Source organism: Sylvia atricapilla, chromosome 2 (genome assembly GCF_009819655.1).
Source record: "Sylvia atricapilla isolate bSylAtr1 chromosome 2, bSylAtr1.pri, whole genome shotgun sequence".
Taxonomy (NCBI): Eukaryota; Metazoa; Chordata; class Aves; order Passeriformes; family Sylviidae; genus Sylvia; species Sylvia atricapilla.
This window is the reverse complement of record NC_089141.1, coordinates 10,356,812-10,428,900: the sequence shown is the minus strand read 5'-3', so window position 1 is coordinate 10,428,900 and position 72,089 is coordinate 10,356,812.

The following is a 72,089-nucleotide window of genomic DNA, read 5'->3' as shown; positions in this document are numbered from 1 at the left end:
TTATTAGAGCAGCAATATTGTTGGGAGAGAAAAAATGACCCAACATAAAAAAGCTTGGCCTCTCCCTTTGGTTCCTGCCATGCTGCAGGAGAGGATGATCACACCAGTCATTTATAATTGGAGACTGAGGAAATTAAGCTCACCAGGTAGTAAATATTTCCTTAGATAAATACATTGTCACCATCATCACTTGCCAGGCAGCGAGCGTGTAAAGAAAGAATATAAAGAAAGAAGTGCTTTGCATTAATTGATGTGTGAATAAAACACAGTTTTGTCCTGCCCATCATGCATGCCTGAAAATCACTGCAGGTGACTGGCCTTTTGCTTATTTACTCTTTTTTTCTCATTCAGTCTCTCAAACACATATTTTAGTGAAGGCTGCTTGCACAAAAAGACATAAATTTAGTTTGCTTTGTCTCACATTTTGAGTGATGCTATGCCAGGCTTGGGAGCTAACTCTGAGCTGGGTTAGTAAGTCAGAAATGTCTCTCTGTAAATACACCATTGCACATGTTACCTGTTCACTTGTAGTTATTTTTCCCATGTATTTCCCCAATATTTTACCGTGCAGTAGCAGCTCCTCAGTACCACAAAACACTTCCACAGTGGAAAGGAAGGACAGAGGTGGAAAGGAGCAAGTTTTTGGTTATGGATACAGGTTTGTTTCCAAACAAACAATGGGGCAGGAAACGGTTGTGGGATGGTTTTGCCCGTATTTGTGTTGATTGTCCCCTTTCATTCAGTGCTGTGTTGTTATTTTGATTCTTGTGAGGGGAATTTTTGGTTTGGTTCAGGTTTGGTTGGTTGGTTTTGTGATTTAAGTGGAGGTTGTGTGCTGAATTTGGATTTTAATGATAATCCCTAAATGAAGCATTAGTTCTTGAGCTAATATTGTCTACCTCCATGTTTACTCTTCTGCAGGGAGGGTGCAGTCAGGAAGTTCAGTACCTGCTGTTTGAAAGTGCTTTGCCTAAAATGTGTGAAATGAGGGTGAATTCTGCCTTTTCCCACACTTTCCTAGGGAGCACCCGCATTCCCAGGCTGTCTTTCCATCTTCCAAACACAGCAAAGAGAGGCTCAAAGTGGATGTCCTCACCATGAAGTTGAGGAGCCACTTTCCTTCAATCCAGCTGATATTTATGGTCATCAAATCCCCCTGCAGGCTGTGTTAATGGGGCAAAATTCCCAACTTTGAAGTGGGGCACCCAGTTGTAACTCTGCTCTCCTGGTACTCCTGTGGGTGAGTTCTGCTCCGTGGGTGTGGGGGGAAACATCAGCTGCAGGGTTTGCTGCTCATTTCTGATATTTTTCTTACAATACTTGAACAAAGTGTCTTATGCTGAGTCAGATTTTTCGTCTGCGATGACTTTTTCTTCCTGGCTTTTTCTACTGGTTAGGGAAAAAAATAAATAATGTGAGAAATTTGCACGTAATCCAGAGTAATTTCCCCTTTCCTCTCCTCCCTGTGTTTCTGAGTTTGGTACTGAAGACATTGGTTTCTCTTCCAGCCCTGTGAGGCCTGGAATAAAGCCAAGAAAATGAATGAAAAGGTAAACAGAGGCAAAGAAAAATAGATATATGATCAGAGACACAAAGCAGGTTCCTGGCAGAATGTGGAACTGAGCCCTCTTGCTTTCTGCAGAATCCAAACTTCCCTTAAAAGGGAAACTGAAGGAAATAGGTCAACTCAAATAACATTAAATCATGCTGGATGAAAATGTATCCCACTCCTCTCTGAGCTGCAGGATAACAGAGTTTTTTAAACCTACATTTGCTGGTGAGCATCTGGGGTGTACAAGGAGGCAAGGAGGCTCTCTAGGATCTAAACAGTGTCCCTTGCTTGGTGTGACAGTTTTCCTAACAACTTTCTCACTCCATCTGCTCTCAGCTGTTTCTTTTTTTTTTTTTTTTTTTTTAGGAGGAAACTTGAGTCATTGCCACTTTTTATCCTCTCCTTTTGCTGCCTTAATGGGATCTTCTTTCACTTCCTGCTACTTTTTCCTCTTTTCATTTTATGAGAACTTTATTCTCCTCTTTGTATATTTTCAGCACTTCTCACTTTCTCTCTCACAGTAAAAAAAGGAAAGCCTTATGCTATAGCATTCTGAAATAAAACTCCAGAGTAACACTCCTGTTTCAGCTGCTCTGGGAGAAGGAGGAAGGCAGCTTTATTTTATTTTATTTATTTTTCGAAATTTGTTTATGGTCCTGCTCTCGAGTTCAGAGTTCTGACATCATGCAGGGTACCTCCAAAAATATTAATTTCAAATTGTTTGCTGAACATTTAATAAATGGCAAAAACATTTCTTAATGGACTTTGTTCAATTACATCTTTTACAAGAGGAGTCCTGGGAAAGGTTCAGGATGAATGACAGAAAGGAGAGAGGTAATAGTATTTGTCCTGAGAGAAATGATCAGGAAAGGGAGCTGGAAAATGGAATTGAATGCTACTGTTTACTTCTTGAAACTAGTCGTAGATAAATATGTGATAGACTCTCAAAAAATCTAATTTCAGGGCAGACGGATGATAAGGTTGTTTGGGGTTTTTTTTCCCATTTCTTTTGGCTGCTTTGTCCATTTATGAATGTAATTTGGCCACATTAATGGTTGAAATAGATCAGAGAGAACTATTAACAATGGAATAGAAAACGGAAAACAGCACTGAATATTCCTAGAAATCTGAAATGGAAAATGCCTGTTTAAAGCTAATTCTTAGGCCTACTGTAATATGATAGTGCCTGTTGCTAATTATCACCCTGTTAATCTCCCAGCATTGGCTTAATTTGCATTTTACTATTTAAGCCACACCTGCTAAAGATAAACAACCTTGCTCTAAAGATTTCCATAGCTGATAAATCCCAGCCTCGTTTGACCTTCTCAAACAGCAGGATCCGAGCAGGTGCCTGAACAGAATATGAATTTTAATTTCTGCAAGATTTAGCACAAGGAATTGAGTCCGTATTCCCTGTCCATTGTGTTTCCTGGAAGCAGATTGTGGATTTTGTTATTTCTTGTATGTTCGCAGAGCCCTCAGCTTCCTTAGCCCTCATCTCCCACTCCTCCCGCCTGGGATGAGCATCCCAGAGAGACAGTGGCCTCAGAGACACTGTGACAGTGCCAGTGGCCAAAACCCTAACCCTGTGTTAAATCCATCAGTCAAACTTTGATGTAGCGCTGTAAATCTGATGATAATCTAACCCAGACAGGAGACAGAAGTAGTGGCAGTAATAATGGTTCTTTTTCTGCCTCTGAAAAATAATACTGGCACAGATGGTGGAGATTTTTCTAGGAAAACTTATAGATAATACGGTTTGGAGCTCAGGAGTGAGGACTCCTGCAATTCATTCAGGCTCATTTGCGTTTTATTGTCTTATTCTGAGAGCACTTTTTGTCATTTCATGCTGAGCCTCTCCTCGTATGGGGAGGTGTTTGATGGCTGTGCTGTGAAAGCTGCAGTTCAGTTTTGTGTTTCTGTGACAAAAGTGAGGTAGAGTGGCTTGGGACTAAAGATTCCCTAAGTGGACAATATATTGATCATTTTCCTTATGAGATGGGAATTCTGGATAATTTTTTTCCCCTGGCAGTGATTAGCAGAGAACTTTCCAGTGAATATTCTGTGTTGGTTGCATTTATTCGAAATAAATTCCAGTTCTGAAAAGTGCTCAGGGAGGGCGCTGGAATGAAGAGCTCCAGCTCTGGAGATGGGCAGCAGGTGGCACCCACAGACTGTGGAAATTCCTGCCTGGCTGTATCCAGCCAGGTGAGAATGGCTTATAAAACCTGCTGGGACCTAGCTTAACAGACCTTTACCTTTCCTGAGTTACACATTTGGTGTTTGAAACAAAACAAATGGGATTTAGCCTCACTAGCAGCGTTTCCAGTATAAAATAGGCCCACAAAACTTGTCTGCTGCCTTAATATCTGTATTAAACACTTGATTTTTAGGTATGGTGCATAGATTAACAAGTCAAACAATGGAGTGGAAAAACAATTAGAATGGAAGTGTGTTTCAGAGGCCTCCAGCTCGCCCAACCACCTGCCCATTATCCTTGAAAAAAACTTACCCCAAACTTTCAAGCTGGGAATGTCATAGCTCTGGCTGGTTTTAAAAAATACACAAATACATTTGGGAAATGAGAAGTTAAAAGGGACAGCTTTTCCCCCAGTTGCCACATAATCCCTTGTCATTTCACAGTCTTTCTTCATCACCTCCTCACCTTGTTTGTATTTTGTTTGTTTGTGTTGTTTGGTTGTGGGTTTATTTTTTTTTCCTGTAGTGGAAATAACTTCTTTTTTACACATGGATAGTTTTATGTTCTGTTTTGATGATGTTAGTAAAGATTTTAAAAGGAGATTAAGTCCTCAGTGTACATTCTGACATTTTAGAGTTTTGTAAGCTTTCTCACAGTGTATTGGTGGCCTTAAAAATAGATCTTAATGAAAAAAAATAGATTTTGCTTTGTAGAATTCGTGTGCACTAACGTGTACTTTTAAATGTGTAAAAAGTGTCTCTATCAATGCTATGTACAAATATGCTCAGTGACTGGTCTGTAGTAATTGATATTTCCAGGTTGTTTCACTGCAACAAGGCCATTCTTTCTACAAATGCATAACTTGAATCATGGAATGGGTTGGGTTGGAAAGAACTCTGAAGAGTATCTGGTTCCAAGCCCTGCCATTCACCTTTCAGCAGACCAAGCTGCTCCACCAACCCAGAGCTGAGACAGCCACGACTTCTCTGAGGTTATTTTTTTCCCCTTTCTCCTCATTTTGCCTTCTTTCTTAAAGATTTTGAGACATAAATTTTTATGACATAAAAATATAACTTGGATCTTCATCTTCACTCCTGGATTCTTTCTCACAACATACTTGCATTCTTGGCCCTCACTCCTGATGTCAAACCTGAACAGTCATAAAGATCTCATTCAACAGGCGTGGTGTGAACTGCAGATATTCTGTAATATTTATTCCTTCTGATCTATGGAAAATGTTACATGCAGTGATTTCTTGGTATTGTTTCAATAGTGAGTTGAAGGAAAAGGTTTTATTCCTGGATACTTCATAACAGGATTTGCATAGAGAATGACATTTTTTTCATCATGGCATTAGATCCCCAGACTGCTAATTTAAGTGTGACAGCTGTTGGAATTAATATGGGTACTACTTGCTTCTAGTCTTCAAAGCTGGATTATCTATTGGATTTTTTTGTTTTCGAACATTCATTGTGCTTTGTTGAGTTTACATGAAGCAATGGTAATTAAACATTTGTGTGTCTGGCAAAGCAATTTGTTGTTGGCAAACACCTAATTTACTGGCAGGCAGGATACAGAGATTCATCTGGTTTCATGGTTGAATAATTACCATCTCTGACTGCATTTGAGGATGTCAAGCCTAAATTTGGACCAGGGATTGAAACACCCTGAGCAGTTCCATCATGTTTTTAGGAATACAACATCTTGTGGCATTACATCCTCACATGGTGGTGAGAGGATGTGACTTGCTGTGAGTGATTCTGGGAAATAATGAAGTTTCATTCTCAAGAAAACTGTGAAGAGGATTTCCTGCTTGTATAACTCTGAGGTTTTCCCAGCAGAATACCTTCTGAATCATGGCATGGTACATGAAACACAGAGAGCATCATGAATGATGTACCATAAAACCTGGAGTGTGCTCTGTTAATGTCTTCACAACAGTTCACCTTAAGATGGCAAAATGTCCAGCATGGGAGACTCTGAGGCTTGTAGAAACACTGCTGGAGTGGAAGGCTCACTCTGCTTCCCTCCAGTGGGTGCTGATACAACTCAAGCTGAAAACATTCGGCAACATCCACACATTTTCCTTTGTGTGGGCTGGAGGTACCTCTGGAGGGGCAGATCTTTTGGGGCCACATCTGACATCATGGGTTAGGTATCATGCCACCCAGGAGCAGACATGCTGAGGAACTGGTTTCCTACTATTGGTTAGAAATTTTGAAAATTACAAATGAGAAACTGGAAAAAAATCCTGTTCACTTGAAATTTCCTGCCTGTAAATATTGGCCTTCAAATGTTCATTATAAAATTTTGTGTCTGAGTAAATTACTCCTCTGAACATATCAAACTAACCCTAACTCCATTTATTTGTGCCTTTTTTCCTCTTTTTGGTTCATTATCCACTCACTCCTTTCCTGAATCATTCCTCTGAATAGCTCCTTCTGACTGAGCCACCATCATTCTGACTTATTTATGATTTATGACTTATTCTATTGTGTTTTTTATTACTTTTGCTTTCCAGTTCTCCAATTCCAGCCCTCCTTGCTTTTGTTCCTGCTTTCCTCTTGCCATACCTTGCTTGCATTAAAGACTTGCTGAGGCATTTTGGATTTACTTTGTCTTCAGTGTGCCTTTCTTTTTTGTTCATTCAGCTCCAGATTGATGGTTTCTATTGATTATGAATATCTATGCAAAGTAAGTATTAACCAAGGGCGTGGAGCAGGAAGAAAATGTGAGAGTGGGGAGGCCCTGGCACAGTCTGCCCAGAGGAGCTGTGGCTGCCCCTGGATCCCTAAGTGTTCCAGAAGAACACAACTCAGGATGTTCTATGATTCTTCGATTCTATAACTCTACTCAGCAAAACTTGCTTTAAGCTAATTATCTGCAGCAGTGCCAGGGATAGGAGTTGAATCAAGGTGCCAAGCAATTAATTTTAATTTAGATATTATTATAAAACAAGGGGAGACCATGCAGCTGCCAAATGTAACAGGGCCAAGGATTAAAACATATGCCTTGGCACATTTTTGGGGTGTCAGGAAGAGAAGCTGGTTTTCTTTTTCCTTACGTTGAGATATAACTCTACAGAGAGGATAATTCAGAGTTTTTTTTTTAAAAAAGAGGCCTAACATATGGAACTTCAATTACAATGGGCTTTAGGGAAGTCAAATAATCTTTTGTAAATAAAGCTGGAGGAAATGCTGTTTGCTTCTGAAATGGATCTAGATACTTTCCTTCTGCAAAGATTACAAATAGGAATGTTGTTTGTGGAAACACTCAGCCGTTTCCAGGAGTGTTACCGATGTGCAGGAACAAAAAAGGGCTTGCTAGAAATTCCTTGGACTATGCACAGCACCTTATTTAGGCAAATTCTGGCTAGCCAATCGTGCCTTGAGTGTGGAATGTATGAACAAAAGTGTGCATCCCTTACCTGATGTAAGGGAAAAGTCAGACAAGATTTATTCAGTTCCACCTTCTCCCTTCAATCAGTCCATAACTATATTTTTCCACGATGATATGTGTATTTTTTTAGTGACTCACTGAAGGATTCACCTTTTTGAAAAAGCTGTAGCTGTATCTAAGCTTAAAGACTTTTATTGTAGTTTCAGACTGAGTTTCAAAACTATTTAAGGCAGTACAGACGTGTAGTAAAAATTTTGTGCCTTTAGTCAGGGGTGCACAAACCAATTTCATTATGATCACTATAATCATTAGGAAATTAACATATATTTAGAATTTATCCTTTCTACTGAAATTTTGGTGCTGGTTAGGGGAAATTTGCTACAGAATACAACTGAGCCATGTTCAATGCGTTTTAGAAAAAAAAAACCACAAAAAATTAAAGAACCATGAGATATGGCGACATTTTAAGGCTTTGAATATTTCCTCTTTCAGGAGGAATGTTTAAACAGCTATGTTTAAAATAAGGAAGCAAAAGATTTTACATGGCAAATTGATGACAAGCTGGTATGACTTGGCACTGTTCACATGCAGTCATTTGCTCTTTGAAGTCAGGCAGGCAGGTTTCCCTGTCTCCCTCAGACTGACAAAAATCTGGTTGGTGATGAAGTTGTTGCATGAGCATAAAGAGTTGATTCATGAAGCCAATGAAAACTCTGATTTAAAGGAGTTAACAATTCTCTGACCTGGCCCCTACAAAAGCTTTATCTGAAAGAAGAGGAAAAAGTCCTTTTGGAAAAGCTGAGGTGAGGCAGCAGGATCATCACTTCCATATTGCCAAATCCTTGTCCTCATTCCTGAGTGTTCAACCTATGTTTGGGTAAGGAATCCCAATGAGCAGCTCGGTCAAGTGATATGAGAAGATTTAAACTTGAAGATTTGATGGATTAAAACCTGTGAAACACATAAATTCAAAGTTCAGGTTCAAGCTAATCTTACTTATTTATTAACTGGAACAGATTTAGCAAAAAAGGCCCCAAATTTGTGAGCTTGAAATACCATTTTGGCAGCAGCTTTTTATTATGCCAAAGCAAGAAACTAAACTTTGAAATTCACATTTCTTCTATAACTATTTAAGCCTGAAGTAGTTCTTCCTGTAGGTGTATAAATCGCCCAATTTGATAATGATAAGGAGCTGCTGTTGCTAACATTTTTCATTTCCTACTCATGCACTGATAGACAGGGAATATTGCAATTCATGTGAAAAGTCTAAATCAGTTGATGGGTTCGATTTTTCTTTTTCAAAACAACTGTATTCTTTCAACAATGGAGGTCCATAATTTCCTTCACTGCTGCCAAAATTTTCTTAGAATGAACCAGGCTGTGAATTTGGATCCAGAAACTTGTGCTTTTGGCAAAAATAGTTTTTATGTTGGGGAATCTGTAGATAAACCTCGATACAATTTGTATATGTGTGTATATACTTATAAATTAGATCTGCTAATTGGTTTCCTATATCAGGATATTAATGATAGTGAATGAAAATATTGGAAAATTATTAAATTCTGGAAGTTTTTAACTTCTTCTGTTTGAAAAACAAAACAGACAATACCCACCCAGTTGATAACCAGAGTTTGTAGTACAAATTATTAATTCCCATTTATAGGAAATTACCAACTAGAGCTACCAAAATCCCCAAAATATCCATTTTCATCCTCCATAAAATCTAAATGGGATTTCCCAACCAGTTCCTTAAGAGAAAGCAAATCCCTTCCCGAATGGGATTACTCGAAAATTTCTCAAGGCAAATTTGTTTTCAGATTTGTTCTTTCCCAGGGAACTAAATTGGTTTAAATACTGGAAAGACTCCTTGGAAGTTTCCAAGTCTCTCCTAACGCCATGAGTCAGATGTCTCCCGGTTATGTTGTGCCAGATTTGATGTCAAATGATAATCCAGTGGGGTTTTCCACTAGACTTCCTAATGGAGCTTCAACGGGATTTTCCTGTGTAAAATAACGGGATTTTGTCTGAATCACCAAAGCCAATGCAAAAAATCTGGTCCTGTTCAAGGGATTGTTAGAACACATTTTTGAAGGCTTCAAATGTTAAGGAGAAGAAGAGAAACTTCAATTTCTATGCAGTGGCATCAATTTTGGATATTAATTAATGAGCATGTTCGTGCAGCACAAACACTGCGCTGGGTAGTCTTGGTGGCGACAGCAAACTCTGATTCCTGCTTGTTTTCCAATGATCTCTGCTCTCCAAGACCAGGGCGTGCTTTCGCAAGCACAGTTGTTGCTGCTCACTGGAAATTTTCTGAAGGAAGAAAGGAAGTGTTGCCTCATGGCTGGGTTTGGCAGGTCCTCCCTGAAATTCGGGAGCTGTTGGTCATGGGTGGCCTGGTGACCAGCATCACTGGGTGACCTCTGTGGCTGAATGAAACTTACCTTTTTGGAACTTTCACTGGGTTGATAAAAGATCCAGCGAGCTTCCAGCTCTTGAGGATTTGGGGGTTTGCTGTGTTTATTTTTTTCTGTATATTTTTTGTCCTATTTGGGCCAAAACCAATTCCAAGAACTCTCATTTTCCCACAGACTGGGAATCCAGCTTCTTTGGCGAGCTACAATTGTTCTGCAGCCTGTCTCCCACACTGCTGCGCATTCTTGAGCTGAGCTGTTGTCTTCATCTGAAAGTGAAAAAAATTGAAGTGTAGATGCATGAATTTGGCTTTGCCACGCTCCTCTTTTTGCCCTCTCTTAAGTAAATAATAATTTCAAACACATGGAATTCAGTTTAGGAAGAATACATGAAGTGCATGTTTAAGTGAAACAGAAGCAGAAGCCTTGCACCCATTATTCAAAGATCTCTCGAGAGCTGCTGCTCAGAAAATCGTCCAGAGAGGAATAAAGGCAGAATTAGACCCCCAAATGGCAGCTGAGTAGATGACATGTGCTACTTCTAGCCCAGTCCTATAGAAAACGGCAAAATAATGGGAATATGGATTTTTTAAGCCATGGTTAATAGAATGTCACCTGGAGCTTGATTTTACATGAAGGGAGTAAATAGCTTTTCAGTTGGGAACCAGGGAAAATTCATAGGTGCTGTCTTTTTCACAGAGTTGTTGAAAATAATCTCAGTTTCTGTTAAATGCTGCTGTGTGTTTTACAGGGATAAATCTGGAGTCAGTGAGCAGACCTCAGTGACTTCTGCCCGTCTTTGGCACCCTCGATGTCCAGACAAGAAAAGGAGTATTGTTTATGTTGCTATCTACTTCTTTTCTCCAGATAAGGAGAAGTCACCCAATACTTCCCCACATTCTTGGGAGCTGGTAGTTGAGCATTGTTCATAAAAGAAAGTTAAAATGGTCCAGGAGATTAGTGGGTGGAGAAATTTCCAATGTCTGCCTTAGCAACTCACCGTCTCCCTCCTTTTTTTTTTTTTTTTTAATAAACACTTTAATTATAAACAATATAAATAGGTCCATTGTCTCGTAGCACCCACAGTTGCCAGAAAAACACAGAGTTTGTCCTCACCAACAGTGAGGTGAAGTCAGTGAGATTGTTGATGGCATGAACCTTGTTGGATTTGGCTGGCTCCCAAATGCACATATTAGCAGAGAATCTTTCACCTGATGAGGATTAATCGTGTTGGAATGTGTGGCAGCAGGAGGAGATGTATAGGAGCAGTTTGCTGCAAACAAAATGTATTTTCATGTGGTTATGGTTTGTTTTGGTGTGAGTCAGCCTGGCAGTGATCTGGTGAGGTAATCTGCTGGGGCATGGGGAGATGTGACATTCCTGTCTCCCTCCATGCTCCCACCTGAGCAATCACTGGATAAAATGTGGGCACAGTGTGAATTGATGGGGCTGCCTGTGGAGTTGTGTTCCTAGAAAGGAGCAGGATGGGTACAGACCCAGCTTATCAATTGGCCTAAAGCAATATCAGATGCAGACACTGATAAGAGCTGTATTTAGGAAAATGAGGACAGCTGCACTCATGCAGGTGTTCACCCATTCTTGGTGTGTGCCTGTGTCTGCCTGTCCTTGTCCCACTGTTGGAGAATGGCTAGACAGCAGCTTTCACATGGCTGAGGGGACCAAGACATCCTAGAACACCCAGAACAGTAGCAGGGTCAGTCACAGGCTCCCCAGGGTCAATGGACAAGGGAAAATGGCTTTAAACTGGAAAAAAAATATTTGGTTTAGATTAGATATTGGGAGGAAATTCTTCATGGTGAGCTTCATGAGACACTGGGAAATCTTACTCAGAGAAGCTGCGGCTATCCCATCCCTGGAAGTGTCAAGGCCGGGCTGGACGGGGCTTGGAGCAACCTAGGATAGTGGAAGGTGACCCTGCCCATGGCAAGGGGTGTAATTGCATGATTTTTAGGACCCCTTCCAACCCAATCCATCCTGTGATTCTGTGATAATACCTAAGTAAAAAGATAGTTACCATGGAACCATCTATAATTACTGACTCTTCTGTCATGTTTTTGGCCCATGTTTTAACTGGGTACCATTATGCTCCTCTGGCAGGCACAGAAGTTGTTACAGGAAATAGAAAACCTGCCCACTGTTCATTTATTTTCACAACTTCAGTGCTGTTCTTGTAGAAAATTGGAAGTTCTACCAGATTGCTTGGATTCTATAAATGGTTTGTGTGGACTTAGTCCTGCCTTTTTTATGGAATGAGAGGGGAAATGGGCACACAGTGTGGCCACATGAGTCACAAACATCTGTCTTTGTGGGTGTCCTATTTGATTAATTGAAGTTTACAGCCATTTCAGCTTTCTTCACACCAGGCCTCCAAACAGCATGTGAGTAATTTGGTACTTCAGGGCTTGCCTGGAGGTGACAGATTTTCCCAACTTTTTCTGTATTGGAAGGTGTTTGTCTTTCAGGCATGAAATTCAGAATGTAGAGGTTTTATTTTTGGCTTACAGATGTCATTAAATTCTGCCCCTTGCTGGTGGTAAATGTGGTCTGAAAAACCTGTGAGGATAATAGAAATAGGAGCAAGGGAGAGAAGCTCTGTCTTGAGCTTGACACATTTTCCACATGGTTTAGTCGTAAATTCTAGAAACAAATTGCAGCTTTTCTCTGTTGGGATGACCGAAAATCAGGAGCAGACGCCTTTAGTTCTCCCACATTCCAGGTGATAGGAATAGGACTTTTCCAGGAATGGCTTCACTTGGTTCAGAGACTGTTCCTGATGTGCCAGACTGTAAATGTCAGGCTTGGGCAGGGTGGTGATTGCTCTGCTGTGTCCTCCTGAACTGTCATCAGCGTGAAATGAATAAGGATGTTTTGGCTCTTGCTGTAGTTCTGATTAGTTGAGCAGTTTTATGGGGTTTTTAAACCATTTCCATCCACATACCACAGACAGGTTCAGTTTTCCTGCTGAAATCTCCTCCAGCATTTTATTCCCTGAGCATACCTCCCTTTTTCCCGTGTGCTCCATGGCCAGCTGCCTTGATTTGGGAATGGTGCTTCTCAATTTGGTGCTGCCACAGAGATGCTGCAAACCTTAATGATTTCTCTGGATGACATCTGAAAAATCTGTCTCACAGTCTGGTACCTTGTGAATTGTTTTCCCTCTATTAAGATGGGGAAAAAACCCCACCTTACAGCTTATCCACAAATCGAAGAGTTTAGAATTTCTGTATTAATAATATATATTAAATATCAAAGAGCTTGCTTTCCTGTATGTTTCCAGAACGGATAACTTAACACCACTAGATATCCTGTGTTCTCCTTCACTTGAAAGTAGGACAACTGAAATACAAAGTAAGGTTTATTTGCACAGAGAAACCTGTTAATGACTGTCACCATTAGTCACCACTTGATGTAGAGGGAGCTGGTGTGGAAAGAGAAAGCAAATACAATGGGGAATGAGATATTTCCAGTCATTTACACAGGTGGCCTAAGCCTTGAGTGGTTCTAAGTGCCTGTTTCACTGCACTTTGTTTGAACTTAGGCTCAAATTTTACTTTTTGTTTCCCACACATTATTACAACATTGCCAAGGAAACATTAGCTTTAATGCACCACAATTTAATTCTCTAGATCCTGACTAGAGGAAATTATGGAATCCTATTCCGTAGAGATTGGTGCCACATGCAGCCTTGTCTACCTGATTTTCACCCAGGTACCCAAATATCTTCTCCTCAGCTCCCCCCAGGTAAACACTAAATCAGAGCAGCAATCATTTCCAGTTGCGCTCTCAGGAAAAACTGAAAACAATTTTGTTAACAGGCTTCTCAACAAATGCTTGGGATATGTTGAGAGGCTTTACTTGGTTTTCCAAAATGTAAACTGCTTTTCCAGCAGTGTTCTGTCAATTAACTGGCAAAGGCCTCATCCATCAAATATCCTCAGTGACCAGCTGGAATTTGCTGAAAAATAAACATTTTGACTCTTGGGTAGGAGTAAAGGTTTGGCCATTGGTCCAACATGTGATTAGGGTTATAACCAAGCACATATTCCCAGCAAAAAAATCACTTTTTTAGGGAACACAAACACAAAATGTTTGCTTGAGTAGGAGCCTCTGGTTTTCCAGGCATCAAAATGAAAAAATAAGGGCTGTTACTTTGGATACTTTTCTTGGTTTTGCTCCAAATTTTCAACAGGAATTCACCGAGCTCCTGAAGACCCATGGTAGACATCCAGTCTGTTACCAGTGCTGATATCCAGTGGGGGAATTGAGCCAAAATGGCTTGCCAGAAAATACTTTCTGTAAATCACTTAAAGGTGAAGGAAATTTCTCCCTCTCTCTTCATGAAATATCAGTATTTATTTAATAGTTTTCCATTTCTTTCAATTTCTTCTGATTTCCTTGATTTACTACAAAACATAGCCAAACACGGTCCTGAAACAACTGAATCTTCACAGTGAGAAAAAATAAGGTAGAAGAAGGATTGAAAATAAAGAATTTATTTTTAATTATTTAATAATGCAGCTGTGTCAAAGCTATTTAATAATTGGTGTGCATTTATGAAAGAACTTATTTTGGCAGTATAAGACATGAGATATGTTTATACCTTTTTCTCCCCAAATTTGAATTGGATATTCTTGCATCAAGTGCACGTATCATCTTCACTGGATACATGTTGTCTTATATTTGGAGGTAGAGAGGCTGCTGAAAATCAGGTGTTTTGACTCTGTGAGGATGTCCAAAAACCCCTTCTGAAGGTGTTGAGGGTGGGGTTAGAGCAACATTGTTTAAAACATAAAAAAAGCAAAGCCTGAAAGTGGTGAGTTGCAGCTTTTTTCTGGCCTTGCCAAATCCAGGGCAGGCTTTGAGAGACAGCTCAGCTGGCTGGACACATCTCCCAGGATCTCTGGCAGCTCCTGGCCTTGGCTTGGTGTGTGCAGAGCTTTGTTGTTCCTCGCTCTGCTGCCAGGACACACACAGGACCTCATGTGTTCTCTGCCTGGCTGCTCCTTACTCACCCTCCCTTTCTCCCCAACAGCCCCTCTTCAGCATTCCTGCCTCTAACCTGCTCCTCTTTTTCTCATTTTTCTGGCCAGATGTGCCTTTGAGTGGCAGATGCTTGCCCTTTCCCCCTGGAAGAGGTTTAGGTCCTTGCCAAGCCCCTTCCTCACCTCTTTTTGCCACACCAAACATCCTCTGAGAGATTTTCAGATTCAGTTTAGTGCCATGGGCAGCCCATACTCCAGGTAGTATTTACTTTGAGAGCATGTCTGTTGTAGATTCAAGTTAATATGTTCTACAGCTAAAAATTCTTGTAGCCATCCAGATCTCTCTACAGGTTGATGTCTTGGTCACAGGATCATTTGCATAAACACTTTCTCAAGTCTATCTGTCCTCTGTTATTTCCCTGATGAAGAAGATAAAAGATAAGGATGTTGAAGGGAATGCAGGGTTTTAAGGGAATTCCTGGCTTTTTATTGCCTGAATTCTGATTCCTTGGGTGCATTTCGCTTCCTTTAGGCATCAGCTGCCCTGCTGGGGACAAGAGCTTTTCCTCATGACCCTGCAGTACAAATGGAGAAAACAAAATGAGTTCTTAAATTTAAGATTTTAGTCACATTTCTGACATCTGCCAGCCCAAGACTCAGTGAATCTGAATCCTTGCTTGCTTTCAGAAATTGTGCAGGGATAAAAGAAAAATCAGAAAAAAATTGTCATTTGAAATGTCGTATGAACTTAATTCTTCAAGTTAATAACTTTGTCATGGGTTGTAAAGCTTTGCAATGGATCATTACTTTTTCTTTCTGTTGTCTGTGCTGCTTTCTTTGAATTTCATGAAATGAAATGAAATATGTACTTTTTTCTGTGGTGTTAGTGGAAAGCAGGTGGAGCCTAATTTTTATGTTCTATGAAAAGCTGACATCTCCAATGGACTGCTAATATACCACTTTTAAGGTTTCCAATGGTCTGGCTGGAAGAGTAGGTGGGTAAAAAAGTAGGACAATGTAAAGGAATATAGTTTTTCCCTTCTCTGGCCAATATTCCTGCAGCAGTTTTCATTTCAGAGATGCAATCTCACATGTAAAACTTGCACTTTAGAGGTGCATTATTTGACGGTCTAGACAGACCATATCCTGTGTCTGTAACTAGAATCAAAGCCACATTTTTTGCTGTTGTATATTTGGCCACCACAGACATGCAGGTTAATTACACTGAGTGCACCATTTATTTAAAAAATCTAATTAATTTCTTGTGCAAATGCATTGGCTTGTCTAGGACTGTGGAAATAAAGAGAGAACAAAACTTTAGGAACATTACCTTTTGTGTGGTAATAGAAACATAACTAATTTGGTGAACCTTTACGTTATTACCAGTTTCTCAGTTCCTTTTCGGTGGAAATATTGGTTCTGACATTGGCTACACTTATATATGTGCATTATTCCTTATCCTCTTTTTATGTCCAGGCAAGCTGTCAGAGAGAAAACTTTATCTCTGGCAGAAAAAAACCACCCTCGAATGATTTATATCATGTGGACTACTCATACCAACCAACATCTGCTTGCTTAGGCTTTTAAAATTTTTCCTTGGAGAAGAAACTGTCCAGTCTGCCACAATTTTGTGTGACAAAGAAATTATAAGAAAATCTGGAAATGATGGCAACAAAGAGTCACTCTTTGGGTGAGCAGTGGGGAAAAATAATAGCCGTTCTGAATTAAAGTATTTTTATCTGGATCAAAAGTATACCCAGTTTTTAATTCCTTGGAACTTAGATTTTCAAGTGTTATATAACCAATTATTCCTCAGAAAACCACTTCCCAGTTAATAAATACTGATCTTTGGAAAAATGGTTGGCACAAATGGTTTGTTTGGGGATCTGTGCAGAGGCAGCCCGAGGGCCACTGAAATCCCCTCTACTTCCATGGCTGAGGTTTAAAAATCAACTCTGAGCCTCCACATCTGCTCCAAGCCCTTTTCACCTTGTTCTGGATAAAGCTATTGTAATAATGCTTCCTCACTGTAAGCATTGATAATGCTTAAAACCAAATAAGTCCTTGAGAAATAGTGATCTTTGCCTTAATGAAACAATGAGCAGGATTAATGATCATAGAGCTAAAACTGTGATGTTTTGCCTCTTTGAGATACTGAATGATTATATTCCTTGGATTTAATTTTGTGAAATGCTCTCTTTGCTTCTTTAAATTGTCTATTTACAAGAATAGTCCCCGTTTTCCTTTTTATTCACTTATTTTTCCCATGTCTTCTCCCTGACTGCAACCACAAGTCAGAACTTAAAAAAAAAACTTTCTCTCCTTCTGGCTGGAATTTTACGAAACTCCCAAGAAGATGCCTGGTAGCTGGGAGATGACACTTTTTTCTGGTTACAAGTAGCCTTAGAACTGACATTCTGTAACGCTGAAATTTCTTTATCTTATCTAAGGGGAGCATTTACAGTTTTTACATAATTCCAGGAAGAAATAAATGTCATCACTGCACTCCAGAGAGCAGCTGGGGCTAAAAGCACTCCTGACTCCCAGCAGAAGGATGAGGGAGGAAGGATCAGGCAGCAACAGGAACAAGACAGAGCTTTAGTGGGTTGTTTTCCAGCTGTTCCCTGCAACATTTTCCAGGGCACCAGTATAAACCTGTTCTGTTTTGAGACTGCTTTAATTTGCACTTGACAGAAGGGTGGCTACTGCCTGGGAAGCTTCATCCCATTAACAGAGCAGAACTGAGGCACAGATCCTCTCCTCCCTGCGGGGTTTCAGAGCAGCGGCTCAGGCTGAGCATTTCCTTTGGAAGGGGCCGGTTCAAAGCCGCAGACTGGGAGCAGGGAGGAGTTCCCCTCACTCTGCAAGAGAAAAGGCACTTGACAAAGAAAGCCAGGCCAACATTACAGCAGACTGTAATGTTTCCAGAGAGCTGTAACTTCATGGTGTCTTGACCACTTCCACATTTTCACTTTCCTCCAAGATGACACTGACAGAATTCTCAGTTCTCTCTCTCTATTTTTTTTTTTCCTTTTTCTGGCATTTGTGTTCCTTAGCCTTTTCCCAGAATACAGTTGTTGATTTCTCCTTTACCACATTATTTTCTATTATCTTTTGATCCAGTCCAAGGCTGACTACTGGCAGTATGAATAACTTTTTCCCTTAACTCTTTTCCATTATCCTCTGTCCACACCACACACAGGGTACTTAATGATCAGGTCTGGGGCCTGCGAGTGCTTTTTGTATCACAAAGCGTAAGTGAAATTCCATAAAAATTGTCCTAACCAAAAATTTTCCATCACAAATATTTTGACGTGTTTTGCATCTTTTGATCTAGTTAATTTTTTCCCTGTTTTGTTTATTTTTGTTTTGCTGCATTAAAAACTCTATTGCTAATGGTAGTAGTTATTTTCCTGAACAGCTCTTTAAAAAGAGAGAGGGATTAGGAAAGCTCTTACTCTGAAAGAGGGAGCTTTTGGAAGTTAAATCAATGATCATCTTTCCTCAGAACTTGCCACCCCTTTTTGTCTCAGGTCCTTTTGGTCTTCTTGGGGATAATAGTCCAAGCAAAGCACCAATATTTCTGCTACATGGCCCTTGCCCTAGCCCTAAAATGAAATAAATTGGAATGACAAATGTTGGTACTTAGTAGCAAGGGGGAACAAAGCAACATGGATCCCCTTGTGTGTCCAAAGGAGATTGGTTTATTGTAGAAATCACACCCTTTTTATACCTTTTATCTCTACCCGAAATAACTGAAACCAAACGAAGACCTAACAGAACTTAGTGGAAGAAGGGCCCACATTGGCTGGCCCAGCTGCAGTGCTGCTGTCCACGCCTCCTGCCATCCAATCACTGTTCTGCTCTGTCTTAGTTTGGAAAGACAGATGTCTGCCAGGGAAAGCCAGAGTTTCCCTTGGAATGGAGAGTGTAAACCTCTTCCCTCTGAATTATTATAATTTTGCAATTAAGGGGCTTTCAGGCAAAGATATGGGAATAGGCATAACAGTCCTTTACTAGGAATATTGATGATAAAAATGTAGTAGTACAAAAAAAGCCCCAAACGAACAAAAAGAAAAAAGCAGTGAAAGAGTCAGGACACAGCCTGACACCCTATTGGTCAGGGTGTTAGCAGCAGTCCAGTTAGGTCTTTCTGCAGTGACAGATGTGGTTCTGTTGGAGCAGAGATGATCCTGTAGAAGGGTCCAGAGATGCTGAGATAGGTCCAGTCTCCCTCTGGGAATCCAGTGCAGACAGGCTGTGTTGGTGTTCTGAATCTCAGGTTTGATCCAGGTAGGAATGCTGGGCTCCTCCTCCTGGGTGGAGCATCTCCCAGTGGGATGATGGAATTGTATCAGCCCTGCAGTGAGCCTCGATGGCCCATGAACAGCAGATATCCCCTGGGGGAACAATGAGTCCTGGAAGGGATAAAGAACAGAACATTGCCCCACCTGGTTTTAACCCAAGAGATCCCCCAGAGTTGTGAGGGCTGGGTCCTGGAAGGGATAAAGAGCATTGCCCCACCTGGTTTAACACCAGATTTCCCCCCAGAGTTGTGAGGGCTGGGTCCTGGAAGGGATAAAGAGCACTGCCCCACCTGGTTTAACACCAGATTTCCCCCCAGAGTTCTGAGGGATATGTCCTGGAAGGTATAAATAACACTGCCTCACCTGGTTTGAACAGCTGGCCCATTAACAGAAGACACCTGCCCCCCCCCTGGAGTTATGAGGAATGGGTCATAGAAGAGAAAAAGGAAATAAAACCATCCCCAGCCAGTTTCAGCAGCTGGGGACAGAGTCCATCTTGTATTGCAACCCAAGACACGCTCATATGCCGCCCACACGTCCCTCCAGCCAATCGCCTTTCTGCTCCTACCCTGCCCATGCATCCCTCCGGCCAATCACAGCTCACTTCCACCTGTCACTCACCCCTCAACCGATTCCAACGGTCCATCCTGCAGCTGTGCCATTCCCACGGGACCTTCTGGTGAGCCTTAAACACTTTTACAATTAGAACCCCAAACCCTTCAGTGCTTCTTTCTTTTCTTACAAATACCTTTGAAATGTTGCAGAATTTGCAATCAGATGTAGACTACTAAACTACTTTGTGAAGCAGAATTAATATATCAATCCAGTTTCTATTATAGCTGCTGCTAGAACTCAGCAGTTTAGGGTTAAACAGAATTCAGGGGGCTTTTGGACTTCTTGTTCTAAATATCACTTTTAAAAGTGAACTGTAATTCTAATGATGTTTCCAAATGCTTACAGTGTTTTATATATACAATCTTTTAGATTTTATTGAGCCTTGATTAGAAGAACTTGCTAGAGTAAATTTTTTCCTGCCAGTTCTCCACCTGATTCACTCAGTCACTAGAATCTATAGAATGAAGGGAAGAGCTTAAAGTCATCCATGAGTTTTTAAATAATAAAATTAATCTGTAAAAATTAAAAGTCAGGGCAGTTTGCTGTGGGTATTTGCGTGTGGCTGACTGACTGTCTCTGAATTGTTCAAACTTGGGATGCGACCACTGTGGATGCAAATTTCATTTCAGGATAAAAATATACAACCTTTTTTTTTTTTTCTCTCAAATTTTTTTTTTTCTTTTAAAAGATTCTAAACCATGTTTATGGGGTGGATTGCATGGGAATCCAAATAATGAAGACGTGTACTTTCCATGTAGACATTTTGTGTGTTGAACAGACAGAGGTTTTTATTAAAGCAGGACAGAATTTAGAGCATTTAGGAACTGTAATGGCCTTTTGAGAGAACTTAAATGCAATTTTTATATGATGAATGCAGTTCTCTTTGTGTCCAACAAATAAAGCTATTTGGACAACATCTCCTTTTTTTACTGCCTAGAATTAAATCAGTCAAATCTTTGCAAGATCCAATGAATGTAAATTTGTACCAAGAATATGGTTTAGCTCAGTAGAAGGTGACTGTGAAAGAAGATGGAAAATTAAAGCAAAATCTCATTTTAGCTTGGATTATTTTTTTCTGAGGTGTTGAAATTGTGTTCTAGAAAATACTTTAAAAGAAGATGTTACAAATTGTCTTTGGGGGTTTTATAAGCTTTTCTTTATTAGTGGCAATTAAGGCACACCATAGACTCCATCTTCCTAAAAACAATTGTTTTAATTTTTATAAAAATCCTTAAAATAGTGGTAAAATAAGTTATCTATATTTGGGATGAAGACAGTCTGAAGAGAAATCATGAGGTTAATATTAATGAAAGAATTAGTGAGGAATTAATTTCATTGATATGATTTTGTTTCCTTCTTTTATTTTTACATCTGGTTTCAATTTTTATTTCTTTTAAGGTTAATATGGATATTAAAATAGATATATTTATAGATACTTTAGATAGATATTAAAATAATTCTGGGCTGCAATAGGTCAAGGCTAGGAAAAGTAGATCTTGAAGCATTTTACTGACATGATTTATATTTTTTAAAAAATGCCAAATGTTGTCTTCACGACAGCCACTAGAACAGAAATTTCCACAACTGCAAAGAAAGAGGTAAGAGATATATGGAGATTGAAACCTTCATCCTGTTCCATTCCTGCTCTGAAATCTTTAAGGAGCTTTAAGGAGCAAGAAGTGTAGGTAGCAAGGAATTGCAGGATCTCCAGTGTCAGCCCTAATGGGATCTGATCAGCCTTGGCAGGCATTCCATGCTCCCTGGTGGAATCTGGAAAAACCAGCCCAGGAAGGCTGAAAATAACAATCATCATTCCCTTTTATCAAAACCTGCCTCTTTCATCATCCTCTCCTCACTTGAAACCCACAGTTGTATGTTTGCAGCTAAAGCCAGGCCTAACAAGGCCTTTCATGCACAGTAGAAGGAAAAAATCCATGTAAGGAGTCCATCTCTCCATAGGAAGTTTTGGCTGTAGCTGTGCTGGGGTAACAAAGTAGGAGATGAGGAATGTCCAGAAGAATCCTTTGGGAAAACTGATGGGAAAAGTAAAGCAGCTCTGTCCTCGGGTGCTGGGCAGTGGAACTTGAGTGGAGTCAAAAAAGAAGTGCTCTCTTCATTCCATGCACTCTGCTGAAAATCTAAACCAAATGCATGATTCCAGCTTACAAATTTCTGTTTGTTTTGGCAGGTATTTAATCATTTAGGAACTCGTCTTATTTGAGAAAGCCTCTAAGTACCCACTTAAAACAAAGCAGCTATTTAAGGGCTTCATTGAATAAGTGTGTAAAATTAGGAGGTGCACTTCTTCTTGGAGTAAAAAAAAAACCAACAAAAAGACCCAAACCAAACCTTAATTAAAATTGAAACAAGCCTTCCTTCGTTAGTACTGAGTGGTAATTAGCTCTCCAGCCAAAGAGCTGTTCTGAACTTTCTAAATATTTGATTAAAAAACCTGTATTGAACCGGTATCTGTGTAATCATGATTACAGTAGGTATGAGAGCATGCAAGACCTACGTGTATGCTACTGTTGCTCTCACTTTTTTTTTTTTTTTTTGGAAACCTTTCAAAAAGTTTCCAAAGTTTTTGACAGGTCTTGAAGAGTTCTCCTCCTGGAGAGGCTAAGGTATTGAAACGCACCCTTACATAATGTCCTTTATTTGGCAGAAAATAAAAGAAGAAAATTGTGGAGGTATCTGATGGCTAGGGATTTTTCTTGTTCTGCTCATGCATTACTGTTTTTTAGAGATATTTATCTCTCCTGGACTTTTTACTGTGAGAGAAAAGAAACTGAGATATTAGGTGAGATGAGAAACAGCAGTTTTGATTCTGCTTTTAGAATACTGATTCTGTGAGGGAACTTTTTCTAGGTGAGGATTTTAAAAGGGCACAGAACTGTCAAAACCAACCCTAATATTCTGCAGGGTTCATAGATGGATCCTTAGTGGAAAACTCCAATTATCTAAACATGATGGAAATATGGAATTTTTTTTCCTGTGGAAAACAAGTTCGTTTAACAACTGTCTATGAAGAAACACAAGCACCTAAGTGCAGCAGTGAATTCTGAAAGGGCAGGACTTGAACTTGGTAATTAAAATGCTTTCTTTATAGACTGAGTATATCAAAAGCTGTGCAGAGTGAGAAGATCTCTGATTCACCAGTGTTAATTTTAGTCATTTGAAAACTCCCACTGACAAAAGGGGAATTTTTGGGAGGTGTATGAACAGGGTGTCCATAATCTCACAACTGAGTAAAGCAGTAGAATAATTTCTGAAACAACCGTTGTCCATCATTAATAAGTGAAGGGAAAGCAGTTGAGTTCTTTTCAGATCTAAATCATCAAAAGCAAGAAGGAGATTATTTAAAAACTGTTATTAAGAGAAAGCTATAAATATTCATCACTGTAGCCAAGACTGATCATCAGTGAATTACTCAGCTTCTCCAGACTACACCCTATTTTTCTGTAGATAAAAGCAGATTTTGCCTTCACTTGCAAGTTGGGAATTGAATATTGAATATTGGGATCTTGATGCAGAGAGGAATAAGTATGTCTGGCTACTAAATGAAGATTCTTTGGTTGTTTTGCCCTTTGAGCAGCAGTGGTCCAGTCAGGACCATTGGTTCCACAGGAATACAAAGAACTAAAATAACCTTATCAGGAGCAGGAACTGCTGCCAACAGAGTTATTGCCATGGTAAAAAGAGTTACCTGGAGTGAAGTGTTTGTTTCTGGTCCTCCCAGTTCTGATCCTCCCAGTACATACGGGTTTAGAGGAGTGAGCCTAGAAAAGAGCCACAAAAATTATAGTCTGCATGGGGATAAACATGGGAATAAACACGAGGGAGTGAGACCTCAGCTCTGCCAGAGACAGGGATGAACGAGGCAATGGATGTAAATTAAAGCACAGAAATTGCCTCCAAACACAGCCAAACACCATTTTACTGTAAGAGAGGACAGACTCTCAAAGAGATTCCCCAGAGAGCTACTGGAGTTTGCATTTGTGGAGGTATTTAAAGGGAAATGGGAAACAGGCCTGGAGAATCTTTCCTGGTAGGAGAAGATCTCCAGAGGTACCTTCCAACCTCCTCCAGTCTGAGGTGCTGTGAGAGAAAGGAAGAAAAACTGAAAAACCTTCAAAAGAGTCCAATGTGTTTACTAATACCAATTCAAAAGGAAAGGAATCAGAGGCATAAACCAAAGCTGAATTCTCCAAGGGAAATGCAGGTCAAGGTTTTTTTATAACATTCCTGGATTAGTGCTCTGAGATTTCAGAAAGGCTGTGCCATTTGGATTTCAAAAAGGAGTTATGTACATATAATGTGAATACCTATTAATATGAATACCTCTTAATATGAATCCAAAGCTCTGAGTGAAACCATAAGTTTCTGATTTTATGATCTGCCCATTTGAAGACACCGTGAATCACTTAATAAATTGTGTTGGTGTCCAAATGTCCAATTCAATTGCTGTTCAACCTTCAAGTTCAGTCTTTTAGGGTTTATGGTTATTTGGTTTGTCCCATGAGGGCGATCAGTGGGGGGATCAGTTTATCCATCAAAATAACAGACTGGAAATAATAATAAGTATCCACAGGGGTGATTTTGAACCTGTGTGGAAGTTTGAATGAGCAGGGAATAAAATAGAGTTAGTATTTAGTAGAATTTCTGTATATTAAAGGAACACAGAGACAAATTTATTGTATCCAAAAGGTCAAAAATTGTATGGATGATATGAGAGAGAATCTTTAAAAAAACAATAAAAAAAATATTAACACAGCATTTTCTTTAAAAAAGCAATCAGCTCCTAGGTTTGTGCCTGGCCCTCAGGAAGTCTGTTCAACCATACCAGCAATATCAAAAAGTGCCACCTCTGCGTTTTCCATCCCTTCGTGGCTTCCTGCCAGGAGTAATAAGTCACACCTACAGCAAAACCTCAACATAATAGTAAAAAAACCCCTGAATATAAAGTAGTGATGGAACCATGAGGACATCTAAAATCAAAAAGGAAGTGGGAGAGGATCAAAACAGAGCATTGCAACTCTGGAGCTCTCGACTGTAAACTGGGGAGACACAAGTCTTAACTATGGCAATAAAAAGATTATTGGCTTATGAATGAGGTTCCTGCATCCATCTGGTTTGAGATAGAATTTTTGGCTGTAAGAGATGCATTGTGCTCTCCAGTTTTCACCTTATAAATCTGTTTGTCCATAGAATTCTTGGAAGATGTTCCTGGATTCATCTATTAATATTTAAATGGCCATTTTCTATGAATCTGTATTTTTAAATTCATGTGAGATGAATAACAAATGTTCTGCCCATGTTTACAAGATATCTAATGGCAGGAGTTTAAGTAAATATTGCTCAGCATAAATAATAGTATATGAGAAAGACAGCAGGAGTAATGAAAAATCCAATTAAGAAAGAGCTATTAAAATTAACTGGTTCAACACTCCAGAATTGGTTTGAGGTTCATAAAAATAGCCAATGTTATTTTAAATATTAAGTGAGAGGAATCTCTCTTCCCAACAAAACTCTCCCCAGAAACAGCAAAATCAATAATCCACCAGGAGACACACAGGCTGTTGAGAATTGTGAAATGAGGCAGCAGAGCACCAGAACTGTTAGGGGAATTCAGCTTTGAATGAGTAAAATTTCATAAATTTCTTGTAGTGGTATGACTAAATCTGAGCAGTGCAGAAACTTGCATAAGAAAGGCTGGGACACTGAAATACAATGTATTCTGATAGAAAATAAGATAAATTTTGAGAATGTTAGATGATTAATCAAGTAATAAACTATAAAATTTAACTGCTCTTGTGAGACTCACATAGTAAAAAATAAGTTATCATGATCAAGATGTGATAGCTATGCTGCTATTCACCAGCTGTCAACTTAAATAGAGGCAACCCTCTGCATTTCAGAGGGATTTCATTCTGTTTAAAGACATAGTTTATTTTTGCCTTGCAGAGGGGGGACAGAGGGACTCTGAGAGCACGTATCTGCCAAGATTGGAAAGGGTGGCACTGATAAAATCAAGAGGGGAAATTCAGCAAAGTATCTCCCTCTCCAGCCTCTCTCCTTCTAGAATCCACTTTGCCTTGTTATGAAGGGAGAGAGTTGCATATTTTCTGTGACTGTTGGACTTTCTGGTACCAATTCCTATTGATCAAACAAAGTTTTAAGTGGCCTTCTTGGTTCTTCACTATGAATTTTCATTTTTCAGCCATTTGGAAAGGTTTTCAAATTCTTTAAGTTGTCTTTGCTGTTCACAAGTAAATCGCACATGTCTGGTAAATTTGGCAGATCTCTCTATTAGTTTTTTAAAGCCCAAAATGCCTGCTGTATATCTGTTCTTATGCACAATTTTCAACAAGTGTACTCTGTTCCCTCTGTTGAACTGAGTTATATTTTGAAATCATTAAAATTCAAAAGTAATGATATAGGAAATACAGATTAAATACAGGATTAAAGCATTTCATTGGGATGCTCCTATCATTGCTTCTCAGCATTTTCAATAGCAATTCGCCAGGAAACGTTACTCTATACTGGAAATTTTCTAGGCATTTTTTCCCTGGTATATGTGAAATTAGGATTGGAAACAATGTAACCTGGGGTGTACATGCTCTCTATGTTCTTGTTCAGAGGATATCTCTACCTATCATTTCTAAACTGCCATAGAAACTGCCAAAGTTAAAATATTGTGTGGGTCCAAACCTGAGTGAGGCTCAGTTTGCTGTTCTGCAAGTCCACTCCTCATGGGTGCTTGCATGGGAATGTGATTTTGTGCAGCTCCCTAGATAACTGCACCTGATAACAAATTCAAATTTCCCCTATTACTCCTCCTAATATTCCCTGTGGAGAGAGATGCAGATCCTCCAAGCCAGCAGGTTCGTGTTTAGTTAAGGAAAAAACTTGTCGTGCTCTCTGGTTCTTTCTAACTCACAATAAATTGTCATCATCTCAAATTCTGGGAATGAGAAATAGTCTGATTCAGGTTTTTACCCATCTTTGTATTTTGTAGACTTGAGATAATCTGAGAAATACTACACTATGGCAAACCTGCATTTTTATTTTTTATTTTGTGAAAGGCGGGACATCTGGTAAGTGAGATCAGCAGGTGCACAAGGTATTTCTTGGATTATTATCATTATTTGCCTTCGCTGCACTAAAACAAATATCTTTGCTGTCACTCCTGTGAAGAGTTTAAATAACCTATGTTCTGATTCCCATTATAATTAACATAATCAAACAGGAAACCATGTATTTTTCAGAAGCATATCTCTAGATTTTCAATTCTTGCTGGATTTGTCTCTTTTCATTTTTTTGCAGAATCTGTGCATAATTTGAACTTTTTGCACAGCACAAAGGCAGTGGCACTGAAGGGAAGGGAGGACAATCCATTGATCATAGCGACAATAAAGCACTCAGGACATCCTTGTCCAATAACCTGCTTCATCACTTCCCTTCCTGTCCTGCCTTGGCCAGCCTGATAGATTTACAAGGCTGTTTCAGGATGAAGTGTTCCCTGATAATCTGTCTTTTAGATTATCAATTTCCCACCTGTCATGCAAAGATAATAATGCAGGATTTACAACTGTGAGGATATTTGACCTACACATGAAATTGCGCAGGGCAATAAAGGTCTTAGGTGGCTGTTCAGACCTCAGCTTCACACAGCTTATTCCATCATGTCTCCTCTGAAATGGAAAAAGCTGATTTCTTTGAGCCTTTGAATGTGCCCTGCCTAAACCAGGAGTCATTTGGGAGAGTGAAGGCCAAAAAGTCACTGACTGGTCCTGCAGTTTAATTCCATGAACACGTCACAAGTGCCCAGGAATATGCCTAGGCATGATTTAATTTCCTACTCTAGGTGTAGTCTTTCCCCACTCTGGGTTTTTTTATGAGGAGAGGATGTAGGATGTAGGTACAGCACATTGAGGATGGAAAGGATGTCCCTTTTCCTGAGATAGAACAAAAGATCCCTGGGAAAATCTGCATGACCTTCACCAGTTTTTAGAAGCTCAGATTTCACAAGGATGTATTGTAAACTTCAGCATGTTCCTATGAGCTGCCTTTGAGCACATCCCAAAAGCAAATCCACAGTTCAGATGTTGCTCAGCCATTTTCTGAGGAGCTGACCGAAAATCTTTGGTGTTTTCCCCAGTTTTCCCCTCCTGAGTTACTTTAAACACCAATCCTCCTTTTTTTTTTTTTTTGTTTTTTTTTTTTTATTTTTTTACTGGCAGAATTGTGCGTAAAGGATGTTATGGCAGTTCTCACTAAGAGGTGACTCTTCAACAAGAGGTTTACTCAGTTTTGCCTTGAGGGGTGTGGATGAGGCTCATCCCCCAGAAAGGCAGCAGATTTCTGTGTGAACAGGACTGGGAAGGGCTTGCACAGCTGTAACCACCATTGTGGCTATTTCCATTCTTAGCTGCCTACAAAGCCTTTTAGGAAAAAGATGCTCAGTTGAGGGCTTTGAAAAAGGGAGAATCCTATTTTTACAATTTGTGTCACCATCCTGTGTTTGCCAGTCATTATCCTGTTTCAGTAAACCACTTTTTTTTTTTAATATATATTGCTTAATGGGACTTTCAACACAGCCAGGAGGTGAGTACACTGTGAAGTGCAATGTTTCAACAAGGAGTACAAACACAACAGGGACAGGTGGTGAGGGAAGATAGAGCCTCTTCTTTCCTTGTTTCTCAGTTTACTCTCCATAAAATCCAGTCTGTGCCAGACTGGAGGAAAATCTACTTCCTTTTCTTGCAGGAGGCTGCTCCTTGCAGCACAGAAGTCTGGTTGGGATCCTAAATTAGTACATAAACCATACAGGAATGGACTGCTTTATTTTCCCAGCAAAGCCCTGACTCTTGTGTAAGTCACCTGCAGATGCAACACAGTTGTTTCCTTCTCTCTCGCAGGTACAGGAATCGCTGGAGGCAGAGCAGTAAAAGAATCACAAAGCTGGCAACGTTTAGAAACGTCTGGGGAAGGGAATTATTCAACAGCCCAGTGATTCATGCTCCCAGCTCTGCAGAGGAGATGCTCACAGAGCTTTTTTCCACTGGGAGGAGGGAGACGAGGGGCAGACAGGCTTGGCTCCACATTTCAAGAGAAATGACTATGAATTTTCTCATCTTTCCCTCAATATTTTCTCAGCTCCTGGATGTGTGGGAGGAAAAGGAAGTTATTCAGGATCTATTATGACTTTCCACTACGTTGCTGCGTTTTGGATTAGTATTTGTCTTACGTCTGCAGCCCATTGTCTCTTGAATGAGCTGATTCCTACCTCCCCATTCTGTTATCTCTCCATCCAGGCAGCTGAAATTGCCTGTGAAGAGACTACTTGGGTTTGCTTATCAGGCCTGGGTAAAATTCCTTGTGAATGGTACAGAAAGATTTCAAAGATTAAAGCGTGCCTTGGTTTGGGCCGATGCTATCAGAACCATATTAGGGAAATTTCTAGGTTTTAAAAGCTCTGATATCCATTCAGGGGCCACAAGATAGGAGTATTTAGAGCCAGCCTTTCTCAGACCATTTAGGAAAAAGCAAATGAGAGCTGAGACCCTGCTTGGGAAGAGGAAAAATACCCACATAATTTTTAAAACCCCAGTTTCAATTTAGTGTAGTTTTTCAGGGATCCTCCAGAAATAATGTCTTGATGGTTCCTCATATTTTTAAATCTTTCTAGCCTCCTCACATTATTTTTACTGAGGGAATTCCCCTGCCCCTTAAACTCTGTTCATAACAAGACAGATGTGTCTTATTAATAAAGTTGTATTGTTAAAAGTATTCCCTATTCTACATAATCGGTTATAAACTCTTTACTTGAAGTAGAAGGATTTTTTTTCCACAAAATGGAAACTAAATGCTTATTAATCTTTTCCAGGTGTGTAAAAGCAAATAAAAAGGCCAAATTCTAATGTTTAACATTTTAAACAGAATCTTACTGCATATAAATGTATGCTGTGATGCTGACCATTAATTTACCCATTTTCAAGGTGTGTGGCCCTATTAAGTTGGGAAATTCATCTACAGCTCACACATACGTGCCTCTGTTTCTGGTAGCAAGGGTATTTTGATATGTACCAAACACCAAAGCCTGACATCATTTTTTGGCAGGCACGTGGATATTTTGGGTTGTAATTGCTGCCTTGCATGTCAGTGCACTCCTGCTGTCTGTTAACCAGAACCACCTCCTTGTGCTTCTGGGGTTTTTTGCCAATCCTTTCTCTGGGCTCAGCAAATTAAGGTTTTTTCACCAGTTAAAAGAGTATAATTTCTGTGTACAGTTTGCTTTTGTGCAATGCAGAGATGCCTGACTCTCTGTGCTTCAGCTGGAAAATCATATCCTAAAGTTCTGTGAACATTCCCTTGAACATTTTGTTTTTACTTCCTCATTTAAGTGCTCTCAGTGAACATTCCCAGTGCAGTGTTTCGCAGGTCAGGGTCTTCTGGGGATCATAAAAAGGGTCCAAAATACCCTCTCCAGCCATAACTCTTCCTCTGTAGCTAAACTGGAGGGGTGGTGGTGGTGGTAGAGAAATATTTTGCTGTAAAGTAAGGCCATAAACATGGATAAACGTTGACAGTCATTACCACAAAATGAGTTTCATTTTGGTGATCAAAATTGTTGGCAGCAATACTAAACCATGTTGATTTCAATATTTAGAAAACAATCAGGTAAAGTGGAGATTTATTCTGGCTCACCAACAGAAATTTCATCCTTATCCTAGAGTTTCCTTTTGGACAGAAGGAACTGCAAATGTACTCTATGAAGATGGTGAGAAATGCCTGCGTTTTACACAGTATTGAGCCAGATAAATATATGGCTTAGAGGCTGCCTGACTGGAAAAATGCCAAATCTTTTCAATGATCAGAAACAAACTAATTTTGCTGGAGATAATTTTTTCTTCAAATCACTCTGATTCTCTCAGCTTTGATGTAGACATGTAAATCACTATGTGAAAGTATCATTGATGGATGCTTTAATTCTAGAATTCCCTCAAACCAACTTGTAAGTCGATATTAGTATTTCTGCTCTGGTTTCTGGAAACTGGTGTTTACTGGTAAAATATGTCAGCACTGAGGAGTTCATTGGAACTTGGTTGTGCAAACCAAAATGCAAATAGTAAGCAATATCATGTGTAAAAAATTGTATTTCTGGACAAAGAGTAGTTATAGGAAATACTTTCCACATTCCCAAAAAGGAGTAACTTGATATCCAGTCCAAATTAAAGTAGTAGGCATCTTTAAGGGTTTGACATATTTAATATCTTCAGCAAATGTGGGGCGGGGAAGTTTGTCAAGTAATATTACTGGTACAGAGCAAAGTAATGTTATCAAATAGGGAAGGAAGAACAGGTTTGGAGGTTCACAAATAGGTTTGGAGAACACAAATCTGCTCATTTGAAGTTGATTCAGCCTTGCAATCTTCCTCTTAAGAATTTGCAGGCACATCTGCAGTCCTATTTTTGTGGAGAATAGTGAAGGTATTTAAAAAGAGAGATGAGTCCAACAGCTGATGGACAATGTTCCCAATAAAAGTGCAAGCCCACTGGATGACAGAAAGAGTTCAAAATGACCCTTAAAATGCATTACTAATTAGAACTAAACACCGCATTCTGTGCAGAGAAAGGAATAATCAGCAAGTTTTTCCTCAGAAAAAAAATCTAGAAACTGTAAGAAAGCTTTAGGTTATCCTACAAAGGGGTGTGATGATGTTACAGAGATGTGAACACCAAGAAGTTTATGTGGGCTCCAATACAGGGGAGTCCTAAGGGATGGGACACCAAATCCCCTCCCTTGCACTGAGGCAGCTTTATCCAGGCAGTTTGAAAGACTTTAAATTCAAATGAAACAAATTGAGGTTGCTCCAAAACTGCTGCCCCAGGTAATTTAAATCTTATGCCTTGTTTCTTCTCAGTCTCTACCTGTTTAGAAGAAAACAAGCCAATTTCTCCCATTTACCTCTTGAAGGGCAGATTCTGTCACCACAGCCCTGGCACATCACCCCAAACCGATCTCTGCTTTCCAACCTGAGCATTTCAGTGCTAAGCAGAGAGAAATCCTGGGGAGAGGCCTGAGCAGTTCTAATTCTGGGCTGAAGTCTGAGTGAAAAGGAGTAAGGAGCTCTTAGTTTGGGGAGAAGACCTGTATCGTTCCATTTAAGACGATAAAAATAACTTCAAAATGCTAAACTGATTTTCGTTTTTTTTTTCCCCAAACATTAATTCTTTTATAACATAAGTCCTAGGGGTAGAGTCCAGTGTTTCTCAGAGGAGTGACAACTGTTCTTATGTGCTTCCCACATCCATTATCTTTATTTTATTCTCTTCAAAGTTCACTTAAAATGCAGACTGCAAAAAATTCCCAGGCTGTTGTCTAGAGGGAGCTCTTGCCCTTGATTGGAAACTGTTTCATCATCAGAAGTATATGAACTTGTTTGAAAACTGCATTATTCCTGGGTTTAGATGTTTAGATGGACTTGTCATTTAGAGGAAGACTATAAATTATCAGTTGCAATCAGATCTGATGTTTCATGCACATATATATATATGGGTATGCATGTATCCATAATATACATACGTATATATAAATGAGCTGAAGTTATATTGGAGTGTTTAAGGATTGTACATGTCTTACAGTGGGCTGTCATAGCTTTATGAAATCATAAAATTCTTCACTAAAGCAACTTCTGAGACAACATTTTAGCTAGTTTATCCTGAGCAGAAATCAGTATTTTATATATATATATATATATATATATATAAATATATAAATGTTCTCCGTTTTTCAAAGAAATAGATGAACTCACATGTTTTTTGTTTTAGTTGAACTAAAGAAGTTCTCAATTGCCAAATTGAAATCTGCCCATCAGCCTGGTCTGAATAAGAATGTTTTTCAGATTCTAATAATGGCAGTTATCAGTTATCATTTGAAAACCTTCAGCTTACACAAGGATTTGGAGGGACAATTTATTTATTTAGCAAGGGAAAGTCCTCTGCTGCTTCGTCAGGCCTGTGGTGCTGCCTCTGTGTCTGTACATACTGAGTCAAACTAGATTTCAAAACAAATGTGAGAATTTTCTATTCTTATTATTTTTCCAGCTTTTGTTCACTTGTGTAAACTGGAAAAGTTCATCGTGTCAACATGAATTTAAGGAGGGGTTTCTTTAGATTTCTTTCTTTCCAAAGAAATGAAAAGCACCTAGGGATACAATATCATCCTTATTGCAGTCTCAGCCATTTCACCATTTTCACCCTCATGTTTTAGAAATCAGTTTTTTCTCACATTCCAGTTAAAACTTATTAACAGTGAATGAAGAGAAGGGCTCAGGGTGTAGTGACAGCTGCTTGTGATGGATGTGACAGTGTGGGGTAACGTGATGCTTGGCATAGAAACCAAAGCTATCTTAGAGCACCCGAGAATTTGGGGCTGCTTTGATAGGAAATATTTATGGTATTTTAGAAAAGCACACCATGAGGGACAATGGCTTCTGGTTTTGTGTGGGGATTAACTACTGGGAAGCGTGATCAAGTGTAGAAAATCAGAATATAGGAGATGCAGGCTCAGGAAGGAAATATGTGGTTACTGTGAGATATTTCCTTTGAGAGCTCTGGATGGATCCATGTGTACAGGCTGAGGTGGAACTGGGAGGGAAGAACCTCAGGGCAGACATTTCTTTACTACTTTTTATTAATTTACTACTTTCACAGCAAGCCTGGGCTGTGAAAGTCCCTGCAGAAGAGTGGGAGACTGTCCATTCCCTAAATTCACTTTATGAAGGTCACTGTGAAGCTGATGCTCTTTGTGAGGATGTTTTTCCTCAGCTTGAAGTCAGCTCAAATGAGCATCTTCTCCCTTTCTTTGCTTGCTGTAGAATCATAGAATCATCCTAGGAATCATCCATGGCTTTAAATATATACATCCATGGAAAAGCAACTGGAAAAAGGAAGGGAACGGGTCTCCAGCAATGCAATTCTGTACAACACAAGCCCACAACTCTGGGCAAAATGAGATTTTGAAGCCCAACAGAAAACTGTTACTGCCTCAGCTCTTTTTTTTCCTTCTTCAAGGATGTGATTTTCAGTGTTCTGTGAGGAAGATTAGCACAGGATGCACTGGTAAGAAAATGTAAGAGTCCAATTTGTATTTTCTGCTCTGTGTGTGATTGGTTCCCTAAATAGTTCTATCATTCTCACTCTGTAAAATATACTGTGGTTTAATAATAATAATAATTTCTGACAGCTTGGTTTCTAAGTTGCACCCTCAAACACTGCTCATAGCAACAAAGTTTTGCAGGTAGTTGAATCTACATATCGAAGTCTAGATCTGTTTTGGTGACTAAATCCTGAATTTTCATTTCTTTCCCAAGTAAAACACTGTTATTTGAGGAATTTGTCATATGATTCAGTTCTATAGAGTAGAGAAAACGTGGTAACAGTTGTAAAACCTTGTTAAGTGCATAGCACTGACAGGCTTTTCCTAACTACACTTTTCCAGATCCCTACTCTTGCTATATTTTTTTCAAGCTAGAGCAAACATGTGCCAAGTTTATTAGACCCATATCTCCCAGATGCATTCATTAGCCAAGATCCTTCCTGTCTGGAAGGGTGTTCCCAGCAAGTGTAGCTTGGCTTGCAGTTGCTGTGACCTGATTCAGAACAGGAAGCTTCCCAACATTATTCCCTTCTCTTGACAGCAGTTGAACTGTTCTGGAACAGAGATGGTCATGAAGAAATCATTAATGACTCTTAATTCTTTGCTTGTATGTTTTAGAGTACTTGAATGATTTCTGTGGTTTCCCTAAGTCCAGTTTTTATTAAGAAGTTGAATGATTGTTGCAAGAGTCCATATTAGCTTTTTATTTTTAATTTTGAAGGGAAGCATGCTTAGCCATGAGATAATGGCAATAGACATGATTGATAATATCAATGCATGAGGCAAGGATGAGAAGAAGTTTCAATCACCACACTTTTATTTAGCAATCAGAAGTATATGTCCCTTAAAAAACCAAAAAAATTAAAACATCAAGAGTTTAGAAAAGGAACCTTTTAGAGCAGACTTGCTGATCTGACTGTGGTTAGGTGGAAGAGAGAAATAAAATCTATGTTTATTCACTTTGATAACATCACTAGCTCAGGACTCAGGCAGTGATTCCAGCCACACAAGGGGGCAGAAACCAACCTCCGAATTCCCAAACCTGCAGCATACAGAGGAGCAAACAGGAATTGTTTTATTACACCCTCTCAAGAACTTGAGAATCTGGGAAAAACAAAACAAAACAAACAAAAACAAAAACAAAAAAAAACAACTGAAGAGGCAGGTTTTGGAAAAAAAAAACTGAAGGGTAAGATTTTCATAAAATCTTCATTATCTTTATAGTCTTCTTGGTAGATCCTGCAATACACAGGAAAATAGCACATGACTGACTGTTCTTGCAGAACAGCCCCAATACTCAACATCTTCCTGGTCAGAGGAAGAGCAGGGGCAGGCACTGATCTCTGCTCTCTGGGACAGTGACAGGATCCAGGGAATGGCCTGAAGTTGTGTCAGGGCAGGTTCAGGTTGGATTTAGGAAAAGGTTCTTCCCCAGAGGGTGCTGGGCACTGTCCAGGCTCCCCAGGGAATGGGCACAGCCCCAGAGCTCCAGGATCCTTTGGACAGTGCTGCCAGGGGTGCCCAGGGTGGGATTGTTGGGGTGTCTGTGCAGGGCCAGGAGCTGGATTCAATGATCCTGTGGGTCCCTTCCAGCTCAGCACTTTCTGTGTTTCTGTGATCACACTCGTCCTAGAAACCTGGATGGTTTTACTGCAGGGAACAGGCTCCAGTTGTCACCTGAGCTGTGTTAGCTGCTGATCTCATCTCAGCACCAGCTGTGAGGAGTTTTACATTCTTGGTAGGGTTATTACAGCCCATTTGTCAAGTGAGCAGAGTTCTGCACATGGCCATGCAGCAGTGCTGCTCCTAATGCTGGGCCATTTTGGTGGTAATGTGTCCAAAGAAGAGTAATTCATCTTGATAAGTTTTCAACATCACTTACCAAAACATTGCAGCAGCATGACACAACCCAAAGGCCTCAGTGTGCTCAATGGACACAGGTGCTAAAACTGGAATAACCCAAGCAGCAATTCCAGTGCTGCAAATCCTGACAAATTCTTTGCTTCAATGTTCCAAGGTCAGAGATTTTCAAGAGTCCGGCAGATCATTAAGTTTGGTTTCCAGGCCAGCACAGGATCTGAAATATTACGGGCCATGTATCAAAAAAATAACTGCTTCACTCTTTTAAGGGCTAATTGAAAAGTCAACATTGCACCAAGTTACATTGTAGCTCAGCCAATAGATATGTTGTTTTATTTAGGGATTTTTGCTATGCAGGAATATTTAGAGGTAATTAACACCACATTTGTTTTGCTGATTGCCCTAAAGGAAAATAAACACATCCCATTTCCTACTATAACTCACTTAATTTTGCTGCTTTCCTCATCTAGGAGGAACGTAAATAGAATAAACTTAGCAACAGGAGTCACTCTCTAGTTTTAGAGGCTGTGGTGGGACATCTCAAGTGGGTTTACAGAGCTGACAGACCTCAGAGGAGCAGCTCTGTGAATATAAAGAGCCCACCTTCATGAGCAGGAAGAGCTGTGAGGTGGAATTCCACCCCCTTGATAATTTTTGTCATGTTTGGAGTAGAGGAAAGATGTAATTAAGGTTTGGTCTTCAGCTCTGCTCTTGTATTGGATCATCTTCTAAGATGTTAAAACATTTATCTAAAAATATAAACGTTTACTAGATTTTGCACACACACTCATATACAGAAAGAAATGTATTTATTATATATGCTTGTATGCAGAGTAATCAATACAGAATTTAAAAACATAAACCACATCATTTCATTCTGCATTGGTCCTGTGTCATTGTGTTTATTCTTTTGTTGCCTGGTGACAGCCAAGGCTGAACTACATCTCCCCCTCCAGCCCTCACTTGAGGAGGTGGCCAGCAGGAATACTGGTTTTGCTATTTATGCCTCCAACTCAGAAGCTGTCCCAGTAAAAATAAAGTTTCTTGGCATAGGACAAGGAAAGTACTGCAGTCACAGAACTGGACAGTGCCACCCCTTCCCTCATGCCCACCAGGGGTCAATGAAATTCACATAAATATTGTGACTCACTCCTTGCTCTGAGCTCCTTCCTTCTCTAAATCTTGGATTGATTTAGTGAGTGGTGTGGCAGAGAGGGCCTGGAACACAGTGAAATGCATGTGCAGGTGCACAATGGGGCTGAGTGGACCCTAAGTTGATTTACTAACATCTTGCCGTTTAATGGCTTCGCTTTCTTTTCCCCAGAAGTGTGTGTTCTTATGTAAGCACATGTTTTTGAAACTAGAAGGGACCGTAGCCACTAAATTTTTTATACATCCTCTGTGTATCCTTTTCACTTTAAAATCAGGATTTATGAGCTGAAAATGAATTGCATGCTTCATCTGCACCGTGCTTTTTATTTTAATTCATTCCCTGCAACACCATCACAGGGTCTTTGCTTCATCTGGGTTTCTTGAACTTCATTATCATCAAATAGGAGTAGAAGGAAATTGTGTCTTTTGTTTCCATGAGTCCATTTCATTTCACTGGATCAGGAGAGTTGAAAAGATGAAGGGGTGCATAGAATTCCATGCAGAAATGCCAGCATCCTGACAGGGCACATCTCTGCAGGTTTGGCTGGTTTGTCTTCAGGGCCCTGCTCTGCTGGTCCACGCTGAACTGAGCAGAATTCAGCCTTAGAAATATGGATGTCATTTGACAAAACACAGCTGAAAGCAGCACATTTCAAAAGCAAACCTGAGGTAGCAGAAAATGTTGGTTTTCCAGGGCTTCTGAAGATTCAGGGTTCAGGTCTATGAAAACCTGGTCACAGGGCCCTTCCCTTCACAGATGTGACTCTGGTAGCCAAGGAGTATTTCCTTTCCTTAATGGGTGTTTCAGTCTTGGTCTTTTTCACATCATTGAGGAGTGGATTTAAGGATTGGGATGAGGACAGGATGATCGCTTTTTGGTTTTATAACCATGTTATAAACTTTAATGACAATAAACATGCAAGCAATCAGCATTGGGGCTGGAAAGGCTGAAAAACCCCAAAGATAGAACAGTCAAAGACTAACTCAGGTGAAACCCTCTGTGAGCACCACCTGATGTTCTTCTCAAAGGAAATTTTACTACTTTTTTTTTCCCAATTCTGCTCCCTTCCCACTGGGGTGCTGAGCTGCCTGCTGGGTTAAACCACAGCACCACATCCTTGGGCCACTGAAAATCAAACTCAGTGGTACCACACTGGCGTTCTGAGGTGTGGGATGAAATCTGCCCTGGCAAAGCAGCAGGCAGCTTTTAACTGAACCAGTTTACCCCTCGTGGGAAGGGACAGGGATGTTTGGAGATCCATCCTATTTCCTCATGCTCCATCCCTTTATGAAGAGCGAGGTCTTGGCCTAGGTTGCACCTCTGAACTGCTGCAGTTGGGCAAGGACCAGCTGTTCAAACAGAGCAGAAATGATGTCAGCTCCTGGCACAGAGCAGAAAACACAGTAAAGAATTCTGGGTATGTAGGTACACTCCGAGGGTTGACGTTTTTATAAGGAAAGCCAATGCATGGGACGTCCTAAAGCCCTTCCTATTAAAAGGAACTTGGTAAGAAATGAAGCAGAGTGATAGAAATGTTTGGCTCTGCTTTAAAATGAGGTTACCATAACACTTGATTAATGCTGCTTGAGTCATGCTGCAATTGCAGTGCATATACAAACTGTTTTAAGATTTATTGTGCAGTAAAAAAGTCTCATTAGAGAGATGTGTGGATATTCAGTGCCATGTAAGTCTCCTTTTAGCTCCAGGCCAGCTTTAAAATCCTGTTCTGTACTTTTCTTGGAAAGTTGTAAGTCCAAACACTTGCATCTGACAGAATTTAAGACAATTAGATATTAATAGTCAATTTAATATCCTTTTTTTGGATTAAGGAAATAACATTATAATCCTTTCAAAATTGGGAAAAGGAAAAAAAAAAAACTTTTACATTCCTGGTTTTTATACCCATTCCTGTTCAAGTATGTTGTTTGGGAAGTAGGGGGGGTTTTGGTGTTCTTTTGTGAAACATTTTAATGTATTTCAGTGCAAATTTGCTATCAGAATTTTTTCTTACTGGAAAGATGATGGGATATATTTTCCTTCATCTTCCTTGGGAATGGAAGGGAGATGTTGTGTCAATACAGTCTCATGTTTGAACATTTTACTTCAAACTCTGCTGCAGGTCTGAGGCCAAACACAGGCCACATGCTAAACAAATCAACTGGAATTGGCTGTAGTAAAACTGGTTTCTCCATGACTTGTCCCTTATAGAGCTGTGCAGGTTTCTGCATCTTTCGAAGCAGATTTTGGTGGCAGTTTATAGATTTTACACATGGGAGATGTCAGGCCATGTTTTTATCCCCACAGAATCTCTGCCCTCCTCTCCAATGTCAGGTCAATTCTCATCTTCATGAAATTCATGTGAGCTACAACCCCCACGGTCCCATTTGTAACAGAGACCTGTGATCATCGTTTCCTATAAAGTTCTGAAGTCCCCTACTAACTCTAGGAATAGTTTTCTGTCGAGGAAAAATAAATAAAGTAGTTGTTAAAACAAAAAGTTCCTCCAGTGACAGTTGAGTTGTCTCTGCTGTGCTCATCTGCTGCCAGGAGCACTTTCCACTTGGTTTGTTTATGTTTTCCCTCTGGTTTTGTCTGTGGGGTTGATACACATAAAATATTTCCTGGGAAAAAAAATACCCAAACAAAACATTATAAAGCTTTTGTAGTAATGTTATTTACTTATCTATTTTTATTTCTTATTTTCTCAGCAATATATTTAGAGGCTATTCTGCTTTGAAATGCTAAATGAAATGCTTTTCTATAAATGATATAAACTAAATCTTGAAGACAATTTCTTTTTGAAGCAAAAAGTAATATTAATTAGGAGAAATAAATACTTGAGAGAAAAAATCTGTCTTTCTCTTTTGCATCTTTCTTTCTGTCACACATGTAACACTCCCCTCATTGACCACAAAAGCTTTTATTTTGTCATTTGTATGGATCATATTTCAATTTTTTCTGCAATATCTGCTTTAGAGTTATATGAGACGATACATCCATAGTAATGGCAAGGTAGAAACCCCCAATGTTCTGTTTGGTTATTTTTATCAGAGCAGCACTCTAGAACAAATAATCCATAAATTTTTTTTGTACAGAAAATGTACAAACATTCCCTTATATCACTTTACCCTTCAACTCTATTTTAAAATTATCTCGAATACACACTTCCAGAAGTAGCTGATTTCTAGAAAACATAAAATTAATGGGATACTTCGTTGAATACTTGCAGTAGCATTAAATCCTGAATAAATTAATTGTCTTAAGGACATTCTGTCTTTTGCCTTAACTGCTGTAGAATGCTTAAAAATGAGTTAAAAAAGGGCAAAAGAACTGTGATTTTCTTTTTGAATGAAGCAATTATTACCTTTATTATGAGAAACTGAAAGTGAAAACTTTACTTAATTACATGTTTTTGAAAGGTAAATCATTTGAAAGGAGTGTTAGAGGGCTGATACAGGTACTTAAATCTGGTGTTTAGTGTATAAAAGCAGGATTGCACACTGTACAGCACTGTTCTACATGGTTTTTTTACCTTCAGGAAAGGAGGTTTATATTTTAGTATTGAAATATTTCTATGGTTGAATTTCTTAATAAGAATATTTAAGTGCTTCTTAAAAAGGAAGAGAAAATAGTTTTGTATTAGTGGTAGTTTTAACCAAAAATGAACATGAATTCCTGGCTGAGGTTTGTACATTTTAGAGAACTTCCTGCCTACAGTGAAGGCTCTAAATAGAGTTTTTTGTCTCCCAGAGTTTTGCGGAGAGAACTGTGGAAATTTTAGACCAGGTGAAGTGATTGAAAATTCCCGGATATCCCACAGACTTCGTGACAGGTATCAGGTGTCACTTGCCCTTCCTAAGTCCTTTAATGCCAAAAATAAAAAGGCACCAAGCATTTCTAATGCTGACAGAGCCCTTGTTGCCGAACCTCAGGGATGAGCTGCAGCGACCCTTGGAATAAATCTGGGAATTTTCTCTCTCCAGTCCAATCCTCAGTGGCCTTGCCTTGGAATGACCAGTGCAGGGTTTAACAGGAGCCTCATGTGGTTGCATTTTCCAAGGAATTTCCCCACCTGCCCTTTCCCATCCTGCCATGGAGCGGGACACGGAGCAAAGAGCGCTCTACAATTTCCTCTCAGCGCATTTACAGCTGTTTTTTCAAGCTCAGCATGTGTGTTTTCGAGGCAGGAGAAGGCCAGGACACTCCAGGATTGTTGTCTTAAATGAAATTCCAATCAGTCCGAGGGCTGGCTCTCCAGGCAGCTGTTAACTTGCAGGTGTGCTGGACTGAAATGTGCAGCGTGTGCTTACACAAATGAAAATGCCTGTGCAGCTCTGATAGGCATTTTCTCTTCACTTTGATGTGAAGAGAAAAAAGAAAGATAGCTATGCAAATTTATCTGCATGTGCTCACATAAAATTAGAAGAGAAATTTTGAGATTTTTGGGCAGTTTCTAACCCACTGTGCTTAAATGATGAGCTATCAGGACGCCTTTTTTAGGCAGCAGAATCTGACACTCATGGGAACTTTGCCTATAAAATTCCTGCAAACTACCATGTGTTTTCTCTACCCATTCATAACATCCACTGGTGGGGCATTAATTCAGACCTGATTCATCTCCTGACTGTTTGTTTGCTATCCCTTCCTGGATTTTAATTTCTCTGAAATTACGTTTGTTGCTAAGAGCACAGTGAGAGCTCTTAAATCTGTTTAGTGCAGCACATGAAGTGGGCTTGAGTGGCTGACAATGACTCCAAACTATCAGCTTTCAAAAGAATGAAGAGATCTGTGAAGAGCACAGAAGCTTTCACTTATTAGGAGTGTATTTCCCATCCCAGGCCAACATCAATAATCCCAGAGCTGGAGCTCAGCCCTGACATCTCCTGCAGTTATATGCAACACAGCTGGCTCTCTGCTGAAGATAAGGATGGTTTTGCTGAGGTAATACTCTTTACAGGATGTCTTTCTCCTGTTTTTCTTTGCCATCTGATTACAAATGGGTCTCTTTTCTTAATGCAGGGTTATTTCAGATATTTGCCAGAAGAATTTTGATTCTTTAGCTTGTTGCCATGTGTTGTTGCTGCCTGCTGTCTGATTGAAGGCTGTAAAACAAGCAGTTTGCTTCAGTTTCCATAAGAGATGGGATTGTCCATAATCAGCACAAGACTTGCAGGAGTTTGAGAACAATTCCTTAAGAACTGAACAAAAACATTGCTGACAGTAATCACATTCCACATGGTGATGACACCCAATGCTTTTCATCCAGGTGTGTGTGATGCCTTTGACTATAAGTGAAGCTTATGGTGACAAAATCACCATAAAATTAAAACCACCTCCATTTTTCAGTTCAAGAAACGGAGATAAATTCTGTGACCTGTGCAGTTCCAGGCAAGAGCCAAGAACTGAACAAGAAATTGAGTTTCAGTCAAGGGCCTTAGTCACAAGCACACCCATAATCAGAACAGGCTGTTTTAAAGACTATTTGTGTTTGTTTCTCTCCTTCCCATCAGTCTGCTTGTCATCAGAAATGAACCAAAGGAGGAATTGAATGCAGAAAGGAAATATTGGGGTGGATCTTTTACAGTAATTTTAGATGTCTTTGGCCTGTAATAGATAAAATAGAAACAAATAGGTTTATTAGAGGAATAAAATGGTTATATCAAAATGAACTGATTTTTTTGTATACCCTTGCCAGTTTTCACATTTTGGATGGAAAATAAGGTCCATAGAGGGTGTTCTTCATTTTGGTTTTTAGTACACAATGAATGTCCTCCCCTCCACTAAATCCACTGGTCTTTTCCAAACATAAGGAAAAGCCTTACTTTTCTATCAGACGTAGTTAGCATACATGAGATCCATATTTACTTTACCAGCTGCTGTGGAACAAAGGAAAATTCTCAGTCTGTGTGATAACTGACAGCAAAAGCTTTTGTGATGCTCTCTTGATGTTTCCTTCCCACACAAAATTTTGGAAGGTCATATTTATCTATTACATTATCCAAACATTATAGTTTTCAAAACCAGCACAAAAGCCTAGATTTGTAATTACCACCTAGCTGCTGGGCATATAATTTTAAAGTCGGGTGTTTATACTCTCTTGATAATATTCAGCAAGTTTAGCCAAATGGATTTTTTCCTTTCGTTCAAACACTGAACCAATGAAACACTTCTATGAAACATCATGTGACTAAGAGAGTTTCTGACTATTTCTTTAGATTTGAATAATTTACACCTTTTCTCTGTGGCTTCAAACCCTTCAAGGAGTCCATCACGAGGAAACTTTGCAATGCCAGCTCCTGGAGGTGAAATCCTGCATCTTTTTTTCCCCCTTTCCCACTGTCAGCTGTGTCGTGTGGATATGCAGTCACCTTCCTGCCCCACCAAATCCTCAGGCTGGGAATGGTGACCCATCTCAAACTCTGCATCTCGCTGTTCCTTGTCTTTGTGACCTTGAGAAAGTGCTTCCCTTCTATTCAAACTTTCCTTTTCCTCATAGAGTGATTGTGTTTTCAGCTTTTGGTGTGAGATTTATGACCTAAATATTAGGTCTGGATTTCTGCTGATTTATTTATGTTTTAACAGGAAATAGTGGCCATCAGTATTAGGATTCCCCTTTTACAGATCACTTGGCCAAATTCCAGAGTTTATATTTACTTATCAAAAGCATACCAGAGGTTGCCTGATGAGGCAGAAGCTTAATATAACATCCCTCTGATCCAGCCTTGTTCCTTAGAAAAAAATCTGAAAAGGAAATATTGCTGGGTTTTGTCTCTTTGCTTTTCATCGTCTCTCCTCTGACTTCTGCTGCTCCTTTCTATCTGGTTGTATCTAAACAACCCCTGTGAGTAAATAGGCACGAGTTCAAATCTACCACACAAAAGGAGTAGGTCAAAAGTTTCATGTTTTTTACACAGTGACAACCAGCGAGGGAAAATAAAAGAGACCTGGGAAGCAAAAGAGAAGGTAACCTTTCCAAAATCAGGATGTAGAATTCTGATGCAGAAGGAATTATTTAGGAAGCAGACTATTGAAAAGTTTGCTGGTGTTTGACATCTTGTGCACCTGGAGCTGTCAATGTGAAATATCTGCCCACTGTGTTTTCCTTCCAGAGATACATGGCCCCAGCTGGTGACAAACATTTCTCACTGTATTGAGGGTAATTTCCCATGAAGAACTGCTTGTTAGTCAGAGCAATTTTGGTTTCTGAATGTGTTTCTAGAAAATGTTGGTCAGCTGTTTTGAAAACTTGAGTTAGCTGGGTTACTGATCCTCATATGTAGGGCTTTTTCAAGAAACAATGGAAAAGATGTTTGTGCTTTTTATTTTCCCACAGTAAAATGAGTAATTTTAAAATGGCAGATCCCATGGCTCTCTGTTTGTCAGGCACGTTGTTTGATCCATATTTTTCATTCAAGTCTTCTGAGTCATTCATTAGCACAGAATGGTCTTGGTTGGAAGAGACCTTAGAGCTCATCCAGTGCCACCCCTGCCACTGACAGGGACACCTTCCACTATCCCAGGCTGCTCCAAGCCCCATCCAGCCTGGCCTTGGGCACTTCCAGGGATCCAGGGACAGCCACAGCTTCTGTGGGCAACCAATTTCAACTTGACCTCAGCTCTCATCAAACTGCCTTGCAAAATATTGCTGGAAACTGGGAACAGTGATAAAGGATGCTCCATGTTTGTGATCTGCAGTTCTGCACCATTTGCTTGTTCTAATCTTCTACCTGGTGGTGATCTCTAGTATGAACTCATGGAATTTCAGTGATCCAGAGAGAAAGGTTGGTCCATGCTGTGGAATGATTCAATCCTGCAAAGTGTGCACCTTGTTTTGCCAGTGGTTTTCTACTGACATTTCTGGAGTTTGTTTAGAAATGCTCAGAATTACCTAGAATGGCTAAATGAGGTATTTAGAGTGTTTCTGTAGGGTACATCAGCTCAGGCTGCTGAAAGTAGATCTGTAAACTGGATAGCTCAAGAAATTGATAAGAGCTAAGCAACTTTGGTGCAGATGAGCTTGACAAAGACTGCAGACTTTTCCTTAATGTATTGGGTTTGAATTATTACACCTGAATACACAGAATTGCAGAATATCCTAAGTTGGAAGGGACCTGCAAGGATCATCCAGCTCCTGGCCCTGCACAGGACATCCCAACAATCCCACCCTGTGCCTGAGGGTGCTGTCCAAACACTTAATAATATGTTTAGTAATAAAAAACAAACAAACAAAAAAACACACTAAAAATGAGGGAAATTGTGGGTTGACTGCCTTCTTCTTGAAGAATTGTAATATTACAAGTTTTGGGTCACTGAATGATGCAGATTTTTGCTCTTTACTGTTTTTACCTTTCTGTTACTTTTCACTTCCAAGGGGTTTTTTTTTTTTTGAACATGATTTAAAATACATCAGATGAGAGGAAAGACAGAGAGCCATATCCAATGATTCCATGCAATAGGAAAGTATTTTTTCGGTTTGTATCCAAGCATAATGTGCATTCTCACAGATGCCTTCATTGCATGCAGTAAGAGGAAGACAGAAGAACTGCAGTGAAGGTGGTGTTTATCTTATTTCTTTGTTTATCTTATTTCTTCCACCTGTGCTGAACAGCCACACTCTGTAGCACTGAACAAACCAGGAAAAAGATTGCTGGGAAAGTGTTGTAATCTTATATACCCATCATTATGGGGTGAGTTAAGATACTGGACTTCAAATCACTTTACAGCCTAGGGGGAAAAGAAACTCTCTCTTCTGAGCTAGCAGTGGCATGAAATGCAGCTTTTCCTGCAGGGTTTTGCCCCTAGAAGATTTATTCTCTGTTTCCTTTTTGTAAATCCCAGATGAACTTTTAAATCCAGGCTAGTTTGAAGCCACTGAGCTTTTTCATGAGCCTTGCTCAAGCAGCTGATTTGCATGGAACACAGAAGTCTAAGGCAAGAATGACTGCAGACTAGAATGTACCATAGATCTATGCCAGAAGCTTTGAACTCAGGTACAAGTGAATAATTTCCAAGTACTCTGGCCCACACAATGGAATATTTCCTGTCTGGATGAATTACATGCTGCCTGGGTGGGCTTCTGAACTGTGAGAAAAAAAACCCCTAAAGATTAAAAAGTCCCTGCTGCACTTTTTAATGAGGGAAGCAACCCAAAGAAACCCTGAAATGCTGCAAATGTTTTGGGTTTTTCTTGCAATGAGCTGATCAAAGTGTACAAGAAGGGCTGCAGCATGGTTTGCTGTACAAAAACCCCTCATTATCTCCTTTTTTTGCAGCAATTATATAAAAGCAATCATTTCAACTTCTCCTCTCAGTGTCTAGATTGAAAAGAAGAAGAAAAAAATGTGTACAGCTTTCCAGTTTCTATTATTGAAGCACGTCATTTGAACATCTGCTATCCTTAGGTGGAGGCTGAGGAGGGGAACCAAAAAATTATGTCAGCTTCAAATGTTCCCATTTCTGAACAGAGAGGGATTTCCACCTGGTGAGAGTGAAAAAGAAGTTCCCTGGACTGGGTTCTCTAGGTTCCAGCCCCTATTTGGTGTGGGGTGTTGGGCCTCAAGTAGCCAATATTGATCAAGGTTGTAGAGCATCTTCAAGGTGTTTTGTCATCCAGCCTGGGGAGAACCATCTAAGAACTGAGTGATCCTACTGGGTGGATTTCTGGGAGTGTGGCTGCAGGAGGAAAAGCTTTATTTTTCATAAAGTGCAATGTGGCTTCCTTAGGGCTAAAAGAGAATTATTTCTCATGGCCCACTTTCAAAGTGTTTGCTGTGGTGAAAAACTGCAGTTTCTCATCTGTTGCCATCAGAGCAAAGGTTTGTTTCCATTTAATGCTGTGCAAGCAGCTGATTGGCACCCAGCATACCCCAGAGCACTCAGAAATCTGCATGTCCTATTCCACCACTTCCTGCAGTAACTGTGCTGCCTTCCCAAATGAACCCAGTTTATTTTGGATCCCCTCCCCACAGTGAGGACCACCCCCTCCAGTCCTTCATCCCTGAGAAAACAGCAACAAACAGAGGAGAGTCCCACTGCAGCACCATTTCCAAGGGAGGAGGTGGAAGTCAATTTGTTTAATATCTGTGAACCAACCTTTGAGATGAGCTCATGGTGTTCATGAGGAATGAGGCCTGTGGGCCCCAAGGCTCCAAGCCCTCATCTTATCCCTCTCAGTTTATTATATTTTAAGCTGAAATTTAATGTAACTGAACAGTTTGATCCAAGATTAACAAAAATCAATCCCTCATGTAACTCCATTAAATTCATTGGAGTTGCACCAAGCATGACTTTGGCCCATTCAGTGTTTTCTCTGAAGATGTGAATCATCTTTAACACAATTTCACTGATTTAACCTTTTGGACAACGGACTGATACCAGCAATTCTACAAAACCTCAGAAGCCATCCTCAAAAATTTCCATGACCCCATTTTTTTTCAAAACCACATGGAAAGTCTTGTAATTGTGCTGAATGAAACATCAGAAGTTGTATAGAAAACTCACAAATATCTCATTTTAAAGCCTTGGTTAGCACTGAAGTTTCTGGCAGTATTTTTCCTCTGAAATAAGGGGGCTGTTGTTCCTAAATCTTACTGTTGTGATTTTGAATGCGATCTCTCAGGCCCTCTGTCTAAATCATTCTCTTTCTGTACAGCTTTGGTGCTGAGTATGATCTGTCCTATGATTAGGATGGTCTGGTCTGATTTCCCAGAAGAAAAATGATGTCAACTTCTAATTTTTGTTGGTAGAAATTTGCAGCATTTTTTGTTCAGCACCTCAGCCAGGTTTTCTGAGTCTAAACAGATTTCCAGTTGTATTCTTATAGCTCTGTCTAAATGGTTTCATTCAGCTTTCATTGACAATGATCTCAAGATCAAGGTTTTTTTCTGATTTATTCTGCAGTTTACCCTTTTATCTGATGATTTGGCCAAGATGGTGAATGTCAGTCTTTTTCATTGTAGAATTAATATTTCTAAGTACATATAACAGTATATTTATAAAATTATAACTTACCAGAAGGCACTCGTTAGAACTTAAACTCCTATTAACTATATTAAAGATGTTTAGACTGAGTTCACTAATGCTGAATGTCTTCAGCAGAAAGAAATCCTTTATCTTGGGTATGGCAGTGAGGAGTGAGTGCCATAAAAGAATATAAAAAATGAAGCATTTTTGGGTTTTTTAGGACAAGGTTTAATAGAAACACTAAGAATCTGGGATATAAATGTTTTAAAACCAAAGAGTTCTCCATAGCAAAATTATTTGAAGAGTTGCATAATCTATTTGGAAAACCACCAGAAGAACTGGAAAATTTTTATAGGAAGAAGCACAATTTATCCCTGGAGCTTATGAAAAATTCACTGTCCTTGGCACCTTTAAAAGTGAGTCCTTTTTTCTTGATACAGCAATGAAAATCATGGCAAAGAGCTGGATAAAGTGTATTTTGTCATTATGAAGGGAAGTTCATTAAGTCAGAGTTAATTTAAGCATCGTTTCCTCCTCTGATGACAAGGCCTTGATCTGGAAGCAGCCTTACTCAATGAATGTCCCAAAATCTTCTTGCTGAAGGGGAAATCTTCTTTTCCTAATGTTCACATATTTGGAAGTACTCTTGTGTACTTATCTTTGTTCCTGTAATGAAAGAGGAATTCATTCAGCACTTCTTACTCAAGCTTTCAGTGTTTCTTGTGAGTCACAGTTAAAAATATTAAAGAGGATATTTAGGAGAAAAGTGGAGTATTGGGAGTATTTGATAGATTCACCCTAAATTTATGATGAATTACAGTAAAGGCAGTGTATGTTGGATCCCATTGATTCACTGAAGGAGTTCCGTTTTAAAAAAACTGAGTGACTCTGAGTGCTGATGTGTTTCAGCAAAACAAGGGAAGGAAAAGCAGTGCCTTTATCTCACAGAGATAAAAAGTGAGAATTTATATTTTCAGGTAAAATTTGCCCTTTGTACTGAAAGTATTTTTTATTTAAATGTCCAAAATCATTTACATGATATATTGTATGAGCTCATCACAATATAATCACCATCATACACTTTAAGTCTTCTTCTTTTTCCTGACCTGCACCAAAAATGTCACAGATCTGAAAGCATTAAAATTAATCTAAGCTTATGTTCTGATCCGTATCCTCTGTTTAGGTTATTTAATATTACACTCTTTAAAAAAAAACCCCATAACTAAACAGGATCTTTCCCTATGTTATTTTTGAACATCTATTATGTGATTGCATACATTAGGATTGCAAGCAAGACTCAGGATTCATTAATCACTAAAACCACAATTAATTGCCTGAGCATGTTTCACATTTACTTCCTTCCTTTTTCGTTTTGAACTTCCATTCTCATTTCCCTTTTCTCAGAGCCCTCCTTCCAGCAAAATAAATGCAGGTGGCTCCTGTGCTCCTTTGCTTTCTCCTCATTTGCTAAGCTGACTCCAAAGAAACAAGAAAACTCCTGGAGCAGAGGACACTGCTGTTTATGCCCTGAGTTTGTTTGTATCTGGTACTACAGTGTCTCACACACTGTGGGGAAAACCCCACAGTGGAAAACTCTCTCACACAGCTGGGGGAAAACCCCAAGATATTCAGCAAAAGAACGCTTAGATTAAAAGATAAGCAAAAAAATCAGGGTTTTTTTTGCCTAAGAAGAAATGTTTAAACTGTCCTAACACGTGGGACACATGAAAACAAAAGAATATGTGGTGATGTCATGACCTGTGCCAAGAGCTTCCTCTAAATATTGAAACAAGTGGAGCTTTTGCACAATTTGAAAACTGGAGGCAGGGAAAAGACTGTTATGGCATGAAGTGAGGGACCATTGTTTGTAAAACACAAATCTCATAAATAATTTCCATGTCTATTCAATTATGGTATTTTTTTTCTAAAACTACAGCCAGAAAAATCTTCTCAGCTTTAACTGAAGGAAGATTAGGATTATTTAAATATTTGCAATAAGGCCATTAGCTAAAACCTTGGCTGTTTCATTGGGGTTTATTAGCCACAACTTATTAATTCAGCATATGACTTTCCCAATAATAATAATAATAATAATAATAATAATAATAATAATATTGCCACCATAAGCCCACATCCACTTATTTCTCTATATATTTGGAGGAATTTGAGGTATTGTAATTTCCACAAGTGTAATGGATTGATTTATATGTATTTAACAAATAGAACAGAACTGCTGCCCCACTTTTTCCTGTTGTGATGGAAGGATTAGACATGGAAAGGTGGTGGATCTCCTTAAAATAAGATTACAAGCACAGCCTTTGCTTCTAACAGTTTGCAGACCCAAACTGTCTGGGATGGAAATGTGATGGGAATTTCTGAACTCCAGTAATGCCTCAAACCTCAAGATAGGTGGTAATGTACAGCCAGGCTCCACTGAGAAATCTCTCACAGCTTTCACTTGATTAATACTAAACAACTGCCTTGAGGGGCTCATTATGATGAAATCCATCAGATGGTAAAGAATTTAGATCAGAAGGGGAGAGGGTGGTGACTCCAGGCCTCGATGTGTCCCCAGTCCAGCTGGTTTCATAACAGCTGGGAGTTAAACGTTACTCACACCATGCAGGCCTTGAAGCGTTTCTCAGATATGTCATCTTTTCCAGCCCTTAAAAACCAATTCTTCTGCCATTTGGTTCCTGATTTACACTGGAGACCGTTTGACTCATCACTGAATTATCTTCAGGCTATAATACTGAGGGGATTACAAATAACTCCCTTTATAACTATTAATCCTATTGCATATTGTGTTTCTCTTTCTCAAACATATATATTTTATTGTTAAAAACATGCAGAGCAGTAGAAAAATGGACTTGGATGTCAAACCAGATGTATTCTGTACTTGTGGACAATCCTTGGGTCTTGTAAGTCACCATAAGTGTAATTAAATTATCTGAGTTAGAACTCATCCTTGTTTAACCAGACAGAATGCAGGTTTGGATCTGGCAGACTGAGCTGGATTAATCTTTAACTCCCCTGACACAGGAATTTGTAACCATTTAATTACAGTACAATACCCAGGAGTTTTAATCTTCCTCCTGCTTCCTTCTAACAGTTCTGCAACTGTGCTGAAGTTTGATAATTTTGGTTCAATAAACCATATTGCTAAAGGAAACATGGTCTGGCAGAAGACCTGCCCCTCTATGTCATTTGCTTTCATGGTGTACTGTCCTTGTCTTTGCCACTGAATTGTGCCCTATTCTGATACAACTGATGTAAACAGGTAATTTGATTCATTTATTTGAATCAGAATTGTTCATCACTGGGGATGCATCACTAAAACCAACTTATTCTATGTTTAATAAAGAAAAACAGATCAGGATAATTGGATACAAGAAGTTCATGACCCCTCTACCTCTTTCTCTGTCCAATTTCAGGAGCTGAGTTCTGTCTCTAAATCCCTCCATGCAACCAGCATTGTGTTCAAAGCACAGAACAACCTCTGTTTTCTCTTTGCTTCACTAATAAGAATCTGATTCAGAAAGCCTGGCTCTAATTCTGTCTGCATTAAATACTGATGAAGTGCCTACCAGCACTGGGTGCTTTTTTTCATTCCCCAAACATGGGCACTTCATGGCCCTCTGCCTCTTAAGTGCTGCTCCATAGTGCAGGGATTTGGTGCTTGTCCTGCACATCTCCCGTGATGAAAGCCTGAGAGAATTGGGAATGTTGAACATGGAGAAGAGCAACTTAAGGGTGACCTGATTGTGGTCTTCCAGGACCTGAGGGAACTACAGGAAAGATGGAGAAGAGATCATTTACCTGGGCCTGGAGTGAAAAGGCTTCCTGCTGACAAAAGAACAGGTTTAGATTTTGTATGAGGAAAAATTTTTTTCCTGTGAGGGGGGGGGAGACCCTGGCACAGGGTGCCCAGAGAAGCTGTGGCTGCCCCTGGATCCCTGGAAGTGTCCAAGGCCAGGCTGGATGGGGCTTGGAGCAGCCTGGGATAGTAGAAGGTGTCCCTGTCCATGGCAGGGGGTGGAATAAAAAGGGTTTTAAGGTCCCTCCCAACCTAAACCATTCTGTCTGTGAATCTATAATCTGGCAGCCTCAGTTTGTCTCAGGTAGAAAGACAATCCCAGAATCCTAAAATGGGTCTATTGGGAAGGGCCCCCAGTGGTTCACCTGGTCCAACCACCCTGTTCGGGCAGGGTCATCCCAGACCACAGGGCACAGGGCACAGGATTGTGTCCAGATGGTTCAGGCATATCTCCAGTGAGGGGGATCCATTTTCTTTGGGAATTATCTTTTCAATCTTAAAAAGCGTCAATTTTATGGGCTTCAGAGTTGCAATCTGAAATGTTATAAATGACAGCTGTGTCCCCAGATCTTGTTCTCAGTATAAATTCAGAATATTTGAAAACTTTTGAGTGTGCACATTCTGAAACAGCCACAATGATTCACTCTTTCCTTCATCAAGTGGATAATTTGTCTTAATTCGGAAGATAAAGCCAGGGATGAAGTAATCCCCTAAATATTGCATACTGATGAGATAGGTTTGGGGTTTTTTTGGGTACTTTGTGGTGCTAGGTTGTAAATCAGAGGAACAATAACCAACGGAAGTAGCGTTGCCCTTTAATTGGGGGGTAAGTCATTCCAGTGATTAAATCTGAATTGGGCACTGGATGAATGACATTATTATCCACTGCTCCCAGGGAGCAACTTCCAACGTGGAGATTGCAGGGAGGTTTGGGAGGGCTGGTTGGGGTACAGCAGGATTCAATGAGACAAAGCACACAGTGTTGGCTCCAGCTGACATAATCTGTTCTCTCCAACAATCATGAAATGTTCACCTCTTTGACTGGAGAAAAGAGCAATTTGTGATTATTAAGTGAGACATTCTGGAAGTGCTCTGCTCCAAAAGGCCAACAATAACTCTTGGATTTATAAGAGCTACAGAATGTCCATAGATGAGGTTGATTACCGAACAATAGATTAAATCATGCCTGTCACAAAGCTCAATGTTGCCACATTGGTGCATTGATTAATGGCGTTTGGCACCTCTCCGAGTGGCCATTTGCCATTCATTCATGGGTGCCCTCTGGAGTACTATACAACAGTGACCTGTTGGGAAAAGGATTTTTTTTTTGTCATCTGTTCATTGTTTCTACTGTGGCAAGAGAAAAAAACTGGGGGTGGGTGAAGCCAAAGACCTTCAGTTAGTTGTGTCTTAGTGGGCACAAACTGAGAAACCGAGGGGAAAACCAATTGCAATCAAGACAGTAAAATGCAATCGTTTAAATCATAGATGACCCAGTTGTTTCTTCCACTGCACTTCAAAATATCGTATGATTAAAAGTAATTTGGCCATTGATAATTTATTTTGCTACAGATATGTAAATTCACAATGGAAACTTTGTCACAACATTTTGCTGATGTATTTCAGCTTTTAATTTCAGTCTTTTGTTCAGAAACCCGGAGGTTCTCTGGAAGTCCATGAAGTTCTCTGTGGAGCAGGGGAAGGGTGTAAGGAGTCTCCCTGAGGAGAAAACCTATGATGGACTGACCACAACCCTCCTTCCCCATCCCCCTGTGCTGCTGGGTGAGGCAAGGATGGAGAGAGTTTGGAATTGAAGCAAAACTTGGGAAGTAGGGAGAGGTGGAGGGAAAGTGAGATTTTTAAAGATTTTCCTTTATTTCTCATTCTTCTGCTCTGAACCACTCTCCCCAAGCTGAGTCTATTTTGCCCACTCAGTAAATGGTGAGTGATTTCTCCCTGCCCTGGTCTCTGTCCATGAGCTTCTCATGATATTTTCTCTCCCCTGTCCAGCTGAGGAGAAATTTTAGAGCAGCTTTGCTGGGCATCAAACAAGAGAAGAATATGGTTTCTCTTCCTGCAGAAAATCTCACCTGTCACATAGATATGCTGCCAGAGTTAAGCTCCCAAAAATTTAATCCATAAAATGTTGGGCAGGAAATGAAAAAAAAAAAGGGGGGAAGGAAAGAAAGAAACAAATCCCACAGCTTCCCAAATGACTCACTTACAGCTGGCATTTCACTTGTTAATAATTTGCTGACAGGCCTGTGTGATTGATAGGAAATGTAAAGATCTCCAGAATATCAATAACAGTTTTATCTTGCAGGGTTTTCAAAGCAATCTTCACTCAATTATTCTGAGAAATGGGCCAAGGTTTATTTAATTCACTGTTATTCCTCTGGGATACGGCTGCCCACTGGTCTGAATTGTTTTACAAGATGTGGACACAGAAATTATGGCAACAGTGAAAATCTGAAATACCTTTTGAGCCAATTAAGCTAAGAAACACCCAGCTGAGATGAACATATCCCAAGTTTTGTTAGTGTAAGAGTGTAACATATATCCCCCAAAAGGGGTGTAGTCCTAGGAAGTTTTCAGCCACAGGATGTCTGAGGGAAATTGTGGCATTTCGGAGGAGAGGGCTACCTGGACCACAAGTGTCTTCTAACAATTAAACCACATTAATGAGAAGAGAGAATTTCATGGCACCCTCTGATATATCAGCACAACTGAAAAATCAAGTACTTTTGTCAAACACTGAAATACAAATTAAAAAAATAACAGAAAGCATTTTCTTCTAAGTAGCAATATTGTGCATATAAGTTGCATTATCAAGTAAGTATAGGCATTAAAAATGTAGCAGTTGGGATGACTGAATCACATTTTCAAATTCGAATAGCACGAGAGATGGAAAATATTGCTTGGTGCAAAGTACACACCATCATGTATAAAGAAAATATTTTGGGTTTCTTCAGGAAACACATTCCTGAAAAAACACATTCCTGAAAAAACACATTCCTGAAAAAACATGTTTCTCCAAGCCTTCAGAGGAATAGTCCTCTGGGCTATTTTTAATCTGTAAAATTCCTCTAAAGTTGGCTGTGTCTTCTCTAGAACCTATTCTTAAGACTGTGCAGGGATTTTTGTGGCTTCTGCTGTTTGGTAAAATGCAATATGCAGTCTGTAGATAGTCCTGGAAGTCAGGAGGCAAATCCTGAATTACTGACTTGTTCTGAGTGTTGCTTAGTCACTAGTCTAGGATTTTATCCAGTACCCTCTGATGTCAATTCACACACAAACTAAGGCTGAAGATAAGCACCTTTTCCTCACTGTCTGTGTATGCAGCCTGCAAGCCATGAGACCAGAATTCTCATTTATGCTCTCAGTACTCAAAGTGGGTTTTAGTGGGCCACTGATTGTGGCTGCAGACTGTAGGAGATGCAATAATATGGAATATTTTACCTCATTAAAATCGGATGCTTTTAGGATCCTGCTGCGTCTGTGGGGAGCATGCAGAATTATGACATTAATTCTGCAAAATCCAGCTATTTTCATGGGATGTGGACACAGAAAGAATTTCATCTTCTTATAAGATAACTCCATTGAAGCCTTTAAGATGTGCACCTCTCTGCTAAGTAGATTTTTGTTCTACATTTCCCGGGCCTGGCTGTGTCCCAGTTCATTTATTTCCAACTGGGTTCAATTTCCAGGGGGAGGCAACTTCCTATGATACTTTTTGTCCAATAAAGGTGAAAATAATGTTCTCCAACCAGCACTGTTTAAACTGGCATGCACATGTGGCTAAACAGTTTATTTCAAGCAAAAAATGCACACTGGCTGGAAATTGTATGAAAACTGATATTCCAAATGGGGGAAAATGCTAAGTGTTCAGTGAAATGTAGGTTTTACATTGTCTTTATTATCAAGAATCTTTTCCAGCTCAGATCTTTTGCCTAAGAGGGCAAATATTCAAGGATGAATTAAGAACAGAAATACGAATTCTGAAAGAAGTGAAGGGGAATTTAAATCCATGCTCAAGGAATCAAGCAGGTTTCCTCCTCAGGGAAGGCCCTCACTTGAAATTAAAAACTCAGTCTTCCTATCATCGTGAGCCTAATAAAAGCATAATTTTTTTTTATTGGAGAACAAATCATATGCACCAGAACTGAGGATCTCATTATTCTTTCTCTTGTCCTGATTTAATCCATTTTATTCTGGTACTCTTGTAGTTTACATGGTGGTAGGTAAGTGAAGGAAAAAAAAGCCTTTCTGATACTGATTATGATGGCTTAAACACAAAATAATTTTCAAGTTTTTCCCTTGTTCTAGGGACAGTGAGGGCTGTTTGTGTGTTGTTGTCAAACACAGGAAAGTGATTTACCTCTCCTTTTTGAAACAGGAAACAGTCTAGAGCTTTTCATGTCCCTCATTTTTCCTCTCTGTCTTTTGATTACTTTTCTGATACAGTCCACATTTTCTAGATGTCAGCGATATCCTTAGAATACAGTGTAAAGTTTGACTGGAAAAAGAAAAAAAAAAATCTGGTTTAATTGTAGTGAAATCTTGACCAGCTCTTTCCTTGTGCTTGCAACCAGTTAATATTGCATGGCTCTGTAAGATACTGATCCTTTTGACCTTTCTCCTTCTGAAGCAGAAAATATTTAGATTTTCCTTGCATTTCCTGGTCATGTAATACCTATTTTATTTAATTGTATTATTTTGTTAGACTACACTACTCTGCACATTTGTATATTTAGTGTGGCGTCCCTGAATCATCCATGACCAAGAAGTGTGAGGTCAGTTGTAAAAATATTTGGCTTGAACTGGGCTGGCAGCCACAGGAATCTTTGCCTATGTTTTATTTACTCTTAAAGTAGTTTCTGTTTATTTCCTGTGCTTAATGGATACTGTACTTGACCTCCTTTTGATAACAACAAGCAACAGCCCTCTTTGCAGTGATATCCTTTTCATTCAACCATAGATCTAAACAGTTCTTTTTTAATCAAACCAGTATTCTTAAGGTCAGATCGTACTGAGGTGTTCAAAATTTTGCTCTAAAGGCTCCCTCTGTGTAGGTGGGAAGCTACTTGTGAAATGTAGAGCAATGTTAGAATCCCCCACCATGTGTATATTCATATAAAAATTCATATTTCCTGACTGAGATTATTGTACATCCAGAACAGTCAAATATTTTTTCTTGTAAAGGCAAAACTTGATATTATTTAAGAGGAAAAGAAGAGCAGCATTGCACAGATTCTGTTTTCACTAGTTCTGATGGGAGCAGTAACCTAGCGTACAGAAGTGGAAAGATGTATTTGTTAGTTTTTTTAGCAAACTCTGGTATTTAGTGATTGAATTGAGTCTGCCCAGTTTTCACTGATACAGCCATGTTTCACCAGGACAGATACAGCGTTGTAGTTCAAGCTTCAGGTTGTTTAGAGAGCTTGGGGTAGAAATGACTTCATATTTTACAGAATAGGCAAAAACTGGTAGGGAAATCAATGAAAAAAAATCCTTTAAGCTTCTCTGGGAACAGCATTTCAAGCACAGAAACCATCTGCAGCTGCTTGTCCTTCCAATTACTGATTGTATTTAGAATTCCTGTTACTTTGGTTTGCTAAAATAACTCAGAAAATCAATCTAGTCACCAAAAAAAAAAAAATTCAGTTCATACATTACATGGTTACTGTGTGCCACACGTTTTGTGGGCTGAAAAACAGCACTGTAGAAATTACAGTTCCACTGAACACTGTCAGCCTAGAAATACCAGGAAATGCCCCCTGTAAGAGTCTGGAGTTTTGGCAGGGCACATCACCAGCCTCTGGGTACTGTTCCAGCTGTCCCTGCAAGGAATTGTTTTAAGAACTGCACAGAAATTGATATTTTCTGCTGTGGGCTTAGGAATGGACCATAGTATGAGAAATGCAAGCACAGAACAAGAAACCTTGGCCCTCCTGTCTTAGTTTGGATGGAGTTGGAGATTGTAAAGTGGTTGTTGAAGAGAGAGTGAAGGAGGATACAGGGCACTGATTTTGTGGGTAATATTAAGGCTGTTCCATCTAGAAAGTTGTTTATCTGGAACCCTTTATTCAACTTAAAACCAAGCAAAACTTCTCAAAGTTGATGGGGCCCCATGCTCCTTTTGTTCTGTCAGTGACATGCAAAGCACTCTGTAAGGCTGATGTAATTCTTAGGTAACTCACATGGGCAGCACCTCCCCACCCATTTTTGAATGAGCATCCTGTTAGTGTGAGATGCTGTAACACAGCATAAGGAGCTGTCATTAGAGCATATTTTCACTCTCTGATGTGCAAGAGCCCCTTCAGCAGAGAGCGAAAGCTTCTCGAAATGTTATCTCGCAAACAAAATGGAATCAAAGACAGATTTAGAAATCATGTGAACAAACATTGGAGGCTTGTCTCTCACCCAGTTCTTGGCAGCTTGTAAATTAGGATGTTGTTAAAAACTGTGCAGAATACTGTGGATAAATCTGCTGGTTGAGAACCATGCCAGCTCTTCCAAAATTAAGAATCACTGAAGAAAAATGTTCAGCATCCTTTACTGGCGTGTGTGTCTTTGTCTCTCATCACCTCCTTAGACATCTAAATTGTGAACAGTTCTGTTTTCCAACCCCTGTTTAGGAACCAGTGTTCTGCAACCCTGGCAGAGAATTTTGTAGCTAAACAGATCACTGGCAAAGAAGAAAGGAAGGAATTATAACAAGCTTAGCCTCTACCTTTAACCAAACACAGCTTCATAAATGTGTGATTGGCTGTCCTTCTGGTAGGATATAGAGGGGCTTTTTAAATATATCCTCCTGCAGTCTATTTCTGTATAAATATTTCTATGTATTTCTGCAGATCCTTTTCTGTGGAGGCTGCAGCATCAGTTGCTCTGTCGAAAGCTTCTGTGGCAGCTGCAACAAAATATGGAAAGTCTTGCAAGAACATCTGCTGCTTTTGCCTCCATTTTTTTTGCTGAGTTGAATGTGTACTTCAGCACAATATAAGTATAGCATGCAGGAACTGGAATGGGATCCAGGGAAATATTTAAGAGCTCGTATCTGGTGTTCTGTTTCAGGCTTAGCACAAATTTTCTTTTAAAATGTTTATGAGATTGCTGTTGGTATCAGATGGCCTGGTAAATATAACCCGTAGTTTTAAAATAATATTTGGGAAGGCACTGAAAGAAATAACTAAAGGAAACAGGATTGTAAATACGTCAGCCCAAAGCTGAAAGGCTTTCAAGTCTCACCCACAAGAAGATGAATTGATGCTAAATCTCAAAATGACATCATTCTCTCTGTCATGTGGCAGAAAAGAACAGAATGTAAAATGTTCAAAGCATCCTGGAAATGCACTGTAAAAATTGCAGTACATGCTTAAAGACAGCCAGCTGCTGGCAGATTTCCTAATTCACACTGAACGTATCATTACTTTTAGAACACCTTGGCCATTTACTGGTGTCCTGTGAAAAGCAATGCTTTCAGTACTGTTTTTAGAATCTTTTAAAGAGAGGATCTCAAGAAGGGTTGAGGATCTGGAATGTTTGGAGGGAGGAGTAGAACTTATCTTGAGTTAAAAGTTTTGGAGTAAAACTAACAGGAGAATTTTAAAATAGGTGGGTTTTTTTTTCCTATTTATTGGCTAGTGCAGTGAAAATGTCATTAACAAAGTGAGTCTGTAATATTGGTACTCAGGAGCATGATCCAAGACTTTCTGAGCAGTTGTTGAGGGAGAAAAGATGGCACAAATGGCTAGATTTGAAACCGGTTTATCCATTTTTCTGTTTTTCCCAGGGAGACAAGCATCATCTCCAGTGCAGTAGGTGTGTACTGTGCCTGTGCTCTCACCCAGACTCAGGAGTGAAGTTGTTGTAGGCTTTCTTTTCCTTAAAAAGACCTGAAGGAAAGTGTAGGAAATTCTGAGAAAGATAATTATGAGCAAGATACTTGCCCTTAGACAGTCCTGTAGGCTTTGTTTCACCTCCAACTCTTGTGATGAACTTGTTGAGGGGTCCAATCAAATGTGGACTCTGAGCCACGGCATGGGACCGTGGGGAGAGACATCCTAGAACTGATGGGTAGCACAGGAAATTGGGTTTTTTCCCATTTTTCCTACTTGTATGTTGCAAACTGTGAGTAACAAGATGCTCACATATACTCTTAGGTACTGCAGGAATGCTCCCGTGTCAAAGGCTATATTTATTTATTCATTCTTCACTCACCAGGCTATGCTCAAATAGAAAGAAATCCAACATGTGCTGGTATGTGAGGAGAATTTTTCTTTCCTATAAAAGTATTTGGAACAGTTTGTAGGCCCTCATTCTGGGACCTGTGACCTGATCCATTTGTACCCAATCCCTCTGTATTTAGCTTGGACACGACACGGGTGTGAAACATCCTGCAGGCTGCACAACAACCATGACATCATCTCATATTTCATTTTGGGTCGGATGCAGCCTTGTTGGATCTCCTCTGGAGCCAGGGCAGGTTGAATGCAATTCACTGTAGGACTGTCCATTATTTAATGCATTATTTAGTGCTGTCCCAGGGCAGCACTAGTGAGGATCTGAATGTTCCATCCCCTCCCCTGCTCTGGGCAGGATCAGCACTGCAGCCCTTATCTAGTCCAAGCCATGACATAGGCTGTGCTAGGCAATAGTGAATCCCTCTTCAATTGTGAGGACAGAGGACATGAAATGTGAAGGAATTGGTTCTGTAACCAGCTGTGAAAATATGGCAGGACTAAAACTAAAGGTGCAGATTTTTTTTTGTTATGTGCCTTAGTCTATGTGAGGTATTGCTGCAGCAATCAATCTCTGTGTTGGATGGATTTTTTTTTTTTTTAAGTTTCTAAACCAAACATACAATATCCAGTAAAATTCAGATTGAATCACAGCATGGGACCATGTGGAAAGGCATCCTAGAACTGATGGGTAGCACTGTCATTTCTGTAATAATAGAACTTCTAAGGACTCTAATAAGTACACAGAACTTTCCTGGACAAGTTATATCAATACTGTTTTATACTCTGACTGCTTGTCCTGAGCACCTTCACCACACTCCTTTGCTACTGATACCCTGCACAAAATGTAAACACTCATCTCAGGAAGAGGGTCCCTACTGCTCTGGGTTTGCCAGTGTGGAAAGAGAAAAGATGGGTTGGTTTTTAACGCCTAAGGGCAGAATAATTTATATAAACTGTAAAAATATCTGAGAAGATGCTTCAGAAGCCTGCAGACATATCAAACTGATGGAGGAAGCACTTAAGAGAACATGCAGCCCTGAGAAGATAAAAAAAATCAGAGTTGGTTGTGAAATATGTTTCTAATCAGCCAGATAAAAGAACAAGAAAGAAATTAGTTTAGGAGCTCTGATTATATTTATTTTTAAAAAATCCAAACAAATCCTGAAAAAGTAAGGTTTAACTCTGTGTATGTGTGTCTATATATGTCAGTTAGCATTCAGTGATGATTCATTTGCTGCATGTGAGGAATATTTCCTCTGAAAGACCTTTCTTTGGAAAAACAGCATTAATGTGATGGCAACGAGCTGTGAGATGGAATAAAGTTGACTCCATCTGTATCATTACATGTTGAGGAGAGTATCCAACACCACAGTGTTAAACAGCATCATTCTCAGGCATTCATTAACAGCAGAACATCTGTGGCTGAAGCTGCAATCAAAGCCAATGTAAATTAAAAATGTGTGACTCTAGATGCTGTGGTTAAGATTTTAAACAAGTTTTCACTCTAATTGTCAGTGATGAGTTTCATCATACTCTTGGGTCAATAACTGCACATGACACATTTTTAGCATATTCCTCTGCTTCCAGCTTGCTTTGCTTCATCTGGAAAATCAGCTTCATCCTAACAGCAGCAGTGTGCCTTTGCAACAACAAAAAAGAGTTAAAAGGATGTTCACAACCCGTGATCTGCAGGAGAGACTTCCTGGGATCTTAATTGGTAGCTGGATGTGAGGCTGCAAAGAAGGCCTGGCATAAACCTTGGCCAAAGACTCTGTTCATAATGTTCTAACACAACAGAAAAAAAAAAAAATCAACAAATCACTGCCTCAGTTTAGCTACCAAAAAAAAAAAAAAAAAAAAAATCCAAACCCTGTTTGCTCACATCTGCATCTTGTGGTTTGGATCCAGAGTGAAAGCAAAAGTGTTGAAATATCATTTGAGTGGCTGTCAGTCAGGAGGAGAAGGGTTTGTTTCCAGTACATCTGGGTCCTTGAGCCAAACCCAAAACATTCTGTTCCTCTCTGCTTGGGCTGGCTCAGGGTGTCACACCTGATTCTGCTGGGTCCCTGTCCCACCACGGGAGCTACACTCAGATCTGTGGCAAATTCAGTGACATCAGCAGGGACATCAACCTCCATCCCCAGTCTGGGTTCATTCCTATGTTCTGCTATGGAAAGAAAAGCAGCAAAAAGTTCTTTGGGTTTTGGTTTTTTTTAAATGAAAACATAGGTGTGATTAAAAGTAGCACATCTTTCAGAATGGAGGTAGGCATACATTGAATTTCCTCCGTAATCTGCATTCAGCAAGGCTGGCAGGTGCTGCTCTGGAGAGGTTTGGGATGCAATGGTTGAGTCTGGCCCTCACCAAATGCACCAACACATACAAATCAAGCAGTTTGAGCCCATCTGAATGTTCAAGCACAAACCAAAGCTAGTCTGAAAGCAGTAAAAGCATCTTTTACAGCTCAACTTTTGACCGTCCTGACAGAGCTCTAAGTGAACTGGTAGTGTGCACTATTGCTGCAAATTTTAATCTGAAATATCGACTTGTATTCCTTCTTGGTCAGTTTTGGATCAAAAATTCAACAGAAGAATTGCGAAATTGAGTTAAATGAAGCAGGCACTGCACTAGACAGAAAAAAAAGTCAATTTCAGAAAAATAATAATGCTATGTTTGAAATATGCAAACCTTTTAAAGTTTTCTATAGTCAAATACACACTGCCATCAATATGGTGAAATCTAGAGAAAGGAATGCAATGAGTGCCAAAATCCTATCTTGTGAACAGGTTTATCAGTTTGAGTCTATGATGGAAGAACAGTGAAAATACAGACTATTTGCATTATTCTCTGTGTCCATTTTGTACACATCTCATCACAGTATTTCTTCTTCAAAGCCTGCCTCAGGTTTGAATTTTTAATCTCTCATTGTTTTGGTTTTGAATGCTTGAAGGACACGTATTTTTTTAAATCTAAAATAACTCTTTTCTTTAAATACTGGCAAAGCAGTGTTCTTTTTCTTTTTTTTAAATATGTATGGAGATACCTGAATTCAAGTTGACCAAAGGATTCTGTTTCCCAGAAAAAAAATCACCAACATTCTGTTAAAATCAGCCCACTTATTAAAAAAAAAAAAAAAAAGAAGTTAACAACAAAACCCAAAACCAAATCATTTCCTTTTCTTGTATCAGTGATGGTGGTCATGAATTAAAAACACACTTCCTTTACAGCAGCTGAGGGGAGTTCCCTTGGAAAAGTTTCTAAGCCTTGCTGAGTTCTGAGGTAACATTTTCAATTCTAAATATGATTATATTTTGGCATTTATGAGAACTACTGCCAGCTTTAATTACTAGACAGTGTCTTTCAGCAAGGGAACTTTAGAAACCTTGAAATTTCCCCGCACTTTATTGAAGTATTACGTAATATTTTGCTTTGGGTTTTTTTTCTTATTTTTCTAAAAAGATGAAAGTCATGTTGAGTTTGGGATCCAACTATAACAAATTTACTCAGATAGCAGCAAACAAAACACAGTAATTACATCCAGGAAATCAGAATTTTTCCCCATTAGGGTGTGTACTTTGAATTATTTGTGTATCAATTTTCTTTCAGTGATGAACAGTTCACATTATGATTTATTGACCATGTAGGTTTAATGTAGATTTAAACTTTATTATTTTGAGGTTGGGTTTTTTTAGCTTCAGTAACATCCCTGTGCCAATCATCTTTCCTGTGTAATATACTTCAGAATTCCAGGGTTTGGGTATCCATGTGGGTGGTGCAAGCAGAAGGACATTTGTGGTTTCAGTTTAGTGATTGATGTGAAGCTCTGTATCATCCAGTTAACCAGTATTTATCAATTCTGATGTGTGATTCTGATTACATTTAAACCAAGTTAAATTTCACTGATCCCACAGAATCACAGAACTGTTGGGATTGGAAGGGGTCTCTGGAGATCAACTGATCCAACCTTCCTGTCAAGGCAGGATCCCTAATAATAAAAAAAAATTCTCATAATTAACGATCTCGTAAGACCCTTGGATTAAAATAGTGGCCCCACTGAATTTAGTAGTAAAACTGGGAGTGAAAGCAGGGGATTAAAGAGAAAAAAAAAAAACACCTTCCTAACTGGAAACATTTAAAATTTGGTTCCAGCCTGAATGTGCTCCAGGAAAATCCCACAGTGCTGCCTGTGGTGTCTTGTGCTTAACTGAGCGTCTGGAAATGCTGGGATCATCAGGCTCCTTTCCAGGAGCTGTGTCAGAGCTCCATGGCAGGGACAGCTGGTGTTGCCAGGGCTTTGTGGGGCTGAGGATGGGCACCCTGGAGCTCCTGGGCCCTTAGAAAACCCAGGGAAAGGATGCAGGACTTGTGAGTATCCCACAAGTGCTGAGGGGAAACTCCAGCAGCTCTCCACAAATGGGTACCAAACCCAGTGGCCACACTTCCCAACTGTTTGAACTTTAAAAAGGAGGTCAGGATTATTAAATGTTTCACTCAAAAAAAGGTTCCACGTTCAGGTTGGGCATCAGGAGGAATCTCTTCATGGAGAGGGTTGTTAACCATGGGCATGGGCTGTCCAGGGAGGTGGTGGAGTCTCCACTCCTGGAGGTGGTCAGGAAATGAGTGGATGTGGCACTCAGGGCTCGGGTAGGGATGGCTCAGGGCTTGGATTTGATGCTCTTGGAAGTGTTTTCCACCCTAAATGATCCTCAGGTAAACCCAGCAAAAATCTCAAGCAAAGACTTCTGATGATCCTCAATGGTCAAAGCAAAGCTTATTAAACACCAATAAATTAAACACCAATAAATTTAACACCAATCTTCCACTGGCTAAAAAAAGGCAGTTCTGATATGTTCATCCTCTAGATTTAAAAATATTTCTTAATTCTTTTCTACTTTGAGGTGATTGGATTGTGAGGATCCAGTGTTTCAGGTGCATGAATGGAGTTCTGATAGTGGAGCCTAGTTTTGAGGATGGATATGGAGTTTTAGTTTGGACCAGTCATTGAGAAGGCAAAAAATCTGGTGTTTGTTGTGGCTGGATTGCCTTAGAACTTTGTTATATATATTAAGCCCGGGACACTGCCTGAAAACTGGTTAGAGAAAGTCTTTTGTATTTTCTTTTGTATAGGGCCATCACTGTTGGGTGATGATTCCCCTTTGGTACTTCTAAAAATTATTACAGTTGAAGTAATACTTTTTAATACAGTTCAGAATCTTTGTTTGTATTGCTTCTTGCAGATTAATACCCCAAGCAGCCTTTCTTCCTACAACTTTTAAAGGCTTTCTCCTGTAAATAGAGCAAAAAAGCTCACGGTACAATTTCCATTGAAGAGCAAAGGCCCATTGTAAATATTTATTAATTCATTATTAAAATAGCACATCAAGGAAAGTGATGCTTTCTTTAGAAGTTCAATTGAACTTTTTTTCCTTTCCTCCTTCTCTTCTCCCCTTCTTTTTTTGAGAACTGCATAATTCATCCAAGTTCAGTTGCTAAGAGGGAGCACTTGAGATTTTGTGAAAGTCAGACCTGTGAGCTGTGACATTGCACAGGAAAAAAAAGAAAGATGGTTTTTAGTGTAATAGAATTTTTATCCTTGTACTCATTTAAACAAAAATGAGTGTGTTGTCCTCAGCAGGGTAAATAAGTTCATTTCTTACTCAAATAAGACTTATTTCTCACTCAGAATGGGTGACAATAATGAAAGAATTAACAAAATAAAGTCTTGAATACTGAATTTGGAAGACAACTTGGGACTCACGTCAGCGCCACAAATACTTCTGAGAAATGCAGAGTACTGAATACCTTTTGTATTGACTAAAAGAGAGAGCTCCTGGATTTTTAAAAAGGCATTAAAATATGCAACATCATGCAATGCTTGGGCCAATGAAGCTTTAAAGGTGCATGAAAAACATGTACACTCTTCACAGGTGCTTTGGGCTATTGTTCTGATGTTCTTCTTAGGGTACCAGTGAATGCGTCTGCATCCCCTTTTTTTCACCTTTTCTCTTAAATTTACAATTATCACAATATGAAAAACAGTCCATGAAGTGTTTTAAAGGGAATCCAGAATATTTGGGAGGAATCTAGACAAAACACTTCCTTACTATTTAAGGGAAAAGAAATTTACATCATTCATTCATTGAGCATCTGAAAAAAAAAAAAAAAGACTGAAACATTTTTTCCCTGGCTTCTCTAATTCTGGCAGATATTGCTGTGCAAACCTTCAATGTGAGTTTTCTAGAAAAGCAGGGCACCAAGTATAGTGACTGTACTAATAATTAACTCAACCTCATTAGAACAGAAATTTAGTAGTCTTCAATATTCACCTTTTCTCTAGGTGAATAAAATGGGCAAGCTGGAAGCTGTAGCATATTATTAGAATTTAATGTATCTCTTTTATTTCTCCCCCTAAAAATTTCATACAATTTTTTGTCTTGAATTTTTGTCTTAGAGTTTTATTTACAACATTTATAGCATCTCTCTATGATAGTTTGATAGTCTTTGATTTAGACTGAAAGTAAAATTCCTTTCGTAGCTTTTATCACAGATGAAGTCGTGTAGACCTAATGTTAGCTGGAACCCTAAGAATTGCAAGAAATTGTTTTTCCATTTCTTTCTGCATTTGTTGCATGTGAGAACCAATTCTTTGCCAGAAAGTGTGACAGCTTATAATATAAATATGGAAAGAAGCTGATTTCTGCACATTTTAAAAATATTAAAATGATGTAATTTTAGGGATGTCATTTTGCTATAATGCTATAAATAATTTTGCTCTATAAATTTGCTGTTATGAAGATCTGAATTATGGGCACACTTCACAAAAGCAGAGAAGCATAAGAGAATGAAAAAGAAATGTGATTCATTTAAAAATGGAAATGTTCTTGGTGCTCAGGATACTTTTAAGTGTATAATTTTTTTCAGTATTTACTAAAGCCACTGGCTGGTTTGAAGTTTAGAATCATTGAACATCTTGAGCTGGAAGGGAGCCAGAAGGATCATTAAGTTTGAAATGCCATTTTTATGTTGTCTAATGTATATCATATAATTGATCCTTAAGTCTCCCTCAAGTTTATAATTCTAGTTACTATTTTTAGAAGTAAGAACTTGCTGAGTCATAATAAAAAAGCTTCCAATAAAGAGCCTTGTGTGGAGGAAAAGGAGGGATCTTAAATCCCAATGAGGACAGAAAAACAGGAGAACAGTTGGTGACACAGTGAAAACTTGGCAAAATCTTGAAGTCTTTGTGGAGGTTGGAAAATAGCAGACAAACCGTCCTCACCTCAGTTCTTGAATGTGCTTTACTCTCCTTTCATCTGGAGAAAAGCATCTGGCTGCTTGTGACTGGATTATTTATAGGATTTTGTCTTCTGGGCAGGCTGGAAGTTGCACCAGAAATGTCCTTAAGATTGTGACTCATTAGGGCTTGGTGAGTCACTGGTAACAAACAGGATGCTTCTCGAATTGGACAATATTTAACCTCAAAGTGCCTGTGTTTGGCTGTTGGGGTGTTTGTATGTTTTACACCCACAATTTTGTTCCATTATTTCCTTCTAAGAAAAGAGATGGACGTGTTAAAAAAGGAGATAATATTTCCCATAAAGTCAGGGAGTTTACCTGCTCTGCTGAGAGTGATTTGAAAAATTCCATGTTTCTAAACAGAGAGTGGAAATCAGCTCTGGGAGACAGGGCCACAGGTTATTTATTCTAAGCAATCAGTATCATCGCTACCTAACAGTTCTGTGAGATCTTGAGATTGTTCTGGAACTCTTAATTTCACTGGCAACAAAAACACTCACTTTCAAAGTTGTTCTGGTCCATTCCATTAAGAAGGCTTCACCTTGCATTGGTAATAAACAGAGAAAGGGGAATTGGAGCTCTTGGAGCCGGAGGTAAAGGTGGCAGAGTTGACAAATTAGGTGTTCACGCTTTGAAATGTCTATTCAACTTCAAAACTAGAACTTTATACCTCCAGAAATACTTTAAATTTTGCAGATAGAGTTAATTCTGAGTGAATTAAAACCAAGGGGGAAAGTTTCTTTCCTCCCATGGCAGAATTATTAAAACCCAGATGTTTTTACCATCTTTTGTCTGCTCTGTAGGTGCTCTAATGACAGTGTTTTATTCCTCCACTTTATGCCTGTGCCAAGATTGGTAAATTTTGAGATAGACAATAATGGTTTGATGCCTATTTAACAACTCTCAATGCACTAAATATCTTTCTTTTACCTTCTGGAAGTTTTCTTCAAGAAGCAGACAATGAGAAACGCTTTGATTTTTCAGAGAAGTGGCTTCAAGATTGACCTAAAACTGAAAAATAAAGCAAATGCCATGACAAAAGTTTCTAATGTAGTTTGAACCATAAAATCCAATTATTCTCAGAGACTTTGTACCTCGAAGTGACTGATGATTGTTGGTGTTGCATATTTGTGAACATTTTATAGGTAAAGGGAGAAGCTGTGTTTAGAAATCTTTCAAGTGTGTGTCCAAACACTTCCTCCCTCTCAGGTGATGAACTGGGTATTGCACAACACCTTTATTTGGCTTATTTTCCTTAGAGAAGAACAAGCCTATGATGAAATAAGCACAGAGAGCAATTAGGGCCACACTCTTAAAAAGAACTGGTGTTCAGAGTTTGTTTTTTATGAGCTTGGTTTAGACACAAAACATTTCACAAAGAAATTGATTTTAAAAAATAGTTTGAAGATGTACAGGGGGTATCTCAGCTTTGTATTCTGGATCAAAGAAAGGCTGTTCCTAAAGCAGCTGAGCTCATGAACTGTTTTGCATAGAACTGGAAAACTTTAGGTTTGTGATTTTTTGTTTCTGAAGCTTCCAGTGATAACAGTATCATTTAACATTTTTCTGTCCTTTTGAACCAAAAGTAAACTTGTAAAGTTTATTTATTCAAGTTTGGGTCACTATACCTGAGAAAGGGAAGAGTTTAAAAATCTGTTGGGTCTTTTTAGGGTTAATAAACACTGTATCAAATTTAGTAACTATTCTGACAATAGAAAATGTCTGTCGACATTAAAATACTTTTCCTTGGAATTAAGCTTTTAAATGTTTGGAAAGGTAGGCATTGTTCCAGGTATATTCTATAGTAATACTAATTGTAGTCAAAGCTGGTATTTTGAGGTAACCTGACTTGATATAAATTCTCACGACTATATTTTCTATTATCTTCACAGTTAATAAGTTTAAAAAGCATTGAAAGCTTATTAAACATACTTAAAAGATATAATATTTAACTGTTCTTTTTATGTAGGGCAGCTCTAGTAGAAAATTAGTAGGAGTACTCATAAATTAATGTTTTCATCAGCATTTGACAACACAGACAAAATTTCACACAGCTTTCAAATTATTTACTCAGCTGACAATAATGGCATGTGCACCTTTGTCCAGCTTCTGCGCAGATAAATTCTGCGCAGGCTACGAACAAACTTTCTCCCAAATTTCTTTGGGCCTTTTGCTACCTAAACTCCTTCATGCATTCACCACATTTTCTCTTAAATTCACCTCTTGAGCTTCACCCCTTTGAAATCCCAAGTTGCATCTCTTTTAACCTAAGCAGAGCAGGGCAATTGAATCTCTTAAAGGTTATAGACTGCATTTGTAGATGTGGAAGGAACAAACATCCCAAGTGTCCCCAAACTGCACTCAAAATAACAAGCAGTACTGTTCTGCAGTGTGAAAATTATTATTTCTGTTTGGATTCTACACAACCTTTTTTTTTTTCAGTAGTTCAGGGTATGTGCAGCATAAAATCAGAAAGCCAATGTAAAAGCAGGCTCCTTGCTGTATCTCACAGCCCCTTTCCCACCTCAGAAGGAAAAACAGCAAAGAATTTGGTATTTGGCAAAGAGAGTTAAAGCAGTGTTGTGATCACACTTAGGGTGGTGCACTCTGTAACAACTCTGGCCTCAAAAATCTTGTCCAGAATATCCGCAGGGTGATGCTTTTGAACTCATGAAGAAGCCAGGAGTGCACAGCACATCTCATTACAGTGGTTTCTGTAAGGCAAATAACTGCTTCTTCTAATGCTGTATGTAATTATGTCAGTCTCCAATCTGATTTCACTTCTACAAGCACAACTCGATTCTGAAAAGAGATCAGATTCTGACCCAAAGTGCAATAGATTGCAATCATTCTCTCAGTTCCAGCTGCTAACCCAAACCCAAAAGCACATAAATACAGATCTCAGCTGCCTCTGGGACGCTGGTATTTGTATGGATGTTTCTGCCTCTGACAGAAAGGGAAGCAAATAATTTATCTGGACTCTGAGGTCACATGTAGGACACAATTTCCTTCTGCTGGAGTGGATCAATGTACAAATCAGAAAAATGTGAACAAGTAGGGAGAAAAGATTCTGTGCTGTTTGTGCACGGGGATGTGAGAGTGCACCACTTCTAAACCTCAGGAAATTGTATCGGGTGAGGAGGAGGGGGAATGAGAGTGGCTTCATATGGTTTTCAATGGTAAACTGCAGAAATGCTTTCCAGAGGTCAGGGACTAAAAAACAACTTTTGCTCACATACTAATGCTTGAAACCAGTGAAAGGATTTACCAAGGGCAAAACCTGCACATTTTACCTTAAATTTTAAATGGTAATATGGCAACAAAAGTATCCAACATTCATAAATGCCTTAAATGACAACCTTTTAGAATGGAATGTAGTCTTTCTACTCTTTTTATAACCTAAAGTCACTAAGATTTGGGGCTGTTAGTCATTGCCAAACCTTTATCTTGAAATAGGACAACCTGTTAAATATTTCAGTATGGCCTGGTGTGAGGTTTTGCTTGTAGCAGTATATGTGCATGAGTTGGCTACAAAATTTACAACTAACCTTAGATCCTGAAACCTACACCTTGCCTAAAAATACTTGGCTTTGAATTCTTTCTTTCATTTCTTTTTTAGTTCCTATTCATACATAAATATATATGTTTTGGGAATAGTGATTGGAAAGTATTTTAACTTAATCCAGTGACATGCCCAAAAAGCTTAAAGGACAGAAGTATTAAGTATTCCCATATAAAACCAATTTGCTTATGTAGTTACATTTTTAATTTTTTTAAAGTTTTTAAATTTTAAGGTTTTTTTGCATTTTTATCTTCAACTTGTTTTTCATTTTGCATATCCAAAGATCCACCCTGTGCTTACTTTTATAACATGTGACGGAAATTTGACTTGGAATTTAGAATAATTGTGTGAAGGAGATGCACATCTGTGTACGTCAGAGTATAGGATTTGGGTCATCATTCCGTCTGAGGGGAAATTGATTGGCAACAGCCACTGGGAGATGTTTAATTAGTGAAAAATTAAAGTGGAACACAAGGCTATGTGAAGAGTATGCTTTTTTTAATTTTTAAAATGGGAAGTGTCAGCAAGTGTTCTGAAACTCACTAAACTGCAGCACAATAAGGGATATCGAGGTGTCTTCTGGACCATCCCATTGCCATTAGCACTGGTGGGGTTAAGATGTATTTAGTATTAATTATTAGTATTAATTAAATGTATTTAAAAGTATTCTTTAAAAAAAAAAACAAAGTTTAAACCCCTCCAGGGAATCTGTTTAACTGCTTCATAATAATCACTGTGAAAATGGTGGCATTTACAGTTCTTTCCCTTCAGTCTTTATTGAATATCTATTGCTACAATTTATGTTATCCACCCCAAATCCCAATTCTTTTAGACATAGAGGGTACCTTGTTTTCTTTCTCTTTGCGGTGTCACTTTAGATATTTGGAAACCAGTTGTCACAACCCTCCTCATCACTGTAGTCTTTTCTCACTTCCCTTGTTCTTGCTTTTTTCATGCCAACGCATTTTTTATTCTGTACTTGATTTTGTACAGAAATACACAGACTTTTCCATCACTAATGATGAGAAACAGAATTTATATCTTGTTTCTTCTTGTAACTTCTTTACAGACCACTCTGTACATAGTTTTTTTGCATATCTGGTAGCCAGGAAAGCAGTAAAACAACACTGTTCCCAATACTCACCCTGTTTTCTGGGCTAGTTGTTCTCTTAGGTTTAATTCCAAATAATGAATTGTAAATATGTGTTTAGCAGAGTGGCCTACTCTTTTAGAACATGAAGAACAAGGTGTTCACAACATTTTCAAAGCAAAAGTCTTGCATTGGGTCAGCTCCATCTCTGATCCAAAGGCAGGAGAGGGAGGGACACGGGTGGGTTGGGTGCTGGAATGTTCACAGGAACTGCAGTGTGCTCATTCATTTCAAAGTGTGAGTTCCTAAATATCCAGCCCATTTCCAGAGACAGAGCCAGAACTCTTAAAGTTCAGGAACAAAGCTGTGTGAAAACACTGTGTACACAGACAGGTCTTTCCTCCTACTCGTTTTTCCTCTCCATGGCAAAGCCACTCCTGATGTGGCCTG